The sequence below is a fragment of the Rutidosis leptorrhynchoides genome, unplaced genomic scaffold (assembly GCF_046630445.1).
Source record: "Rutidosis leptorrhynchoides isolate AG116_Rl617_1_P2 unplaced genomic scaffold, CSIRO_AGI_Rlap_v1 contig34, whole genome shotgun sequence".
NCBI classification, from domain to species: domain Eukaryota; kingdom Viridiplantae; phylum Streptophyta; class Magnoliopsida; order Asterales; family Asteraceae; genus Rutidosis; species Rutidosis leptorrhynchoides.
Window position 1 is genome coordinate 448 of NW_027266579.1, and position 72,089 is coordinate 72,536.

Below are 72,089 nucleotides of genomic sequence, written 5' to 3' on the forward strand. Positions count from 1 at the left end.
AATAGGAAAAAAATATGATTGAGTTAAAATTGTAACTTGAAACCTAATTAAATTCAAAGTTCTAAAATATATGTGTCAAATTACTATTTATCAATAAAATGCCATGTTGATTTGACGATAAAATTTAGAATTGAATTGCAATTGAATTTATAATTGGAACAAATTGAAAAACTCTCTCAATTGTCTATAAGATGAAGACAGTTTTAATTTTAAATCTGCTTCAATTTCATATTCAATTATAATTTAATTGCAAATTTTATTGTCAAATCTACATCTGAAACATGACGTTTTATTGATATGAATACTATACTAATTTGGCATGCGTATTTTAGAACTTTGAGTTTAATTAGGTTTCAAGTCACAATTTTAAGTCAGTGATATTTTTTTTCTATTCTAATTAGGAAATAAAAACACGGTAAAAACATATTCGTAATAAAATTATAATACACTATATTTTTTCTAATTTTTCTATTTAACAATTTTTCCTAATTAAAATTCATTATATTTTTTTTCTATTTCTAATTAAAACGGACACATCTTCATTTTTCCTATTCAAACGGACATATTATTTAAAAAATTATTCAGAATCAAATTAAAATATATATTAATATTTTCAAATTTTTTTATTAAACTATTATTCGTAATAAAAATCCACTGTATTCTTTTTTCCTATTCCTAACTAAAATCGGACATATTTTATTTTTCAAACAATAGGAACAACTAAATTGATGAGATGATTTTTCGAACAATAGGAACAACTAAATTGATTAGATACAATTATAAATTTCATTAAGAAATAAAATCTTGATATTTGACTTTTACGTCTTGCTATGTTTATAATTTTTGAAAATAAAATAAAATTTATAATTCTAATAGAATTATAGATTTTGAAATAAAATCAAAATAATTATAATTGATATAAAATTAAAATATTTCCTTTTGATATAATATTTGACATATATTTAATAATATTTAATACAAATATTTATAATATAATTTTTTATAATATATTTATATTATTAATTTTTAAAGGTATGGATTTCCCATTTAACGGACGGACCTACTGATTAGTTGAACTGCAATTGCTACTTAAGTAAATAGTATATCAATTTGATAATCTGAAAAAAACCTAGTAAAATTTTCTTTTAAAAAAAAATGCCAAGTAACTTTTTATTATAAATAAATGCTTCATCTCTATCTGTACTTGTCTATTTATAAGTCTCAGATAATGATATCGTAGAACTTAATGTGAGGATATGATTGGGGAATTAATGTCCAAAAAGGAATGTCGTATAATATTTGAGCGTGTTTTTCGGAGGGCTTCAATTTGGATCAGCTTGTACGCAAGTATGTTTTGCGTCGATCTGTTCCGACTTCCGCCCCGCTTAGTCCGATCTCTTATTGTTGCGTAGGTGAGATTTGTCAGCTCCGACTTTCCTTAGTATATTGATGGGCCTTATTTAGATTATTGTGTATGGTTGATATTATGTATTTTATCCTAGTCAGATTTAGAAAGGAAAAAAAAAAGGGTAGAATGAGCGGGAAATTATAAACATAATATATCTTTTCAAAACGTGGACGGAATAATGCGAAAATGGCCGGAGGTAGACAAATATACCACTCCCGGGTTTGCCATTCCCGGGAACCAAACGCTAATTACGTAATTAGCTAAAACCGGGTTTGCCATTCACGGGTTTAACTAAAATCGGGTTTCCCATTCCCGGGTACAAGGGGAGCGTGACACGTGGCGAACATGCGTGCCCCCCTTAACCCGGGTATGCCATTCCCGGGAGTAGCTGTACAGTACCCGGGTTTGTCATTCCCGGGCGTAGTCTGTATATCCCAGATCGGATCCCCTTTCTTTCTTCTTCTCCGTCGCAAGAAATTTCATTCTCTCTCAAAAATCCGGCGACTTCCCCACATAATCCGGCGACTTTCTCATATATTCCGGCGATTTCATCACACTACACGGAGATATACTTATATCGAGGTAATTTTTTTTTAAATTTCGACCCAATTTAACTTATATTGTTAATTTAGTTATTATTTTTGTCAAAATTGTGTGATGTAGAAAAATTTGTAGGATTAGATTTGTGTGTTGTTGGGTGGTTGCTGATTTTGATGGTTCAATTTGTTCGGATTACAGTTTTGTGACGAAATTGTTGCGATTTTTGTTATTGTATATATGTCGTAATTGTAATGGTTTTGTGGTTTGGTTTATACAATAGGTTCGATTTGATTTATCGGTTCCAATTTTCGGTTCGATCTGTTTGGGTTCGGTTTATCGGTCCGAAAAATCGATCCGATATTTTTGGGTTCGGTTTATTGGTTGGATTTATGGGTTCGGTTTATCGGTTCAGTATGTCGGTTTTGTTTATCGGTTCGATTTAAACATTAAATTTTGCAGTACTTAAATAATTTCAAATGTTAAGAGTTTGATATTTAAAAATATACCTAATTATCAATTTAATTAGTTGTAATATATACGTAGTCTGTATATCCATTTTAAATAATTATTAAAAATTAATTAAAGAATATGTTTTAATTTTCTGTTTCGTATCTGTTCATTAATCGTAATTAATTGTCAATTTTAATTTTTCGCAGATTATGGCTGAGAGATCTTCATGGATGCCCCAGGGACCTAGGGAAGCTGATCTATTATGGTACCAGCCGCAGCATAGATCGCTGCATATCTATGCATCCGACGAGCAGTGCGAGAGGCCGCTATTTATACGGCGTGCAGATGCATTTTTTTGGGAGACTAGGAGGGAAGAAATCTACCGCATACCTCGGGTGGTCCGATATATAGAGGAGATGGGTTTTGGTTTAGTTTCGACGATCGGTTATATGGAGTATGACCATCATCTCCTGACAGCACTTGCGGAGCGTTGGAGGCCGGAAACTCACAGTTTCCATCTATGCGTCGGCGAGGCCACCATCACGCTGGAGGATGTTGAGGTTTTACTCGGTCTACGTACCGATGGTGACGCTGTTACTGGCAGAGAGTCGTATCCCAGCGACGACGACATGCCCGGCTACCTTGAGAGGCTTTTGGGGTTTGTTCCAGAGAGGGATAGTAGGACCACGGTTAGACTTTCGAGCATTAAGGACCACCTGATCCGCCACAGGAGACGCGTACAGATTTCAGAGGAGGAGGCCCTACAGAGGGCGCGATGTCATGTCGCGATCTTGTTGGCTGGCTCCTTTTTCTCGGATAAGAGCCAGAACAAGATTGATCTTTTCCTGCTGCAGCTGCTGGAGGATCCGAAGCGTTGCGCTTCGTTGAGTTGGGGCAGCGCCGTTCTGGCTTATACATACCGCGCTTTGTGCCACGCAGCTCGCTCAGGAGAGACTTCCGCAAACATTTGCGGTCTGCTTGTGCAGTCTTGGGCATGGTCCAGGATACGGAAGGTTAGACCGAGATTTGGTCCAGGTTATGTGGAGCCATAGGGCGCCCCCTTCGCCGCACGGTAAGTTCGCATCTGTATATGTTGTAAACTTAGTTAGTAGATTATTTATAACAACAATTTTGACATTAAACATGTTCTAACGCAGGTGGACTAGACCGTTGTCCAGGACCACTGTTACCAGTCATGTCCTACTCGCATATAGGGATCAGCTCTCCTTGATGACTCCGTCCCAGGTATGTAGTCTTACAATTCACATGTACCTTACAATTATAGACTTATGAAATATGTTTAATATATTTCTAACAAATAATTTGGTCATTTCCATACAGTTCGAGTGGACGCCATACTCTCAGCACATGGAGTCTCTACCGGATGGATGTCGTCAGGGTGTTAACATTTGGAGGTCCAGGACAGCCCTTCACTTCTATTACGTCGTCGAGGCTCACTACCCCGATAGGGTTATGCGACAGTTTGGTTGCACCCAGTTCACTCCTCCCGCGCCCCTTCAGTCGGCCGACATAGAGAGATTGCACAGACAGAAGCGGTTAGGCCACCCGAAGAATTGGGCGCGACACCATGCAGATTACGTAGAGCAGTGGGAAGCTCGAGCCGGTAGTGTGGTTTGGGGTATCCCCACAGATGAGCCGACGACGGACGTCGATTATATGCCATGGTATTTGGCTAAGACGGTGAAGTTCGTACAGGATCCTGATCATCAGCCTCCACCTGCAGGTTACCACGGCCAGACCGATGCGTTGCACGCCCTGGTACGTACTTAATATTTTAAATTTTTTAAATCACGTTCTTCTTCCTCTACTGCATGAGCTCGAATCGTGTTGTAATTTTATTGCTTTTAAATTGCAGAGCGTAGAGTTGAGGCAGATCATTCGGTATACGTCCTCACTACAGGATCTGTATCGACCTATCGGCACAGATGCCCATCATGTCGATAATTACGGGCGGATATCGACCAGGATTAGCTCTGCGCTGGAGGCCGCTGGATTGCCATATCGGGCAGATGAGCCAGAAGAATTGGGCGACGAAGTAGGCGACTAAGCAGTCGTGCACACGAACCCGAGTCAGAATTATAATCCGCGACATCGGACATCATTTCTGGGCCGTGTAGGGCGGATGGTGTTGGGGAGCGGTAGACGTCCCAGGGTCAGGTCTCCCGAGGTACATTCTAATTTGTGACTTAATGTTATAAATACTAATATAAAATGAAATGTTACTTCAAATGTTATTAATGTTATTAATGTATTAAATTATAATTTTGTTATCCGGCTAGGGAGACGGGCCCTCTCGTCCGGCATCACCTGAACCGTCGCGTCACTCCGTCTCCGGACCATCTCGTCCCGCTGCATCTGGACCCTCTCGTCCTGCTGTATCTGGGCCCTCCCGTCCCACTCCTCCTCCATTCGATCAGTCGACGGACGTCTATTATCCACAGATGGATACTGCACAGGAGGCCAATCCGATAGGGAGCGAGGTCTTGTTTTCAGACGAGATTAATGCGAGGTTCCTTGACCAGCGGCTCACTTCTGATGGCATGGCCGATGTGACATCGTCGTATAGTCAGTTCGGCACTCATTCCACATCCGGTCAGCACCAGCCCGTCGAGTTTACGGTGGACGATCTTTGGGAATCTGCTGTGCATCAGCAGCCCACCCATGACACGCCCCGTCGGTCGTTTTCCTCCGATGTTCAGATGGGATTAGGTATCGGGTCCAGTGCCTACGGCGATCGGTCACAGTCTGCAAGAGATCCTGCACCAGCGACGGAGGTGACAGAGTTGCATCCCAAGGATCGCGTAGGTCGGGGTGTGATTGACAGGAGGGATAGTTGGGTGTACCCGCCGCCGTGAGTGGTTATTTTATATTCCTTCGTAGTTGTCTTCTGACGTCACTTTTTTATTTATGTGTTAAGTAAGACTTTATTTACATTTCGATCGTCTAACATTTTATTTATGTAATGACACAATTAACATTTCAATTTATATTAGTATTTCTAACATTAAGTTGCAAAATAGAATTGAATAACATTTTATTTCATATTAGTATTGAATAACAGTAAGTTGCAAATTAGAATTGAATACATGAAAAAAGATAGTTACGCCAAATTAATATTTCATTCATTACCGTCGTCATCGTCACCGTCGTCGTCATCCTCGTCGTCACCGTCATCCTCATCAGTATATCCGTCATCGTCGTCCTCCTCGGAATCATCCGGTTCTTCCTCTTCGTAGTCCTCATCGTAATCGGAATCCTCATATCCGAGAGGGGCATTTCCTTGAAGTCCTTACGGATCATGCAACATGTTCACCGGCAATCTATCCGCAGCGGAATGACTGAAAGGGCATTTCCTCCTATCGTGGTCGTGTGCATTACAGTTGCTGCATGCGTGGGGTCTTGTGCCTCCACTGATCGCGTAGTCTCTCGCACCCCTTATTCGTCTGTTATTTCTTCTACGACCACGACCCGTGTGATGAACCATCCGCGTGTCGTCCGGTAGTAAGCAAAATCCCGAAACAGGCCAATCGTTCGGTAGAGGATGAAATACACCGCTGAATTGATTTTTCCAACCGTCCCATGTGTGGCAACTGTGGACTAGATCTAAACGACGAACGCCAAGTGCCTTACCAACAGCCATTGCGTGAGAGCAAGGAATCCTGTAAGTGTCCCACTGTAAACATGTGCAAGAACCCGTGTCGAATTGTACAGTGTGTTCTTTGCCGGAACTCCCATGCGCAACGACGGAGATACCACACGGAACGTACGGTCGGGACAGTTTGGATATAAGGATACATCGTACTGCCTGGCCCTCATTTTGTTATCTTGGAATGTCCGGAACGGTTTCTCTGCAAGAGGATATCTAAACCGATTGATTTTTGCAATCTCGTCCGTAAAAATGGCCATCGCTTTTGCGTGAGTCGCCTGCACTAACGCCCTTATTGGCAAGAATCGATCTCCTCTGAGAATGTTATTGTAACTCTCTGCGTCGTTTGAGGTAGTGATGCCCCATCGGTAGAATCCGTCTTGGAACATTGTCCATTTCTCAAAGGGAATACGTTGAAGGTATGATGCTGCTTGAGGACTCGTTTGTATTAAATCTGTCCAAGCCTTCGTATATTGTTCCTGATCCAAAGCCGTTGAAACGGCCCAACATAACCCATATAACCCTTTCTTCTTCGGGACGCTTGCAATCATATTGGCACGAACGTGCTCCATGCAGTACCTGTGTATGTGAAATGTTTTAAATTGATGGACTAATACGTATAAAAAATTGCAAATTAAATTTGGGATGTCATCGTTATCTGTGAACTCCCCAGTTCGGAAATTTTGTATCCATCTTAACAATAGCAGAGAGGATGCTAGAATGACGATCAGAGATTATGCAAGTAAACGATTCTTGCAAAACGTATATTTTTAAATATTTCAAGAACCAGTACCAACTGTGGGTCGACTCTTCGTCTATTACGGCATATGCGACTGGCACGACTCTTTGGTTAGCAGTCTTCACCAGCGCCACGATCGCCTTACCCTTGTACGCCCCTTTAAGATGCGTTGCGTCGACGGTAACCACAGGGTGACTGTGCTCAAATGTCCGTTTGGTGGCACCGAAATGCCAAAATACGTATCTGAAAAAATTAACATAAAGCATGAAAATCTATTTCCGAGACATATACCACGTACAGTGAACATAGTTCGTACCTGAAAATCTTCCTCCGGCTATTTACGACACCGTCTTCTTTCTTAAACTTCCACTGGACTTTCGTCCCGTCGTTGCACTGTTCTAAAACACGCATGTAACTGGGCAGTTGACGAAAATTTGTTTCCCAATCTCCGTATACCTGATTCAGAGCAACCCGCTTGCCGTCCCAAGCTTTTTTCCGGCCAATTCTACAGCCGAATACTGCTTCGCAATCATCAATGATGGATTTGATTGGGTAATTTGGGCGTTCGCGAATCTTCGAAGTTATGACGTAGGCAACATGATTCTGCGATATATTTCGGTCATCCCGTTCGTTGTTTGCACCGTTGCAATTATGCCCGTCACACCACACTGTAATTTGCCACGTACGATATTCGATCTTATACGAAGCACGGATCCTCCAGTTACATATGGTACCATTGAACGGTGCGTTAGTACGTCTGTTCGGACGATTTATACATTCTGCCGCCCATCTCGTCCTATCTGATAACGTAGTGCGTTGCTCTGCTCCACGCCTTGTTGACCAAATGGCTATCACACCCTGAAGTTCTTCCTTGTTCGAAAAATGTGTTCCCAGCTTTATGGTGCTAGGGTCGCCATTGTATAAATCTGGACAAGTAGGCATTCGGCGGTTTGTTATCTCATCAGGTCCATCCATATTGCTGAAGACGTGATAATCCGCGACGCGAGGAACAATGTAATCCTCGTCGGAGGGCCCGTATCCCCGCCGTCCGCGAGGCCTACTACTCGACTCCCCCCAGCATTGGGTCTGGATGTTCCACCCGAATTACGAATCGGGAGGTGACTTATGAACAAGTCCCGACTCCAAGATTGATGTTCATACATCAATGACAATGTGGAATCATCATTAATGACGATACAGCGCTTATCACCATTATCAACGGCATATACGTAGATTAGCCTCAATTCCACCGCCTCTCTTTCAATTCCGGCAAAAATACACATTATCTTGGAAAAATCATCATAACTAAACCTATCTTCGAGCTTATACGTTGCGTCGGGAACGCTACATACAACGATCTTGCCATCGACATATTGTATAGAACTCTTCCAATATAAATTTAAATATGAAGACATATTTAATAAAAAAAAAAAATTAATACGAAAAGAAAACACTAAATTTTGATATTAAGAGATTTTGAGAAAAAGATGAGATAGATTGTGAAAATGTATACGGTGCGGGGTAGTGTATATAGGAAAAGTGTCCCGGGAATGGGATTCACGGAATAAATTGAGCCGGGAATGCCAAAACCGGGACAAGCTATTCCCGGGAATGGCAAACCCGGACCCGTGAATGAGAAAACCGGACACACGGTACCCGGGTTTGTCATTCCCGGAAATAGCTAGTCCCGGTTTTGGCATTCCCGGGATTACACTTAATTAATCACGATTAAGACTCCCAGGTTTCCCAAACTCGAGAATAGCAAACGCTGTTCACGTTTAACGGCTCCGTTATACAACAGTGTCGTGCCCGTAGAATGAGTTTCATTCTTTGAATAAAAACTACAACTAACAAATCACCATGCATACCTCCCATGAAATTTAGCATTTTCTTTCTTTATTTTCATTTGAAAATTCAATTTATAATTCTGAATTTACTTCGAAAAATCATCATATTCATTTGTGAGTTGTGACGCACGTCTTTATCTTTTAAAAATAACTTTGACCAACCAGACAAAGTACACCTCGATGTGGCCTTTATTGTATGGTAAACCCATCATTTGCCCCTCAATTTTTTCATATTTCGCCACAAAAGACCCTATCATTTTCCAATCCACATTACCCCCAACGTTTTCCTTTTAAGATCATGCCGTTAACTTCTTTGTCATATGACCAATTATGCAATTACTTCGGCACTCATATACATGCATAGGAGCTGTCATACGGTACGAGTCATCGGTTTTGTAGGACCACAACTTTGGATGAGTCAACTTTTCACCAGTACCTATATGGCTAAATGGCTATATCTATATCTCAAACCCAAATTGTATTCTACGTGCAACTTTCATGGGCTGCTCTTCGAAGACATCTAATGAAAACAATAAGCCTTGGGCTTTGGTCAACAACATCTTATTGACATGCAAAATCACATCCTAGACAAGCAAAGTTCACAAATTTATGTTATGAAAATTGATGTTAGTTCATATTAAAAATAGACGTGAATCTCTAATACTACCTCCGTCCCAAATTAGATGTAAATTTTTACATATAAATTATATGTAAAAATTTGTATTTAATTTGGGACGGAGATAGTATATATTTTCATTAAAAACTTATCGTTTGTTCTATTATCTTAGGCACCGCAATTTTTTTTAAATTTTTTTTTATTAATAGTTTCTATTGTCAAAATAGCATTCATTTTACGGGATAAGTATATTGGTAATCAATAAGACTTACAAAAAATCTCAATTGAAAATATAGAGAGTTTATAGTAAAATATGATATTACATTATAAAATTTGCAATGTTTTGTCAACTACATTACTAACTTAAAAAAAAAAAACTATATCACTTATACAGCTTAATAATTTATGCAAGTATAAAATGAGATTTTGTCAATTATAAAAAGGGTAGAGGCATACATTAACTAACATAATAAACCTCAATCTAAAAGATGACAAGAGATAACTATAGTACTAATTATTAAAATCGATGAGAGAGAAACATTTTAAACCGTCAGCAGAAACTCATCCACCTAACGTCGTTCTCACTTCCGTTCACTAATTTCCCTTTGGCTTCTTAATTACACGCATTAAATACTACAACAATTTCTATTTCCTTAAAAGCGGAAAATTCGTTACTCGACTATTCATAGTCGTTTATGTCTAAACCCTTCCTCAAAGGAGCTTGACTCATTAGCGTTGGATGATTACAGTTTCTCGGGAGATAATGGGGCTTTCCATGAGCTCGTTGGGAAAATTTTCGCAACTAAGAAGACACCTTTCTACATCATGAAAGAATTTCTTAAACATTTATGGCAGCTAAAAAATCTCTTCATCAAAGAGGCAGACTTTAATATCTTCACTGTCAGGTTTGATTCGGTTGAAGATCTCAATTTCGTTCTTAATGGCGGGCCTTAGTCGTTCCAAGGAAAGCTTCTGCTACTGAAATCTTTTGATAGCTCCAATCAGCCTAAAGACACGGACTTTATCCAACATTAGTTCTGGATTCAACTAAACGGGTTGTCGTACTGTTGTATAAATGCAGATTTAGGGGAAATTTTGGCTTAAAAAATCGGCAGTTACGGAGATGTTGATGGCAGGGGTGGCCCTTTTATCAAGATCAAAGTTGGCATAGATGTGACAAAGCCTCTCCAAAGAGGTTTTCCACTCTCTTTTCAAAAGCATGAATTTTGGATCTCTCTCAAATATGAAAGGATTCCGGATTACTGTTTTGTGTGTGGAAGATTCGACCACAAAATTTTGGAATGTCGTTACAGATCGGGCAACATAAGAGATCCTCTTCCATGTGGGCATTGGTTAAAAGCTGGGGATTCTAGACAGCCATCGAAGAAGCAATTATACCAGAACTCAAACAAAGGAGCTTTATCTCTGTATGGGGCTTCCTCTTCAAATCGAAAATCAAATCGAAAATCTGATCGTTTGAAGGATAAACCAGTGGGTAATAAATTCAACAAGTCATCAAATCCAATGGGTAATAAGGAGGGGAACAATGTTTACCGAAAAGTTGTTGGAGACGTCTCGGAGAAGGAAAAAGAATCCTCGTCTTGGGCAGAGCCATATCCCACCCAAGTTGTACGATTTAATTCAAATTCTCAATCTCCATCTCAAAAGAGGACAGAAATCACTTCAGGTTTCGATACTAGCATGATTATGGAAAAACATTACTCTGATGTGATGCCCACTTTTGCTGATTCCTTCCTTTTGCCACCTTACTCGACGTAGAGAATTGACAGCTGCTCTATTCAATTGGTTCGTTTCAATATGTCCTCTGTTCAATCAGAGTATAAAAGGAAGGGAAAATGATATTTGGAGGATCTCAAACCGAATGATGGTACTGAATCGAATCATGGTTTGATTTACTTGGAAGAAATGGAAAAAGGCCAGGCTAGATGGTAAGCATTTACTAATCCGAGCCTATCCAGATGTGCTTCAGGCCCAGGATAATCCCGACCATGCGGCTCTTCCCATTGCTCATAGCCTTATTAGAGCAGCCCGACTCCAAAGAGAAATTAACTTTCTAGAAGACCAAGAAGAAAGGAGGCAGCCCAGAATTGAGGATCAACCATTAAACATCTATATCTCTTCTCCTTCTTCTGGATCTTCGACTCAAGCCCAGTTAGTAGGAAGGAGCTCCATAAGAGCAGCCAGGTCCAAAGAGGTTCAAAGTGTGGAGGTCCAGAGCCCTTCTATCAATTTGCCTCAACGTGAATTAGAAGCCCAAAGAGAGCTTAATAGAATTCCAGCTCCTTCTCAGACTGTCTCAAACAATGCTTCGACTAAGTTTAAACAGAGAAAGCATCTTCTTCCAAATTAGAGTGATGGGGTCGTGATCCGAAAGGCTCATTCGAAGCATTCAAAAAGCTCGAAATCTAAGGTGATTAAAGGTACTCTTTTCATCCCGTTCCAAGTGAATCTCTTTTGCAATCAGTTATGCTGGGAGACGATCAGAAGAATGGAATTTCGGCGAAGAGTGGAAAATTCCACCCTCGCCATCCCCAATGAGTACCTTGGCATGGAACTGTAGGGGTTTGGGAAACCCCTACAAAGTTCAAACTCTGTTAAAATTACAGAGAATTTTCCAGCCAGCTATATTCTTCGTTTCGGAAACGAAAAATTAGTTTCGGAATTACAATGGATTCGTAGTAGATTGAAGGTACATGATTGTTTTGGTGTAGATCGAGATATCGATCGATAAGGTCTTAGTGGCTGATTAGTTTTATTTTGGACAGAAGATGTTTCCGTCGATATTTTGTCCTTCTCAAGGAATCACATTGATGTTGTATAGATAACAAATGGAGATTCATGAGAATTTATGGATGGCCTGAATCGAAAAACAAATGGAAAACCAAAAGACTTCTTACAGAGCTAGCTCTGTGTTGTAATTTACCATGGATGCTTGTTGGGGATTTCAACATGATTCTTGACAACTCGGAAAAGAGTGGTGGCATTCGTAGAACTCAGGCCCGATTAGAAATTTTCCGGTCAGCAGCTAGTGATTGTTATCTCACCGACTTACTATTCTTGGGTAATCCTTTCACTTGGCGTAGTACAAGGGGATCTGAAATTTATATCCAAGCTAGACTAGATCGAGCTCTGGCAGATAGAAAATTAGGTGAGGTTGTTTTCGAAGGCATTCGTTCAACATATCCAAGATTTTCACTCTGACCACTTTCCGATTATGATTCATTTGTCTGGCATTCGAAGTTCTAATGGCCCTAATTTCTTTCGATATAACAATGGTTGGGGGAAAGATCAAGCTTGTTTGGATCTGGTGAATACAACCTGGGATGAGACTTCATAAGCCTCAAACCTTGTGGATTATTGGTCCAAGTTAAACTCTCGCAGGATTTCTTTGAAGCAATGGCGACAAGACCATCCAATGAATTTTTCTCAACAAAGAAAACAAAAGAAAAAATTGTTAATCCGTCTTCCTCATATGCTGCCATCGGCTTCTGATCGTGCAAGGGCCTTCTCTCTTCAAAGAGAAATAAAATCCCTAAACTAACACGAAGATGATTATGGGAGACAGAGAGCTAAAATTCACTGAATTGGAGATGGAGATCGAAATATGCAATACTTTCACTCCTCGGCTTCTAGTAGAAGAAAGAAAAATAGAATTGAAAGGATCAAAGATAATGACGGCAATTAGGTATCTGACCACCTTTCGATCTCTGGAATTGCTAATAAAATTTTCAGAGATCTCTTCACTTCACAAAATCCATCAGACTTTCTATTATTCTGGACTGCATCAATAAAAGAGTATCCTCATAAGACAATCAGTTTCTCACAGCTGAAGTTACAGTGGAGGAAGTCTATGAAACACTCAAGAACACCCATTCAAACAAAGCTCCAGGACCAGATGGATTATTAGCTAGGTTTTTCAAAACTCACTAGTCTCATATCAAAGAAGAGGTAACAATGGCTATCAATGATTTTCTCAATGGTGGGGAAATCCCTAGTGATTTCAATCTCACTCATTTAGTCCTCATTCCAAAATCTAAAAATCCTGACTCACTGGCCCAATATCGCCCCATTAGCCTATGCAACTCGCTCTATAAGTTAGTTGTAAAAGTGTTGGCTTCTCGATTGAAAAAAGTTTTACCAGGTATCATTTCTCCTTTTTAATCGGTATTTCTACTTGGTCAACTTTTCTCTGATAACATTGTGCTGGCTTATGAGTTGACTCACGACATCAAAAGCAAGTCAGGAAACTCGGGTTGGTGTGCTCGGGTTGGTGTGCTTTAAAGACGGATTTGTCCAAGACTTTTGATCAAGTTGAATGGATTTATCTGAGAGCCTTGATGTCAAGATTTGGTTTTTCTATTATCTGGATTGAATAGATCATGAAATACATTTCTTCAGTTTCCTTCTCTGTGCTGATTAATTATTATCCCAGCGAGGTCTATAAACGGAAAAGACGGCTTCGCCAAGGGGATCCCCTTTCTCCCTTTCTAATCATTCTATGCTTCGAAGGTCTCTCATCTCTTCTATCCAAAGCCAAATCGAGTGGTCTTCTTACTGGCTATAGTATTTCTCGAACCAGTCCAAGAATTAAACATCTTTTTTTCGCCGACGACAGTCTTTTCTTTGTAAAAACAGTTCAATTGGAAATAGCAGCTATCAAGGAGATTTTCAGCATTTATGAAGCAGCCTCGGGATAATTAATTAATCATTCAAAGTCTAGAATTCATTTTAGTCCTAACAAGGATAGATTTACTTGAAGAAACATTAAGAACAATCTGGGCATAGATGAAGTGATCACTCATGATAGGTATCTCGGCCTTCCTCTTCTTGTGGGCAGCTTAAAAGTAATGAGCTTTAAATACATTGCGGAATAAGTTTTGATGAATCTTCATACATGGTCGACCAGATTCCTCTCTAATGCGGGCAAGGATGTTTGTAAATGTTTCGATTGAGACAGGGTAATGCTTGATCTTCCGCCCTATATCTTGACTGAACTTGTAACGTTGTTAAACATACTTATTGAAATTAGACTATTAGAGGCACGCATGATTTGAAGTATTTTGGATTGACTGTCACCAGATTTGGAAGTTTGAGTGTGTGTCCATCATCATTGAATGTAAACAAGCATTCTATTTTCACCAGTTTCTTCTCCCATCAATATGTTCACTTTGCTCTTTTAGTTTGGAGGATCTTAATTTGACACTGTTACTGAAATCTTATGTTGACTTGCTTTTCTTATCATGTTAACAACTCTATTTGTTTCCTGAATTCAGAAAGAAACTGTTTATGGTTTGACTGAGATTTTCAGAGAGGAAATTAGAAATGCACGCCTCGTTGCTAATCCTGGTTGCTACCCAACATCGATTCTACTACCTCTTGTTCCATTAATGAAGGTATGGTTAATTATAGCTTCCATTATACTTATGTAATTATTTGCATCAATCTTTCCTACTACTGATTATAGGTTATCGGAAGTATGAAGGTCTTCTGATTTACCTTGCGGTTTTCCAGGCTAATCTCATTCAAATCAGAAATATAATTATCGATGCCAAGTCTGGTGTCAGTGGAGCCGATGGAGGATCTTTTACCTCCCTGTACCTCTTTATTCCTTTGATAAACCATCTGTTTGGTTCTTCAATTTATGTTGTTCCTTGCTTGTACAGGACGTGCTGCAAAGGAGGCAAATTTATATACTGAAATTGCTGAAGGAATGTTTTCTTATGGCATTACAAGACATCGTCATGGTAAGTTATACATCAAAGAGGGATAATATATGTTAGAACTTAGAATGCTTTCGTAGATTAATTATAGTGCCATGACATATCATATATGTGATTTCTCGTAGACCGGCTAATGTCATTTTTCCAATGATCTAACTCTTAGATAATATTTAATAAGATTCGTCGTAAAGATGAATCTTTTGATTCTATCCTATCCTATCCTATTCTTTTTTCTTTTTCTTTTTTTCTGAAATTTTATCTGGATTCTCTTCCTGGAATTGCAGTGCCTGAAATTGAATAGGGACTTGGTGATGCTGCGAATTCGAAAATAACAATCAGTTTCACTCCAATACTTATGGTGAGAGTGTTTTTTTGCATTTATGCAGCATATGTTTTGAATTCTCATGTCCCTTAAACTGAAAGGGTCTTTCCATTTGTCTGATAATTATATTTTTCTGTTTTCCTAACAGAGCCGTGGTATGCAATCAACTATATACGTGGAAATGACTCCAGGAGTGACAATCGAGGATCTTAACAAGCAGCTGAAAAACTCGTATGAGTTAAATATTTATATATCTCACGACATATATTCCTTGGCAATAGTTGATGTTCTATATAAATCCTTTTTTCTCCTCGTAGGATGAAGAATTTGTTCAAGTCTTAGACAAAGGTGTCCCTCCTCACACTCAAAATGTCAAAGGTTCTAATTATTGCCTTATTAACGTCTTCCCCAGTAGAATTCCCGGGCAAGCGATAATAATATCTGTTGTAAGCACCTATCCATCTATCAATGTCTAAATCCATTTTCCTGTGAAAGTTGATTCATTGAATAAGGTTTTGGAAATATGTTGGGTGCAGATTGATAATCTAGTCAAAGGAGCTTCTGGTCAAGCACTACAGAATATGAACTTGATGATGGGATTTCCAGAAAATGTCGGGCGTCTAAACCAGCCTTTGTTTCCATGAATTTTGAGTTTGTGAGGTGTATTGCTAATGATGAAAGTAGTTGACTTGTGTTGTTACAGTTGATGTTTTTATTTTGTTCTGCTATAGATTAAGCAAGCTCCTTATGTGATACATTAAATTTTGAATGACTTTAGCATGTAATCTTTGGAACAGTTTAATTAGTAGGATTGCTTAAGGAATAAATGGCAAAATAAAATAGAGGTCCATTATGGCATTATGTTAATCGAGATTAACATCGGCGACCCGACCCCACCATGGCGTGCCACCGTGAATGCACCTGTGTCCCCAATGAGCCACTGGAAACCCAAAACCCACCCGTCCATGGCGAGCCACTGGAAACTCAACTATCTGATTGGATTCAAACAAGGCCCATCATCACCATTGAACACTCGAGATCAAACAAGGCTCCTCAACAAGGAAACAGCTCGGAATCTCCTCAACAAGGAAACAACTAGGAAAGTTACTTAACAAGTCTACAACTCGGAACGGTGTTAACAAGCCTACAACGCGAAATGTTAAACATGCCTGCAAGGCTACAACTCAGAATGTATTTAACAAGCCTACAACTCGAAACAGTGTCAACAACCTTACAACTCGGAATTTTTTCAACAAGCCTACTATTCGGAACGGTTTTAATAAGACTACAACTCGGAATTGATTTAACAAGCCTACAACTCAGAATTATGTCAACAATCCTACTACTCAGAATGGTTTTAATAATATTACATCTTGGAATATTCAACAACCCTACAACTCGAAACTGTGTCAACAAACCTACAACTCGTAATTGTTTCAACAAGCACACTATTCGGAACGTTTTAATAAGCCTAGAATGGATTCAACAAGCCTACACTCGGAATGAATTCAACAAACCTACAACTCTGTATTGTGTCAACAATCCTACTACTCGGAATGGTTTTAATAGGACCATAACTAGAAATAGTCAAGAAGCCTACAACTCAAAATTGTGTCAACAAACCTACAACTCGGATTTTTTTCAACAAGCCTACTACTCGGAACTGTTTTAATAAGCCTACAGCTCAGTATGGATTCAACAAGCGGACAACTACCCCTGTCTCAAAATACATGATATTTTGATTCTTATAGAATATGTAGTTTATACTTTTCAAAAAATCAAAACATAATGTATTTTAAGACGGAGGGAGTACTTGGAATGGTTTTAATAATCCCACAACTAGAAATGGATTTAACAAGCCTTGCAACTCGGAGTGAATTCAACAAGCCTACAATTCGGATTTGTGTCAACAAGCCTACTACTCGGAATGATTTTAATAAGCCTACCACTCGGCACTCGGTAAGTTAGTATGCTCCTTAAGTCTATAACTAGTATCTTACAATTTCGTTTCACATGGTGGATAACTTACAATATTTATTTATTTATTTTAAGTTAAACATAGTTTTCGATGAAGCTTTGAACTTCTCCAATTTGACTGGAAATTCCAAAAAGAACAAAAGGGGCAATATTATTACAATGGAAACCTACTTAATATTGGAAACCTACTTGATTAGTAGTTTCTTCTAGCAGTAGCAGACAGCTTCGGTAAAAACAAATCAGTAATTGTGATGATGAGTTAAAACCTTAAATAAAAACGAACTACGAAATAGCTTTGTGACTCACCTTATTCATTTGCATTCAAACAATATATCGAGCACGTAGATGAGATTCCAATATGTAATATTGGCACACTTTATAAGTCATGATTTTGGCAGCAAACTGTTTCAGGATCTATATTTATTCGTGGGTACGTAAAATTAGAGTATCTTAGCTGGCCTCGCTTGCATCTCCACAACTCTTTAACCTTTTCTCTATTTCTATAAAACATACTTTTCTTTTCTACATTGATTAATTGCTTTTCCAATACCTTTTTAGGTTTGGACGGTGTGAAGAGAAACTGTCTATCATATAAATGTCACTAAATATGATTAAAAGATGCATTTATATTATCCTCCTGTATAGTCCTATACATGTACACAAATCAATCTACCTTATAACTACTTTTTTCATTCACAATAATTCAGAGAGAGAGAGAGAGAGAGCGCAAGAGGCAAGAAGGAGCTTTCAACAGGAAAATGTCGGTCCAATGTGAAATGATCAATTAACTTAAAAGCAATTATAATGTCCTTTTGGTGGATAGATGGTTATTATCGGTGAACAATTTTAAGTCATGCTACCAATGTAGTTGAATATATAATGATCAAGATTGGCAACAGGAATCCTTAGACGCCAAATCTTTTGGGTTAATTGAAATTCACCTTATAATGGAATCAACACAATTACGTTTTACTCATCATCTAAACATCACGCAAAAAAGAATCCATATAGCCAACCAGAATATTGTCCAATTAATTAGCATTTCTTCCACCAAGAGGACATGAATTCTGTTTTAGGTAGGAGTGGACTTTGGTTGGATAATTTTTATTAGGAATTAATAAAAAAAAAAAAGGAAAAAGTATTAGGGATAATATAGCAATGCACCTCCCTCAACTATCCCACTTTTCGCACCTAACTCCTTTAACTTCACTTTATCACATCCAGCTCCCTTGACGTTAAAATTTTGCGTCTTCCGTTATCGGGGAATGTGGGTCCCACCATCTTCATCCCCTTCTTTCATACTAACTATACATTAACCGCCATCTGCCTGTCGTGTTTTTTGACGGTAGGGGGTAACGGCACATGCAAAATTAAAGTTAAGGGAGTTTGACGAGACAAGTAAAGTTGAATAGTCTAGATGGGACAAGTGAAATAGTTGAGGGAGGATCAACGTGATAAATTGATATACCCCCTCCGTATATAAATAGATGACGTTTTTAGTGATTTTTTTTTATTTTTAAATAATTGACGTTTTACGAATATCAATGTAAACTTTATATATTATGTCATTTCTCTATCTTTTCACTAAAACATTACAGCATGAGATAATATTAATTAAATAAAAATGAGAGGATAAATAATAAAGTGAAGATAGATTTTTTCTAAAAATTAACATTCTTGATATTGATGAAAAAGGAAAAAAACGTCTTCTATAATAATACAGAGGGAGTATCTATTTTGTTCATTTCAGGTTCAACGTCAATCATTTACGATGTAGGGTTTATTCAATTTCTGCTTCCTGCCCAAAATATAATGTTGGCGAAACTTGATACTTGGTTCCGGCCCACTCAATTATTATTCCGTTAAAAATATTCATGTGCTAATCATTTATTTGACGGTGCTAGCTGATTCAATTAAACATACTTCCAACTTTCACCATGCTCGGAAAAAAGCGCAGTTCCACACGTATCTTACGATTCCATATTTAAAATAGTTTGTAAGGAATTGTGGGTAAATCTAGCCCCATCGATCATGCCCCCCTCTCATTTCTCCATCAGTTAATCATATTCAAATGAATGCTCACATATTATTATCATTCTACAATAAAGACTTTAACTTAAAAAAAAAAAGACTTAAAACTGAAATTTATTTCAATTTTAGAGAGGATCATTTAGATATACGTACATAATGAATTATATTTGTCATCAATCATCATGCCTCATGCTCATTTTTTTTTAAGCTCATGCACAAGTATCTTAATTAAACAAAGTACTTTGACAATTAAATTAGGTATAAATAAAAGTTAGAAGTCGATCTTATCTTTTTTCTTTTTTTGGTTAAAAAAGGGTCGTATCATTTTTAAATTTTTATCAAAGACTTGAATCAAATTAAATTATCATATGAAAGACTTGAATCAAATTAAATTATCAATAATGTCCTTATTTTATGTAAAAGAAGGTGTTCTATTTATCTTCTAGATCGCTATTATAATATATAGTTGAATGCTATTATAATATATAGTTGAATTCAAAGAGAAAAACAGTGATGTTACATAAATTTAATTTCCTATTAATTACACTAGGTCGGATGCACGTGGCAAGCCGCGTGCTGCATTTATGTAGTTTAGCTTGTAAGTTGTTTTTTGTTTCGCGGGGTTTTTCCCTGGTTTTTTACTTATTTTGTGGCCTTATTCTCATCTCTTAGTAGTATTTTTGGCTATATCTTAACATATATATAATACTTTTGGCCTTAAATTTTCTGTACGCTTTCATCATAATTTTTTTTCCTGGTGGCACCGATTATCACGAATTGTCTGGTTTTTTTTTTTTTGGAGATTTTTTCATTTTAAGTTGAAGCATACAACGATTGAGAAACTAATTAGATAATGTATTAAATAAAGTATGTTCGCAAATCGCAGGCCATTCATAAGTTAATTAATTCAAAGGTTTTTTCTCACAGGCCAATGACGAGTATTTCATGCTAACAATGATACGTTTTTTTAATAGTACCTGAAATATGATACCTGATTAAATAAACAAATTTAATCGGGAGGAAAGGTGTTTACAATACTGTAGTAGGAAAGTATTAACGGTATTCATCAATAAGTAAACAGAACTGTACTAACAGAGGAAGTAGAATAGTGAATGCATTAGCTCTAAATAAACATAACCTCCACACAAGTATGACATTATGGAAAAGTGATAAAGAATTGAGAGGCAAATAAATTTTAAGGATCCCAATAAAGTCTCTGAAACGTAGAAAAGACGCATTCGAGGAATAAACCAAATCTGTATGAATCAATAAATCAGTCATAAAGATTATAAACATAAATCCCAAAACACTAAATGGACTTGACGACCCGTCCCAGACAAATTTTTTTCTTGTCTAGATTTTATCTCGAAGAGATCTTGGAACAGCCGGGGATAAAGCAGTCGATGCTGCTGCATGAAGGGAAAAATATGTAATGTTAGTAGCCAAGCCACCTAAATCCACAAATAAAGTTTGTAATTTTCAAAATAAAGTATATGTATAGAAATCCATTCAATCCTATCTAAGCACGACAGTAACAGAATAAACACCAACGGTTGCTCAAACACGGACTATTTTCCCAGGATTGTAGTATTTAAATACCAAGAAAATCCTGCATAATTAAGAGGAGTTTTAATTTCAGATTTCGTATTTAAATACCAAGAACATTCTTTCACTCTTTACACATCACAAAAAATTCATTCCATCATAATTAAGAGGAGCTTTAATTTCGGATATTGTATTTGCACAACAAATAATATAGTATGAAAGGACCCGATTCATGTATACCTGTGCCATTAACTTTCAGCCTTTTCACCAAAGAATGAACATCGATAGAACATGTTTCTCTAATATTATGTGATTTTGAAGCTATCTGGCACGTAATATTTTCCTAAGGTCATTGCAGCCCAGATCTTAACATTGATTAGTAAATTACAGAATCCTATTTTTTATCTGTACCATTAATTACTTTCCTTTGCAAGATTAAAGTCGGCATTTGCTTTCTAATATGGTATTGAAACTCTCAAAATTGCAAGGAGAACATCAACGGGAAGGATAAATAGCAACTGTGAACATGGTGATAACAAAATTAAATAAGAAAGGCACACATATCAAGGTTTGAACGAAACTGAATTTAAGTATGAAGTGACCCACTATTTAGGAACGGATGCTCACATGAAATTTGGCATCATAAAGGAAGTGTACATTTGTTACAAATGTAAGTATATTCATAATGAATTAGGCATGGTCATAATGGGTAATGATATATATTCATCTAAGTTTGACTCTTAAGCTACAACAATTAATTAATACTGTGTGAAATGAATACTAATTCAACTAACATCTTACCTTATTATTAAGTTCAATGAGTCTTAACACATAAAGAAGCTGCTCTATGCTTCATAACGACCTGGCTTCAGATTTTGAAGGCGATTGGTTTCCTAAATACTGTTTCTCTTTGCTTTAGAATCTACAACATGCTTGAGCTCTGCATTTTATACCTGATTTAATAAATCAATTCAATTAGGCGAGGAATGTTTACGATAATAGAAAAGTATTACCATCCATCAGCAGAAATTATACAGAAGTAGTTGACTATAAGCATAACTGCGATACAACTAATACATGAAGGATTATGTGGTACTGAAATTTCACAGCAAGTACAAAAAATTAATAAACCATTGTGAGGCAACTCACTCACGATTAGTCTCAATTTTCTTTTTGGATTTCAGTGGCCAAAACATCTGAGTGTTTTTAAAGTAGCATAAAGCTGATTCCAAACTCATCAAAAGTTTACATCTGGATCCTAAAAATTTATTTTTTGATGTTACAGACAGACTGGAACTATGACCTATGTCCAAGTCACCACCACAAATTTAGCAGGAATCAAATTACAACGCTCAGGATAATCAAACTTAAAATTTAAAACACCCTTTATATGCAAGACCCAAGTAATATCTCACACAATCGACCAATAAAATAAATAGAAACAAATTCCACTCAAATCAGTGACAGAATCAAATGAAGAAAAGATCATGATACGTGAATGAAAGCAATCGAGCAGAGCAGAAAGGTCAGCAACAATTGAAAAACCACCTACAACAAAAAAGTAAAGAAAAATGAAATTAACAAAGTAAGGGAAACAGAGGAAGAAGTTAATGAAAATTCATGAACATAATTCAGCCCTCGCGTTCTTTGATATCTTTCCTATTGCTTTGTAGATCTGTTTTTTTTAGTCTTTGAAAATGGGTGCTCAATAGAAAGAGAAATGAGGAAGAAGAAAGATTAAAGATAAAGATGAGACAAAACAGAGTTCGTCAGCCGACACCGGTCGGACCACCGGACAAAGCGATTATCCGGCGAACAGGCGATAGCTGTAAGCCAAACTGATCCATTAGTAGAGTCTTCAGCTGCGAGGTGGACGGTGATGGTGGCTTCGTATAAAAGATCCAATGGTTAATAAATTCCAAATTAGGTATGTAAATAGGTTCGTAAATTTGGTTTCGAGCGAAGCAAAAAATCAAGGACAATGAAGGTTTGGACAGCAGATCCAACGGACACAATGAATGGCCCAATGAACAGGAAAATGAATAGTAAATTTAGTCTATACAATTGAGATTTTTTTTAAATTACATTCGTTTTGCGTGGACAACCTTAACCTCACTATTTGATGGAAGGAACACCGGGCTGTACAATTGGGATTAAAAACTTAAAAATTGAGATTTGCACAGTGACCATAGGCGGAATTGAACGAAAATACAAAATAGATGCTACAGGAAATTTGTCTTTTCCCAATATTTTTTTAATAGTTACATGTTGTGCAAAAACGCAAAGTGGAACTCATGTTTTGCATAGTAACACTAGTCCAATTTACACTAAACATGGCAGTAGATGTTACAGTGAATGCCGCCTTTTGAAATACTATTAAATTTCCAATAACACAGACTTATTAATATCTGTGTTATGAGCTACTGCGAATGTTTTGCTGCTGGAGTATACTGTATAGAGCCATGTTCATGCCAAGATTGTTTTGACAAGCCTATTCATGAAGATATTGTTCTTACAACTCGCAAACAGATTGAATCTCGTAACCCTCTTGCATTCGCTCCCAAAGTTATAAGAGGCTTTGATTCTGCACCTGAAATCGAGGTAATTCAATTAATTGCACCTAAACCCGCCCTATTTGTTGATGTTTCTAAATAATGTTTTGACCTTAATGTAGTATATTCTCACAGGATGACTCCAGCAAAACACCTGCTTTAGCAAGACATAAAAGGAGATGCAACTGCAAAAAGTCAGGCTGCTTAAAGAAATATTGCGAATGCTATCAGGTCTTTCATTTTTTTCCTTGTAATTATCAATCTGTCTTCAAATAGATGACGTTTTGCCTTTTTAGATACATTCAAAAGTTGATGTGTCATCTATTTGTATTTTTATTCTTATCAGCATCCCCTACATGTAATCTGATTAAGAACTTGTGGTTTTTTTTTCTTAAAGGGAGGTGTTGGCCGTTCTATTAACTGTAGATGTGAAGGGTGCAAGAATGTCTTTGGTAGAAAGAATGGTGAGTGTGCAAAAACCATGAAGGGAAAAAATATTTCCTTTAAATTCTCTATTTTGAGAGTACTCACTGTATTTTATACTAAACTAGTACAAATTTCGGCTCCATGATCATCTGTTCCGACAGAAACTTAAGAACCAGAGGACGATGAAACAGAAACATACAACAAGGTTGGGATGGTCAAAGCTGAAAACAAAACTGAAATCCCACTTCAGCTCTCCAGGTACTATTTCCAAATATTTGTCTGAATATTAAATACTCCTTCACTGCCTTTTCAACGTGAAAAAGACTAAAATATCCTAATGATTACAGACCATTGGACCAGCTTCCATTTTCATCCAAAAACAAACACTCCCTTCTAGCTTCAGGATCCTCTTTTATGTTGTCATCACTAGCCAAAAGTATGGAAAATCAAGCATTACCCTGTCTCAATCGAAAACATTTACAAACCGTTTCGGAAGATGAGATGCCCGAGATTCTACGAGAGAATTTCTCGCCTGTCGCTGGTGTCAAATTGGCTTCTTCTCCGAACAGCAAGAGGATCAGTCCTCCTTACATTAGAGACGTCCCCTAATCCAAGGAGCAGCAGAAAGTTGATATTGCAGTCTATATCATCATTTCCATCGCTCACTCCTAAGCATAATAAGTAGAAGAATCGTATCAAAATAGTTTAGTAAATTGTGAGGATGAAATTATTTAAATCTTTTGATATAATGTCTACACTTTCCGTTTCTTGTATAGTAAGATAGTAGCTAGCTATCATAAATTCATAATATATATCCAACAACTCTTTGCCCAAACAGTCAAACTATACATTTCATCCATTATGTTTAATTAATTCGTCTCGATCGTCCCTCATGTATTATTTCGGTTATTTCATCCATAACATTTATATTCCGTTAGCGTATTTGATCCTTCGTCCATAAAAATGTTAAAGTATGTTGAGGTGTTCATCTTCACCAACGCATGCCAACTTTTCTTTATATTACAACTTACACAATACGCAGATGACAGATCTCATTCAGCAATTCTATAGGGATAGGTTTAACCTTGACCATCTAAACGTAAACCAATATATCTTATTCTCATTACCAAACATCCACCTCCCACGAACCCCAATCTAGACGAAGTGACGACGTGACGTATATATTCTGTATACATTTAGCCGGGCTCCTTTTTTTAAAAGAATAAAATAAAATAAATATCTTCAAATAAATGAATGGACAGCCATAAATGGCCGAAAAGAACTTGGCCGAAATAGGGATACAAATATAATTTAATACTACCTCTTTTTTTTTGTAAATGAATTTAATACTACCTCCGTCCACATAAATTTTTCAATATAAATATATTTTGGGACGCTTCCATAGGAAACCTTAATTTCAATTCTAGTGATTTTCAAAATTTCTACTAAAATGATGAGCTCTTCTTCTACCCTGGGCTCTGTCTGCATTGATGGAGGACGATCGTTGAAGGTATGAGCTTTCTGATTATTAGCTACAATTTTGTTAGTTTTAATGAAAACCCAGTAAATTCTCTTTGTGTGAATCTAACAAACCCAGCAATTTTGTTATTAGGGATTGCGTTTCCCGAGATTGCTATGTGTCCGAGCATTCGTATCTGTGAAACCACAGAGCTTGAAAATAGATGCTCATAAACAAGTTCGAATTGGGGTTATTGGTGCCAGTGGTTACACTGGTGCAGAGGTAGGTAGATATATGATTATGTACATTTCAATTTTTTAGTGAATTTTAATGCATTGTAATCAATTTATTATCGTTTTTCGATTTCTGGTAGCTTATAAGACTGCTGGCCAATCATCCATATTTTAGGATTACCTTGATGACCGCGGAGAGAAAAGTCGGTGAATATATTGGATCGGTTTTTCCTCATTTGATGATACAGGTGTGTGCATCACTTTCTGTTGACTCAAACTGTTTTGAATATTATATTTTCAAGTTCCTTTGAAAATGATGAAGGCAGACGTATTTATGAACTATGAATGTTGAGTTTTGAATTAGGCTTCTTTGATTGTTAAGCTATACTACATATGCTCATGACCACTCTATCCATTTGCTGAATCCTCCAAGAAAAGAAAAAAGATAAGATGTCCTAATAAATAAGAGTTAATGTAGTTTTTTTTGTTCACTGTAATGCATTGGTCATTCATGATTCAAGCTTTATCTAAGAATATGATAATGTGGATAATGTTCGATGTGACACTTCATTGATAAAGAAATTTTTGTGCACATTAGAATTTTTTTTGGATGTAGTCCCTATAATATTTCAAGTTCCTGTAATTTTACGATCTACCAAAGATGGTTGCAACCAAGGATGCTGATTTTTCTGAGGTGGATGCTGTGTTTTGTTGTTTGCCTCATGGAACAACTCAGGTACTTTCTAATACCGATCCAGGTTATGTTTCTGTTGATATGAAATTTTATTCCTTATTTCTACTGGTCTTCGATTCTTGCTCTTAGTAGTCAAAATCAAAGACTCAGCGTAGTTTGCCAATCTGAGGATTAGACTGCATTATTTAGATCACAATAGGGATTTATTGGTATCTTTTATAGGAAATTATAAAAGCACTTCCTAAGGATTTAAAGGTTGTTGATCTTTCTGCGGTATGTTCTGTTCATACTATTTTTTCTTGAGGTTCTCTTTATGATCCAATCTTACTTATTTTTAAATTTTTTTCCTTGTGATTTGAAGTTCTGAAGTTTCTTTTATGGAATTACTATTTAAATGATGCAGGACTTCCGACTAAGAGATATTGCTGATGTAACACCCCAAATAGTAATCCGTTAGACATAGAATAATTTTTAATTAATATCATGCATACATGCATTCATCATATCATAAAGACGCACGATTAGAATTAGACGATATCGTGACATTACATGCATTTTTGTAGTGCTACATTAAAAATATAATAATATAATATATAATATGTATGTGGGTCCTACGTGACTTAAAAAAAAGAAAAAAGAAAGAAAATGGTGGAGCTTAGCTCCACCGACTCACTCACTTATATATATATAGTATATGCTATAGAAAGAATAGATAGATAGAATAGAAGACAAAAGAAATAAAGAGAGGGAGTACGAAAAGAGAGAGGCAGAGGCAGGAAAAAAAAAAAATCCATTCGTGAAGGACAAAGAAATTCAGGTATGAAATATATGATCCCTATTGATTTTATTTTGGTGCAGGGATAAAGGAGTTGAATTCTTAATTAATTAGGAAGGACTCACGTATATGTATAGAAAATATTTGGTCATGTTGTAATTACTTTGACTGCTCAGTGATTTTACATGCAGGTGATTGAATTTTTGATTCTAAGCTAATTTAATGTTATATGGCTTGTTATAAGTGAAAGTTTTGTGAATAAACATTAGTTTAAACATAATATGATAATTATGAAGTTAAATAAACAAACGACTTAATGATAATAAATTAATTTGTTGGTTAGTTTCACAGGTAATATAATTTAATGGATTATTAATTAATTTTTTTCATAGTTATATATGTTTCGATAGGACTGGTATAAATTTAAAAATGTGGTCTGAAGATATTATAACGCATTTTGGGAAGTTCTGGAAATGTTAAATAATGACTCTTTATTGATATGTTGGCTTGCGTGCATTGAAAATGACATTAGCTTGCATTTCATGCATTCACGGCATTTCATATAGAATTATGAGTTGATATTGATTATCGAGATTGTTATAATAATATTAATATTATAGGTGACGGAGATCGAGCGGGTGACCAGACTTGAGTGGTCCCATTTGTAGCATATTTTGGGGGAGGTAAGTACCGTATATAAGATACTACGTAATATAACGGTTTTCTAATAAACCGTTGTCTTAAGTATTTTCTTAATGATAAATTATTATAGTATATGATTGGATTGGGGAACTTGATTTTGAATTGATATTTGAGAATATATATATACGTGATATATCATCTGTTATATTGTCGAGATATATTGGAAAGCGTGATTTGAGTTCACATTGATTTTGGAACCGTGATTTGATTGAAAAATGATTTCTTTGAGAAATCCGAGACTTCATTGGATTGACATATGTGTAAGATACGGCCGTATACCGATATTAGGACTATCTACTTTTGGGTCCTGTCACTTGTTATCATTGAGGGTAGGGTGACCGATTCGTAACGATGACGGGCCCACGGTGAGGCCAAAGGTTGCGCACCTAAGCCAAAAGACGTGGTGGCGTATCGTTACTCGTACCTAGGCAAGTTCTAGGGAGCACGTGCCATGAAGATTAACCCATGATAAGCGATTGCGATTTTATTGAGATTTGAAATCGGATTTATATTGTGGTTTACTTAACTTATCATGGGACCGCGTTTTGATGAACTATACTTTGTGAAATTGATATTTTGGAAGTATTCAATATTCTTTCGATCCTTTGATAAATAGATTTGTGATTTCATATATGGTTTCATTTCCTTTTGCTCGATGGGCGAAATTATCTTGAAACTCCTTAAATAACTCACTGAACCTATCATCCACATCCATTTTATTATTGATAGATGTCAAAGATCGTATATCAATCCTCCATTGTGAGTGAACAAAAGATATCGGAAGAACTCCAGCCATCCAATTCATAATTTCATGAGCACAAGGAAGACCCATTGTTGCCGTAAACTGATTTGAACATATAAGGCTCTATTTCCCATCTTTAATCCTTTCATATTGTTTGTATATTGCTTTCATGGCAAAGCTGGATACATTTGTGACAACCTCCTTGAAGAATGAAATTCTATAAGCATGAGAATTCGAAGTCTCTCACTAGCCAGATGAGTTTTTATCTCGTGAAACTCAATTGTGATTGCATGACATATATCGTCTTTCACTTTGCGAAAATCACCAGTGGAAACTTCCAAATGTTGTTTTAACTTGGCATGCGCTCCTTCAACTCTTGAAGAAACACGATTTCCAAAATCTAGGTGTTTTTCTGTCCATGATTTTGCAAACACTCTTTGAATGGAAACCATGTCTTACGAATGTAAGAGAAAGCTTTTCCTTACCCCTTGAATTGTTCTTCTATAAATTTCCAATTACGATCGAAACTACCTTCATAGAAAGACTCTTTCAATCCAGTCCAAGAAGATAAAAATTCTTCCCAACCCTCTTGTGTGTCAAAATGACGCTTGCAATTGGTCAATATATTTTTTTTCTATGTGCCATACACATAATAGACTGACGGTATTCGGAAAGATGATTTGCATAGCATTCATCAATACCAACTCTCTGTCAGAAACTATAACAGATGGTCCACAATCAGCCCCAAGAACTTTCTTAAACATACTTTAAGGCCCAAACATAATCTTCCGCTCTCTCTTTTTCTAGAAATGCAAAACATGAATAGAAAGAGGAGTTAGAGACATGACACTCCAATTATGTCAAGCAAGGGCATGTTGTATCTATTTGTCTTGTATGTGCAGTCCATGATAATGATGTTTGAAAATTCCTTGTCAAAATAATAGAAGTTGGGTGAGAAAAAATAAATGTGTTATGCGACCTTGCTCATGCTTAACATTATATATAAACCCCAACTCCACCGAGTTCTTCAAATAAAACTTGGATCATTGTACAGTCTCCCAAGTTCTCTTTTTGGATTTTGTTTTTTTGGCATTATATATGGTTCTAGGGTTTTCTTGGATATTTGGATTTTATTGCCTAAGTGAGGAAACCATTTGACGTGCAATTCCATAATTTGCCATTTCTTCCACACGTTTCATCTCTTCTTTAGACAAGCAACGACAAGAAGGATGTCCTGACATGTCACCAGAAGCTTCTTGATTGTGTGAAACATCTATAAACTCTAATAACCAAGTATCATCATCATGTTTCCTGCCTATAATTTTAAAAGGACAATCGATTAGGCGACTTGATGAATTCCATTGGAATATTTTTCTTATTTCTATAGGTATTTTCCCTATCACATGCATACATGCTTGTCTTTCTTAGAATTCTGAATAAAAATCGCAAAGTCCCTATCTAAATAAAAATCTCTCACACTGTTAAGAAGTTCTTCTCGAGTTTCAAATACCGTAATTGGCAATTGATTCATCGCTTCTTCCTCCATATACGATACAAAATATGTTCTCAATCTTTTCTGCATTACAAAAATCATTAACTAATTAAATAAGATTGAAATTAAATTATTGTAACAAATAGCTCTAGAACCCTAATTTTTACGTTTACTATGAGAATCGATCACTAAGTAGAAACCCAAAATAGGCAGGGCCGGCCCAAGGGGTAGGCGAACTAGGCCACGGCCTAGGGCCCATCACAAAATTATAAAATAGCATAGAGATAAGGCCCAAAAGAATTAGTTAAAACAATGTCTAGATAGCTAGAATTCGAAAGCTTGATATGAGAAGTTGGGCTTTTTATTAGTGATTGGGCCCATTGTTTATATGTTATTTTCGGCAAGGCTTTCTAGATAAGTTGACAAAATGTCCCTTTAAGTTGATAATTTAGTTTTGCTGTAGAGTGAAACATATCTCCTAAAAAACTAATGAGTAATATGAAAGCAAAAGAATGGCTCGACCTCTTGGAAATCGACGCTCTTACTAAGGCTTTCTCAGGTTCTGTCTTTTTTTTCCTTTTTTTTTTGTGCTCATTTTCTAAATTACTGCTACTATTACTTGTATTTTGTACAATACAGTATGTACAGTAGTTTTTCATACAACTGTACTCAATTAGTAGTTGGGATTTTTTAAAATTTTAATCTAATAAAAAAGATAAAACACAAAATATAAGAAGATTATTATTGTTAAGAAATGGGGATTTATGCTATCAAAATAAATCTTCAAAAATAAAATAAAAAAGACTAATATTCTTAGGAAATAATTTTTTGTCTTTTTAATATTTTTGTTCTTTTTTTTTTTTTAACTTTTGTATGTATATACTTAATTTCTTTTAACAAATTAATTAATAAATCTCTATTTTTTACCTTCACCAACGTTAATTATATATCCAAAAAAGAATTAAATAAATTAACGAATGGACGTAAAAAAATATCGATAAGACCTCATTTATACTTTTGCCTAAAGCCTCAAAAGTGGTTACGACCCTGAAAATAGCTTAAACAAAAGTAGCTATTTAAGAAAATCAAAAACTAGAAAGCGGAAGAGATTCCATACCTGATGCCTCCCAAATTTAGTAAATTTCACATGCTTTTGGCTGCACAGCGGTTTTCAGTTCGAGTTTTGAGTCTTTCTTAGAATTCCAAGCTTCACATTTGTGGCGTGAACAATTGTTAGCTTGCTGGACGTATTAGAAATATTATAGTGCAATTCTTATAGTTCTACTTTGTTTTAATTAGTTCTTTCTACGTGTCTATAAATAGACACGCTATTGTATTGTTTTAAACAATTAATAATAATCAGAAGAATTATTAAGCTAATAACAAAAACAAAAGCAATTTTATTTTATCCCAAACTTTAATTAATTAGCGGATGGAGACGGGGTAGAATAGGAAGAAATTGCCATAACTTCAGTTTGAGCGTGTATCAGCCTATATCTAAGCGTGGATTTTCCACTTCCCAAATTAAACATATTAAGATGAAAATAATAATTGTTGGAATTTATGATCACACGTGTATATTAATTATACATAAGTTGTCGTCTAATCATATCGCCTATAATTTGTGATCGATTATGGTTATTTATATATAGACTACGGAAATATATACGTGTAATTGTATGAGCCTTATATATATAGATATCCAAATGGACATTATGGTTAATGGACCTATAATGACTCTTGAATAATTATCTGGTTGTGGTCCCTGAGTGAACACAATATAAACATAAGACACAAGAAAAGAAACTAACGGTACTTTTCTTTTCCTTCTTCTCTGCTCCATAAAGAGAACATCTAGATTTGTGTATGACTTAGAAGAACATAACCTCATCATCAAGTTTCGCTTCCCGCTACTCTAATGAATTAAGGTTAATGTTCTTCTTACTATTATCATAATCTAATTGGTATATGTGATTGATCCAGATAGATATACATGTTGTTAGGTTTCATTCTTGTAGAAACAATTATTTTGTATTCTAACAAGTGGTACCAGAACCTTCACATAAATTGTGTATTTCGTATGAAATGATTTCCAGATTTCGTTCGGTTCGAACAATATTCTTTAGTGATTTCGTTGGTTTTTATTTTTCTTATTGAATTCAATTGCAAATCGATTTGTTTTATTAGAGTTACTGTACAAATCATTGGATGCAATTTAAAGAAAAAGGGAAAATTATTGGAAGAAATCGTTTCATTCTCGCGATGTCATGTACAAATGGACTAATCGACAATTTTTTTTTTTTGTTGGGCATCAAAGAAAGGATTGTTGGCAGGCAATCGTGTTTTTTTGTCTTCATTGAGTTTTGAAAACAAGTTATTTGTTGCCATATAGTTACTCCATCAATTCAAGTTTCTTTGCATGTTGGTGATGATCCATGCGAGTGCCATTGAAATGTCTCTGGTTTTTGTCTTGCATACAAGGAATTGCCTCGATATTTTTTTTTATGTCAAGGATTGAATTGATCATGCTGTTGATGATTAATTGTTTTTTTGTCTCATCTGTATATAATTAAATGTAATGTTTGCTGCCTGATTCACATATTCTGATTCAGTGATGAAGATGAGAAGAGAAGAGAATAGTAATTTTTTTTAAAATTGTTTCTTTTATGTCAAATGCTCTTTGTATTGCTATTTGGTCAGGCATTTTTTTTTCTTCGACTTCTTAATCCATTCAAATAGTAAAAGTAGGACTGCTTTCAGCCAGGCACAAATTTTAGAAATCATTTAAATGCTTTTTGGTATTATGACAGAGACTTTGTATTTTTTCTTTATGATGGTTTTATCAAAATTCATCTATTGCATAATACTAAGACTAAGTAATATTTAAAAATATAAAAGTAATTTTTTTTGTCAAGCTTTAATTTTGTCATTTCAAATTATTCATTCTCATGTCTGTCATTTTGAATCATTTGATTGAGTCAATATGTTGCAAAAATAACATCTATTGAGTAAGAAATATTGATTTGAAATGTATTGGTTTAATTCGTCTATGCGAAATAATCGGCCCAAAGAAAGATTTGGCCAGATAAAGGGTAATTTAATATTTATCTATGCACAATAATCGGTCCAAAGGAAGGTTAATGTGGTCAGATAAAAGATAATATTTAGATATGTGAAACATCTAAGTAGAACATGCTGATAATGTGTCGGTCCAAAGAAAGACACATTGTTAGGCCCTTTTTGGTTTCAATATCTTTACTATGACCAAGAATAGCATTTACTAGTTGTTATTTTTGTCCAAAGACTAAATAATGATGTTGTACTAGGTATCTTGAAAAGCCTGATGTATATGTATGTTTGATAATTTATATTATCTATCTTGTGCATACGTTCTTTTATTGACTTCATATTGATCGTGGATTATTATATTTTATTGTTGTTGTTTTGCTCTCATGTAGTATCATTAATTTCTGCAAATATGAGTAACATGCCCGTGCTTAACGGCACAAGTTTCAAGAAATGGGAAGAGCACATTATGGTAGTGCTTGATTGCATGGATCTTGACTATGCATTCAGATTTGAGCGTCCCGCAGCTCTGACCGATAATGTTACTACGAATCAGAGAACTACATATGAGAAGTGGGAACGCTCAAACCGCACGAGTCTAATGATCATGAGACACTCAATTCCGGGAATCCATAAGGGGCGGAATTCCTAATGATGGTGATGCTAAGGTTTCCTTAAGAAATAAAAACATCTTCTCATGAAAAATCTGCCAACAAGAAAAAGAAAAAGGAGTAATAGTAAAGAAATTACAGGCTTTGGGAAAGTGACTGTTGCAAAGAAAACTCATAATTTAGTTTTCAAATGTTTTCATTGCAATAAGACAAGTCATATGAAGGCCCAATGCCCTAAGTATGCCGAATGGCGTGCTAAAGAGGGTATGCTTCTCAACTTTGTTTGTTCAGAAGTTAATTTGACTATAGTACTAAGTGAGATTCGGTGGATGGATATAGATGCTACCGCCCACATTAGTGTTGCTATGCAGGATTGTCTGAGCTTCCGAAAGCCAACTGATGATGAAAGATTAATCTATGTAGGAAATGTCAATAAGTTGTTCAAGCAATTGGTCATTTTAGAATATTGAATGTATGATATTGTCACCAAAGTGATTTTATTTGTCCTTTTAAAGGATGAAATTGCATGTTAACTTAGGATTAAACATGATCCGCCCGAAACAAGTTCTATGTTTCATCTTATTTTAATAAAATATTGGTACTGAAAACATGTGAGTGTCATTCTGTTAAACATGTAAGCATTTCATTAACCCAAAGGAGAATTAAATGCTTGTCATGTTATTGATTTTCAATGATTCATCACCACATCAAAATATCAATTACAAGTTGTTACTTGTCCAAAGATAAATAATCAATGGAGTGACGTATATTTTAAGACAGACTAAAGTTGATTATTAGTAATTTCATTATCATTCAGATTATATAGTTTAAGCATGTTAACTATTATTTTTCGAGGGATTTTAAGTTTTATGATTCCTCATCCAGATCCTTTTTCGAGATAGATAATGCAAAATTCATTGAGGATGTTGATTACTTTGGGGGTGATTGATACCTCCTGTTTTAGTTCAAGTTAAGATGCCAGAAGTACCGGTTCGAAGATCCAACAGAGAAAGGAGAAATACAATATCAGATGATTATGTTGTATATCTCAATGAACATGAATTTGACATTGGGATGACCGAGGATCTTATATCCTTTAGTCAAGTCAAATCATGTTCAAACTCTGATAAATGGATTGATGCCATGAATGAAGAGATGAAATCTATGACAACCAATGGCGTTTGGGATCTTGTTGAGTTGCCAAAAGGTGCAAGGCCGATTGGTTACATCAAATGGACGTTAAAATTACGTTTCTCAATGGAAACATTGAAGAAACAATATACATGGTGCAACTAGGGAACTTTGTGTCTGAGGACTCAAAGTACCTAGTGTGTAAACTTAAGAAGTCCATTTATGGTTTAAAGCAATCATCTTGTCAATGGATACGAAAAATTTGATCAGGTGATTACCTCTTTTGGTTTTAAGAAAAACACCATTGATCAATGCATATATCTCAAGCTCAATGGGAGAAAATTTATCATCTTGGTCTTGTATGTAGATGATATTCTACTTGCAAGCAATGATATAGGCTTGTTACATGAAACCAAGTTTCTATCCAGTAATTTTAAAATGAAAGATATCTTGATAATGTGTCCTTTGTCTAAGGCATACAAATCCATTGAGATCGCATAAATGGTATGTTTGGATTGTCACAGAGGGCTTATATTGATAAGATTCTTCGGCGTTATGGCATGGAAAATTGTGCATCGGGTGAACGTCTGTGTCAAAGGGTGATAAATTTAGCTTGAAACCATGTCCTGAATTGGACATAGAGATAAAGGAGATGGAGAAAATCCCTTATGCTTCGACAATAGGGAGTCTCATGTATGCACAATTATGTACGCGTCCTGATATAGCAGATGTTGAGCAGATATAGAAAACCCGGGTATGGATCATTGGAAAGCAGTCAAACGGGTTTTGAGATACTTACAAAGAACAAAAGACTATATGCTCACATATACAGTGATTTCGATCATTCTGGATGCTTGGACAACAAGAGATCCACCTCATGTTATGTCTTTATGATGGTTGGAAGAGCTATTTCATGGAAAAGTACTAAGCAATCACTTATAGCTACTTCTACCGGGGGAGGCATAATTTATAGCTTGCTTTGAAGCATCCAATCATGGTATATGGTTGTGGAACTTTATCACCGGATTGCAAGTGGTTGACTTCTTACAGAAACGACTATTAATTTATTGTGATAATGAAGCCGCTGAACTATATGCAAAGAACAATCGAAACTCGTCGAAATCGAAGCATATCGACATTAAGTTTTTGGTTGTGAAAGAAAGAGTTCAAAATCGTGAGGTGTCTATAGAACACACCAATACAAACTCCAATATTGCAGATCCACTCACCAAGGGTTTGCCACCTTCTGTGTTTCTCAAGCATGTGGTTAATAGGGATGTTTTAGGACTTAAAGACATGTCAACTTCAGTGGGAGTTTATTTGATTTATTCCATATTTTAGTGACACTTTACATTTTCAGTTTTTTATGGGTTATAAGTTTTTGTAGACAAACTTTTCTTATGAATTTGAATAAATTTCATGGTTATTTGAGATTTTGAACATACGGCTTGCTTTCTAGTGCAGTCTAGCATTTGGTTAGAAAGTATTTTTCGAGACTATTTAAGTCATTAAGTTGGAAATAGGCATGACTTTGATCACAATGCATGTAATTTTTGTGCTACACATCCATACTTGATCTATGTCATTGATTATGTTAGCATTGTGGCCATTGTTCGGTATAGTCACACTGGTTAACGAATGTCGCCTTGATCCTTCGCTAGTATAATTAATGGACCAGATTGTTTTGGCATATTTCTGCGTAAGATGGAAAATTTTATACGCACTTTAGTTTTGCATAATATCTGGAAACATATGTGACCCAAGTGGGAGATTGTTGGAATTTATGGGTCACACGTGTATATTAATTATACATAAGTTGTCGTCTAATCATATTGCATATAATTTGTGATCGATTATGGTTATTTATATAGGCTACAGAAATATATACGTGTAACGGTATGGGCCTTATATGTGTAGAAACCCAAATGAACATTATGGTTAATGGACCCATAATGGCCCATGAATAATTATCTAGTTGTGGTCCCTGAGTCAACATAATATAAACATAAGACACAGAAAAAGAAACTAACGGTACTTTTCTTTTCCCTCTTCTCTGCTCTATAAAGAGAACATCTAGATTTTGTGTATGACTTAGAAGAACACAACCCCATCATCAAGTTTCGCGTCCGCTACTCTAATGAATTAAGGTTAGTATTCTTCTTATTATTATCATTGTCTAATTGGTCTATGTGATTGATTCCGATAGATATACATGTTATTAGGTTTAATTCTTGTCGAAACAATTATTATGTTGTTCTAATAGTAACTTGACCAATATAACATTAACAAGCATTAGCATATGATCGATGTATATACAATGTAAAAATATGTTGAAAAAGTTGGTAGTCAATCTAATTTAGACCAAATATTATATGAGATCCGTTCATTATTTTGTCCAAAAAGTTATTCAAATACGTTCTATGTATGTTGCATATGAATATAATATAATCACTTAAATTATGTGTTTAATAAGTTATTTAATATATACATAAAGTACAAAATATACATTAACTTATAATTGAAAATCACGTGTTCGTTTTACTTTAAATTTATCAAATTTATATATACTTTGAACAAATCCAATATATTTATCTTTGCATCCAATATAGGATCTAGGAAGTAGAAAATTATAGCTCGAAATTTTACATTTATTATTCATACATTTAGATGTTTTGCATTTGAAAATATTAATTAATGAACCATCTCGTGTTCCATTTTCACCTCCGACTTTATTTTCTAACATTAGATAGATTGATTCATGTTTTTTCTAACGGATCCAATCTTCTCCAACAAGATCAAGTTGGTCTATCTTTCTTTCCTCTTTACAACGTTACTTCGAGTTTTTTTTTTTTTTTTTTGTTTTTTGAGGTTAGTTCGAAAAATTGATAACATAAACAATGGGTAATCTTCATTCCGTAAGATTGGTAAAAGGGCCAATTTCAGTGTCACAAGGCCCATTCAAAGTGTTACGGGCTTTCAATTGGACCACAAAATATTTACAGATAGAATTGTTATTGTTCAACCTAGCCGACTTAGCTCAGTGGTAGAGCGCGTGACTTTTAATCCCGTGGTCGTGGGTTCGATCCCCACAGTCGGCGAATTTTATATTTTTTCCCCTTTTAATCCACGTTGGCAGAACAACTTCCTCACCTACGTACGGATATATATTTATATATATTCGAGTTGGAAATTTTGTCTACATACACATAAGGCCATCACAAACGATAGTTTTTCACATCATACAAATACAAGCTATACATAATATTCCTGACAAGTAAATTGATAGAAATGGACACTTCCAAGAGTTTGATGACCATCAAGTCGAAAATCTTCATTGATAATGCATTTTCAAGCGTCAATGTCGGTTTATGTGCTCGCCATATATTGCAAATTCCCGCCATTCCCTACAATTCCAATTCCAATTTTTCCTAACCCAAAGATATCGCCGCCACTGCCTTCTATTCCGACAACAATTCCACAACCCACAATGCCGAATTTTTCCTAAGCCGACACCTACACCCAATGTCTAGTATAGACATCGAAAATTTGACGATCAATAAGACAATGACACGCCAATATTAAAGTTCAAAGAAGTCAAAGTTTGAATAAAAATTAGTTAATAATCAGCCTTAGGGTAAGGCACGAAAATTGTAGCCATAATTCCGAGGTCGCTAGAATCAAGTCAATCGGAGGTCCGAAACTCAAGATATGATCGTTATAGTAAAATAATCGAAGATGAAATAAAAACTGAAATGGACAACATATTAATTTGTTGAGGGCTGAAGCAGGGAAGACCTAAACGTTTAGGACAAAATCTAATTAGGAGCAAAGGATGAATATTCACGTGATCAAGGCTCATTTTTTTTATTTTTTTGATAAACCTAATACAATAATCTATCCACCCGCAGTTCGCTCTCCAAGAGTCGAACCAATGACCTCTCAAAGGAGGAAACGTCTTAACCATTGAGCCGCGCTCTGGTTGACTTCGGCAAGTAGGAAATAATTCATAGTGTAACATAATGAGCATATAATATTTCATAATCAAATTGAAATGGAAGGAAAATATTGTGCAATGAAGATTGTTATGCGTTGATTTGAAATATATGGAAAGAATTGACTTAAATATGAGAGCTCCTAGCTTGGAGGTAGAAAAAAAAGAGAGACTTTTAGTGCATGATCCGAATATTGCACAATCAATGAAATATGTCGACATAACTTGATGCACAACCACATTCAGTTGGAAAAAAAAAAATATATTCAGCCATTTATTATACCAAGCCTCCTCAACACTATAAATAAGGATTTTTCTTTCATAATTCAGACATTCAAAATTTTTTGAGAAATTGCAGAGCTCGTTACGCTGTCAAAATATCGTCCAGGGATAACGCTAGGGTAAGAGCCAAGTGCCTGATTCTTGCGGGAGCCAAGTCCTTGGTCGGAGCTATAAGCAGCAGTGGAATTGGGCTTGCTTTCGGTCATCTTATCAGATATTGAATTTGCTAACGAGAGATGAAAGGTAGTCGTCTCCACTGTGGTCGCGAATTTGTAGACACGAATAAAACAAGAGAAATATTCAGAATACAAATAATAAATGAATAGCAATTTATTAGCAACTTCAAATAATTAAAATTTACAAAAAGTATAGGAATTCACGACTATTCGATCCTTTGATCAAACGCTAGCTAATTTTCCGTATTGCACCTTATCGTAGACCTTATTAGATTGTACTTTTGTGCTTTTTGAAGCGAGGTGGCTGAGTTTACTTATGGTTTGAGGTTTTGATGGAACGATTCCGACGACGTGATGACGTTCCAGCTGCATAACGAGCTTGGACAAGAAGCTAAAGCAAGAAGACGTCGTCACGCTGTCGGAGTTCTACCGCCTCGCACAAAGCACAAAGGCACAAGCGAAGAAAATTCCACAACGGAGAAGACGAAGAAGAAGAAGTTAGCTAGCAAAGATCAAATGGTTAAAAAATAGTCGTTTGCATCTCTCCTTTTGTTAAATTAAATTAATTTATTGAGATTGCTAATAAAATTGCTATTTCAATTATTTGTATTCCGGATATCGAGTGTGTTGTTTTATTCGTGTCTACAGTATTAAAGCAACTTAGTCTTGAAAGGGGGGCATCTATAGGCATCGAATTTTGACAACCAATGAAATAATGACACATCATTCAAGGTAAAAAATTATCCCTAGGGAAAAACACAAAAATCGTAGCCCTAACTCTTAGGGTTCCGACGCCGCAAGAATCAAGTCAATCGGAGGTCCGGAGCTCAAGATATCACCGCCATATGAAAAATAGTCTAAGGTGGTATAAATACCAAAATGGACAAAAATATAATGTTGAGGACCAAAATGAAAGAGGGCAAAAGATCTCCATGTTGACGTGAAAGCTGAAGAAAATAAAATAAAATAAAATATTCATGTTCTAGAAGAATGACTACATAATGTTGTCATGATGTCGTCATAGTGTTGACATAATACGAAAAGGGGAAGAAAATATTGAGATATAATTGCATTATGAAAAAAAGTGGGTTGTAATCAATTATACACGGAAACAAACATTAAAACAGGAGTGATACTATTTCCGGATGTAGGAAAACGAGCTAATACTAGCTCTGGAGCTAGTAAACGTGCTGCACATTCAAAAACTTTCCAAATCAAAGGAAGATGTCGACATTGTGTGAGCATCAAGTCTAAGGAAAAAGGAAAGTATATATTCACTCATTCATGACCCCCAGCCTCCTCAACACTAAAAATAGGGAGTCTCCCCCACATAATTCAGACACACAAAAAATTAGGAGAAGAAACTCTAGGCAAGAAGTTAAAGCAAGAAGACGTCGTCACGCTGTCGGAGTTCCGCCGCCTCGCACAAAGCACAAAGGCACTTGCGAAGAAAATTTCACAAGGGAGAAGACGAAGAAGAAGACGAAGTTAGCTAGCAAAGATCAAAGGGTTAAAAAATAGTCGTTTGTATCTCTTCTTTTGTTAAATAAAATTAATTTATTGAGATTGCTAATAATATCGCTATTTCAATTATTTGTATTCCGGATATCACGTGTGTTGTTTTATTCGTGTGTACATATTATTTCAATTATTTGTAGACATGAATAAAAACACAAAGCGAAATATTCGGAATACACGATAAATGAAGCACATTTTATTAGGACTTCAATATTTAAATTAATTAAACAAAAGGATGGGATACAAACTACTATTTTAATCCTTTGATCTTTGCTAGCCAATCTTTGTCTTCTCCGTCGTGGAACTTTCTTCGCTTGCGCCTTTGTGCTTTATGCGAAGCGGCGGAACTCCGACAGCGTGACGACGTCTTCTTGCTTTAGCTTTTTGCTCAGAACTTCTTCTCCTAATTTTCTATGTGTCTAAATTATTAGAGGGAGATCTCCTATTTATAGTGTTGAGGAGGTTGGGGGTCATTAATGAGTGAATATATACTTTCCTTTTTCCCCTTAGACTTGATGCTCACACAATGTCTATATCTTCCTTTGATTTGGCAAGTTTTTGAATGTGCAGCATGTTTACTAGCTCTGGAGCTAGTATCAACTCGTTTTCCTACCTCTGGAGATAGTATCACTTATGTTTTAATGTTTGTTTCCATGTGTATTTGATTACATCCCATTTCTTTCCATAATATAATTATATCTCAATATTTTCTTCCCTTTTCGTATTATGTCAACATTATGTAGTCATTCTTCTAGAACATGAATATTTTATTTTATTTTATTTTCTTCAGCTTTCACGTCAGCATGGAGATCTTTTGCCCTCTTCCATTTCGGTCCTCAATATTATATTTTCATCCATTTTGGTCCTTATACCACCTCAGACGATTTTTCATATAGCGGTGATATCTTGAGCTCCGGACCTCCAATTGACTTGATTCTTGTGGCGTCGGAACCCTAAGAGTTAGGGCTACGATTTTTGTGTTTTGCCCTAGGGCTAATTTTTGACCTAGAATGACATATCATTATTTCATTGGTTGTCAAAATTTCGATGCCTACAAATGTCCCCTTTCAAGACTTGGTTGCTAATACAAATTTAGTGAAGTATTAAAGCAACTTAGTCTTGAAACCCTTGATGTTTCCGGCCTTCAATTTTCCAAGTATGTTGAGCTTTTTCTTTCTTCTATGATCAATGTGAGTTTGGTTTGTTTTGTTTTATGACTATACTCAAAATATTTGAGTTGCCTACGTATTTTCTTTAAGAAGAATCAAGTCATAATGTTCAAAGATGCCCCCGGCATTTAGCCAAAGAATTTGGAGTAGTTTATTCTCGTACTTAGGAAAGAATTTATTTGGGAAAATTTTAGTTTAATCTCGTTTCGGAGAATTTGATTGGGAAAATTTTAGTTTAATCTCGTTTCGGAGAATTTGATTTGAGACTAATTTAGTTTAATCTCATTTCAGAGAATTTGATTTGGGACAAATTTAGTTTAATATCATTTCGGAGAATTTGATTTGGGTCAATTTATTTTATACTCGTTGCGGAGTTATTTGGGGCATTTTAGTTTAAAAGCTCATTGTGGAGAGTTGAATCTATTTTAGTTTATGGGCTCATTGCGGAGCGTTGAATTTGATTTCTTTTAGTTTAAAGGCTCATTTCGGAGCGTTTATTTGAAATTGATTTTAGTTTAGGAGCTTATTGTGGAGCGTTGGCTTTGAATTTGATTTTAGTTTAGGATCTCATTGCGGAGCGTTTGTTTTGAGAATTTTAATATTTCTCCATCCTCTTTACTTTCTTGATGAAAATAATTCCCTTTAGAAACATGATGTTCTTGCTGTATAGCTCATATTTTGATATATGATTGTTTGAGCTTGATGTCTTTGCGACTCCTTTTTATCACTTGGGTAATTGTTTCTTGTCTACTTTCCTTCAATCAATTGTCTTGAGTAAGATTTCTTTCTTCTCTTTACTTCTCACTTTTCAATCGCCAGACCATCAAATCCTTCGTTGTAATTTAGCCTCGCATCGTATCGTGTTTCAAACTTGGAGTTAGTAATCCCATGATGGTTCCTCTTCCTGGCGATTTGCTTCAAACTTCTTCATGGCTGGAGCTAGTCCCTCCTAGCTTTGAGCTAGTAATCCCACGATGGACGCTTTGCTTGCAGTCTTTCCTAGCTTGGAACATCTAGTTTCCTCTCCTTGTTGTAGAGCTAATAGTTATCTTTCCTTCCTTGGAGCTAGTGATTTCCTTGGCTTCACTTCAATTTTTTGTTTCATATTAAGTTTTTTCATCTTTTTTTTGTGCCAGATTTTCCTCGCAACGCCATTTCTGGTTTTCATTGCGAGTTGGCTCTCATGCAAGTAGCGCCGTTGTCAGATTTCGCCACTTACACAGACTCATGTGATGGTTGGATCATGATGATGGAGGTTGTGGTCGTGTGACTGAACTTGGCATTTGGTGCTAATATGCCTACGTATCCTTTTGGGAAATCAAGTCATTCCGTAGTTCATTGTTCCCCCAACATTTAGCTAGGGTGGACAATCTTCATTGCCTTCCTTTCTTCACGTTGGTCCACTTTAGCTTCTTCTTGAGCTTTTACGATGAGCATGGACTCCTTAAAATCACTTGCGGTGCCTATGTTTTGTAGACCTAAGCTTGACGAGTTGGTGCTTCACCTCGGGGTCCGGGCTTGTTGATTTGATGTTTAGACATCCACACTTGAACCTTGAATTTTCCACTACGCGAGTTACGAGGGCGATTGAAGTTCTTAGGTCGGAAGTAAGAGTTTATGGCTTGGTCGTATTGATTTTTAATACCCCGAGAAGAATATTTTGCTTGGCCTTGGTAATTTCTCGTGTTGAAGTGAGGGCTACTGGCTTGGATATAGTGATTCCTAGTTCCGAGGTAAGGGTTCCTAGTTCCGAGGTAGGGATTCCCAACTCCGAGGTAGGAATGAGTCCTTCTTCTAAAATCATGGTTCTTTTGTTTCCAGATCCTCTCTTTTCGTGGCACGAGGAGCATTTGGTGATGTGTCAACATTTAAACGATGCTTCATGGATCGCCTTTTGCTTTTGCTAATTCCAGGTGTGTGAGTGGGATAAGAAGTATGTTGGAAAACGGTTTGTCGTTGAGCAGATAAAGAAGTTGGATACGTAATCTTTTCAAATACCGTTTTACGCGGAATCGACTCTACGATTGGGGGAGTTAGTTCTAGTTGGACATCTTGTCCACCACTTTCTTTGATTGTCATGTAATTACACTCTACTTCCGCTTGCTCTTCTTTACTTGTTATAGAATTCACTTCAACTTTACAAAAAATTATCTTTGCCCCCAAGGTGGAAGTCTTTGACGAATGACAAAAACCCAAGCCGGCGGTGGAATACGGAGGATTTGGGCTTTTCCATGATGGTCTTCGATTACATTTACCATCGTCTTCTCCAGGGTTATGTCCGGCTTTAATCATTAGTTTAAATGCGTTAGGATCGTAACCGTTTGTGCGTCGTGTTGGGACGTAGTCCTTGTTATATGCCCAAGTATTTTTGGGAATTTGAAGCTCCATGCGCACATGCTTGATGTGGGAAGAGTGAACCTTTTGAGCAACTCGGGTGTTTTTTTCTCTATTCTCCAGACTTTTTGCGATGACGGGCATGCATTTGCACCTCTGAATCTACTTTGGGTGATCCGAGGTTGTCAATCCTTTTACCACCACCTCCTTAGTTAGATCAACCTTGACATTCTCGTCGGACTTCGAGTTTTTTGACTTTGGGGCTGATTTGACCGGGTCACATGTTCCAAATTGAAGCATTTCTGGTTTTGGGAGGGTCTAGCTCTACCGAAGTATAATTGATTGTTTCAACCGAGTCCTCAGTAGCTTTGAGCTTTCCATACGTGATTAGTGCTTCAAGTTTATCCTTTAAAGTGAAACATACGTTGGTATGATGACCAAGATGACGGTGAAATTCGCAATAGTTTTGCTCCCCTTCATTTTTAATCTCTTCTGGACGCTTCAAATCAGGGAGAGTAATGAGATTTGTTCCCAAGCATTTTTCGAGCATGGCTTCAACATTTTCGTTTGAGAATGAATAAATTTTATCCATCTTTTCTTGAAGAGTGCAAGAATTATTTCCTTGCTTTTCCCTCGATGCGTTTTGGTTTGGAGTGTAGCTTCGAGGTGGAGGGACCGCATCTTGGTTATCTCGACCGAGCATGGTCACCATGGATCGCCTTGTTTCTTGAGCATGAGTTTTTGCACCTTCACCTTTCTTGGCATTCATTCTTGCATCTTCAATCATGTTTATTGCTTCAATTTCATACGCATAAGTTATGAGTTCCTCGAATTCTGAGGCCTAAACGGAAGCAATATAATCTTGATCTTGTAGATTATTCCCGCCATGCACATCGTGATTCCTTCGTTCTCGGAGATTTTCTCCACGCAACTCATTCTAAGTGATTTCCATCGCTGGATGAAGTCAGAGACCGACTCATTTTCTTGTTGGTAAGTTCTAATTCTAGCTTAGTGACTTTTCACCGGATGCTAAAGAAATTGCTGAGGAACTCCGTCTCGAGCTCCGTCCAAGAATTGATGGATTTTGGTTGAAGATTCGTGTACCATTCAAATGCATTTCCTCTTAGCGAACGAACGAATTGCTTGACCAAGGTGTCTTCATAAGTGCCGGCGTTATTACATGTTTCACGATGTGGGCTAGATGTTGCCTAGCACTTCCCTTTCCATCAAATATATTGAAATTCGGAGGTCGGTACTTGGTTGAAAATGGGAGGGAATCAATTCTTGTGGTGTACGGTTTCACATAACCCATAGCTTGCTTCGTGATGGCGGATTCCCGTTTAATGAGCACTTGTTCTAACAACTTCATTAGGGCGAGGTTGTTAGCATCTAGAGTGATTGCTTGCTTAGCGGTGGAGTTGGTGGTGATCGAAGTCTCGCCGAGATCGATTTTGGGCTCGGACACTTTTTCTGTTAAGTTGATTGGTCTTTTACCGGCATTTCTAGAAGTTTCTTCCGGCGATTCATGAGACAATCTTTCCTCCAAAGTTTTTAGCATCATCTCTTGCATGTTCTTCGCCACGTTTTCTAGCATGACCTTCATGGAATTGGCTGCATCCTCTTCTTCCCCGATTGCAAACACACTAGCGGAGTCCCAAAACGAAGAAACGTCAGACTGGTAGTTAATTCTTGGGGAGTCGGCATCACTTTCTTCCACACTAGTTGGAGAGTTTATCTTCGAGTTAATTTGGATGCCCGACAGGACTTTTCGAGTCTTAAACTTTAGCCTCGAGGTGGGATCAATGAGGTCTAACTCCTTCATCTTTGAGAGTGGCTCGCCTTTACTCGAAGTGAGTACGGACAACTGATTGGATGTTTTTGAGTCTTCAATCTTATTCCTATCTTTTTGGTGTTCGTAAGTCCTCTTGGATTGGCAGCAAGTCCCTGATGGACAATGTCAGAGGTCGGAGCAAGACCGAGACTTTGAGCTTTACTTAGACTTTGTGCTTTGCCGGATGGCGGAGAGACGCCAAGACCTTGAACAATATCGAATGTTGGAGAGACGCCAAGATCATGAGCAATATCGGATGCCATTGAGAGGCCGGTACCTTGTGCTCCACCGGATGCCATTGTGAGGCCGACATCTTGTGCTCCACCGGATGACAATGAGAGGCCGACACCTTGTGCTCCACCGGATGGCCATGAGAGGCCGAGACCTTGAGCTCCACCGGATGGCCATGAGAGGCCGAGACCTTGAGCTCCACCGGGTGGCCATGGGAGGCCGACACCTTGAACTCCGCTGGATGGCCATGTGAGGCTGAGACCTTGGGCTCCACCGGATGGCCATGAGAGGCCGACACCTTAAACTCCGTCAGATGCCTTTTAGAGGCCGAGACCTTGAGCTCCACCGGATGGCCATGGGAGGCCGACACCTTGAGCTCCATTGGATGCCTTTGAGAGGCCGACACCATGAACTCTGCCGGATGTCCATGTGAGGACGAGACCTTGAGCTCCACTGGATGGACATGAGAGGCCGACACCTTGAACTCCGCCGGATGGCCATGTGAGGCCGAGACCTTGTGCTCCATCGGATGGCGTTGAGAGGTCGAGACGTTGTGCTCCGCCGAATGCCATTGAGAGACCAAGATGTTGTGCTCCATCAGATGGCATTGAGATGTCGAGACCTTGAGCTCCACCGGATGCTGTTGAGAGACCAAGACGTTATGCTCTACCAGATGGCGTTGAGACCCCGAGACTTGTCGTAAAGCTAAAGCTTGGACGGTGCCGAAGGTTTGAGCAAAGCCGAAAGTCGGAGCATGACTGGAGTCAGGAACAAGTTGGAAGAGCCGAGTTCTGGATTCTTATGGGAGCCAAGTCTTAGGCTGGATGTAGTGGCAGCGCTGGAGCTAGGTGCAAGGCTGGAGCTTGAGATTCCGCTGAAGCTAGGGATGACGCTGGAGCTAGGGACGACGTTGGAGCTAGGAGCAGCCTTGTGCGTGACTCTCTTCATTCGGATTACTCTAGGCTTTTCTTTGGCCATTGTGTCAAATGTGGAGTTAGCTTGCGAAGGATGAAAGGTAGTGTTCTCCCACTGTGGTCGCCAATCTGTAGACACGAATAAAACAACACACGCGATATCCGAAATACAAATAATTGAAATAGCAATTTTATTAGCAATCTCAATAAATTAATTTAATTTAACAAAAGGAGAGATACAAATGACTATTTTTTAACCCTTTGATCTTCGCTAGCTAACTTCGTCTTCTCCGTTGTGGAATTTTCTTCGTTTGTCCCTTTGTGCTTTGTGCGAGGCGGCGGAACTCCGACAGCGTGACAACGTCTTCTTGCTTTAGCCTCTTTCCCAAAGCTTCTTCTCCTATTTTTCTATATTTTTTCTGTGTGTTGAATTATGAGGAGGAGGCCCCTATTTATAGTGTTGAGGAGGCTTGGGGTAATTAATGAGTGAATATTTTATTTTATTCTTTGAACGTGATATTATGTTGAAACTATTCATTAATTGGGCAATACTCTCATCAGGCAAGCCTTTTCTACATAATACACTTTTCATTTCACTAGCCTTGGAGCTAGGAGTCCATAACTCACTTTCGGTTTGATTGTTTGTTTCCCTATGTATCCAAAGCATGTGCCAAACTTTCCATAATTCAATGAAATCAATTATTTCTTTCAATATTATGTCAACACTCTCAATTCATTCGACCAAATCATGCAAGTCTTCTACAAATTTATGTCTTCTTTAGAAAGTAATTCCCATATTCAGACAATTTATTCCTATGCACAATTAATTTGCAATATATTTCCTCCATTTCAATTTAATTATGACAATGTATGATGACATGCATCTTTGATTTCATTGGGTAATAATCATAAAATCTTTGATTTCATTTGTAGTAATCACGCCCTTCTGATGTCTTTTTTCTCTTGGTATAATTTGGTCCCTATTTGCTTCAACCCTCCACTTCATAAATTTCGTCCATTTCAGTCCTTACTTGCATATTGGGCCATTTTCGTATAACGGTGATATCTTGAGCTCCGAACCTCCGATTGACTCGATTCTTACGGAGTCGGAACCCTAAGGGTTTGAGCTACAATTTTCATGCTTGCTAGGGCTAATTATCGACCTAATATGATGTGTTCTTATTTCATTGGTCGATAAAATTTCGATGCCTACAAGGACGAGAAGCAGAGAATACCGGAACCTAACAACGACGAAACACCACCGTTGACCGTGCCGCTTGAAGTCAACATAGGTAATGAGATTAGGGACGACGATGGACCGTTAAGCTAATATCGATTAGCTAATATCGGTCTTCAATACTGTGAATATACTTTTAATTATAGAAGGCACATATATTTTTATTATATACTTCATGCATGTTGTTTGTATATAATATATATAATAGCTACCTAGGTTGGTTGTATTATATATATACGTAAATATACAATTTGAGAATATATCTTGAGACAAAATTATTATATATATAATTTGGGGAAAAATATTATGAAATAAATTTAATGATAAAGAATCATAATATATATAATTTGGGGAAATATCTTGAAATAATTCATACGATAAACAAAACTGAAAAATTTCTCTAAATATTTATGATAAATTATTATTATATGTAACCACGTCAGAAAAATCGGATGATTACATAAATTGATTCCTGGGTTCGACGGGACTCAAAAACTCATCCAGAGCCTGAGGAGTAGCAAAGGTAGGGTTCTAGCTAAGGACACTGGAGTTTATCGATCACCGATAAAGGTTCGATGCATTTACAAAGGTAGATGTTCTAGCTAAGGACACTAGACTTTATCGTCACCGATAAAGATTCGATGTATTTAAAAGGTAGTTGTTCTAACTAAGGGCACTAGACTTTATCGGCAAACTGATAAAGGTTAGATAAGCGGGATAAAAGTGGTTACCAAATAATATATAATAAATAATTTCTCCATGATTGGTTGAATTGATTGAAAACTCGATTTTGTTTTAAAACAAATAATATATTCTCTTCTATAAATATCGACTCACCTAGTCGATCAGGTATTAGTGATGCATTACATGATAATATTTTCATATATCTCGTGGGTAGAATCTTGAATATATATTAGAATATATATAAGGGAAGGAAAACCCTCTTATAACTAATGACCTACTCACGGGATTATAAATCTCATAAATGTTGAACTAAAATTTTCAGGTTACGAATAGTTCGAAGTTATTACATTTATTACATTTATATGACTTATCTGGGCGGCTTGCATGTCGAATTATATTGACTTAACCTAACTTATAATTATTATAATCATTTATTTTGAATTGAAATAATTAAGCAAGAAAGAAACATAATAATAAAATCTACAATCAAAACAATTCAATTACTTGTTCCTATTATCATTATATTTTAGTAGTACATTAGTGCAATTTTATTTAGGTTTTTATGTTTTTATAGATCATATTCTATATTTTTTATATAATACCATATATGTTTATGGACTTGTCATGTGAGTTACACATAGTTCTTGTACTTAAAAGTTGAGGATTCATATAGTCAATTTCATATTGTAGTAGAATCGAGGCTTGTTGTTATTGTTGTAGTCATGTGTTCAAGGCATTTTTGTATAGTTGGAAAGAAGAGATTTAAAGGTTTAATTTATCATCTAATTTCGATTTCGTCTTGTTTTGAACTCGGAAATGTCCGTCCAAAATTGACATAATTTCTGGCCGCGAGAAGAAGGTTTGTTGTTTCGACTTTCGTTACAATTGTACAATCATAAAATATGTCATAACTTGAGGATATATCTTGAGGTTTTTTTTTTTTTTTTTTTCCATATTCCTCCATACAAGCTATTTATAGATTATCAATATTCGCTCCCTACAAATCGAACTCCATGTCCTAAGAGATTCTCGCATAAATTGTTTTAACAATTGAATTTTTTGCTTTCAATACAAAATTTACTTAAATACTTGCATTATTCCAAACTAGCCATATGGCCCACTTTGCCAACTTGATGGCTAAAATTCAATAAAATTATCATTAATTTATTACATATAGATATTTTGATCTTTAAATATATATAGATACTTTGAAAGTTACCTTTTTTTTTTTTTTCTTTATAATGAAAGTTACCACTTCAATTCAAACGTTGTTAATGATAATTATAAATCTTAAAAAAATCATTAATAATTAGAGAAAAATATGTATTTATAATTTATTATTTTAAAATCATAAATATTTATATAAATAAAATAATTATTATAATTAATATAATGATATAATTAATATAAGAATAAGGTTAGAGACGAAGCTCAAATATATATAAATTTGATAAAATGATATTTAAAATTAATTAAAATAACTTTTATTAGGTGACAATTGGTGTAAAAAAAAGTATAATTAAACATTTTTTTTGAAGTTATAATTAAACATTTTTTGAAGTAAGAGTATAAGTAAACACTGAGGGGTGCTAGATGTCCCTAATTCTGGATTACAGAAATCCTACATGGAGATGCCACATCACTTCGTCACTTGAAACTTTTAAAACCAATTAAAGACCAAACTTACTTTAAAAAAAAAAAAATTAAACAACAAATTGTTCATATCTTATCATATATAATAGCGAGATTTTTTAAATTTTAAATATGTTTCAATTGCAAATTGAATTACAAATTTTATTGTCAAATCAACATTCGACACATGACATTTTAATTAGGAATCAAGTTTGACTTTAAATAGAAATCAAGTTATAATTTTAAGTCAATATTTTTTTTTCCATTCTAATTAAGAAATTAAAACACAATAAAATAGTGATTTCTAATAAAATTCTATCAATTACTTATTCTTAATCATATATCAATTTTCTAATTATATGAGATTCCTATTCTCTTTTTTCTTTACTTTACGAGTACATATATAGCTATATGCACCATACTAAATTCACACCCATACGAACAAAAATTTTTCGTACGGTTTTTTTTCTAAGCTAACTTTGTTTTATTTCAAAAAGAAGCTTCGATAAGGGTTTTTTTTTTCTCATCAATACAGCTTTTAATTAGTAGAAATTTTGTTTTTTGTTTTTATTATGATTGATGGATTTTTTTTAATTAGTAGAAGTTTTATTTTGTTTTTATTTTTTTTCTCATCGATACAACTACTAATTAATTAATTATTTAGTAGAAGTTTTGTTTTGTTTTTATTGTGATCGATGGGTATAAGTAGAATTTTTGTTTTGTTTTTTTGTGATCGATTTTTTTCCAACCATATTAACATTCTGTTGTTGTGTAATCAACGAAATTATATTGAAATAATTATCTTTTCCATCTTTTGATTATAGATTGTTTTATGGTAGGATGGCGTCAAAATATTCTCAAATCGATGATCTTTGTTCGGGACGTATTGATTGGAAGATTAAGGCTCGCGTCTTAAATTTTTGGATTGTACCAAGTTTCTATATGGAAGTATAAAGATGATCGCGATGAAAAGGTACTACCGCTGCCAACACATTTCAACGCCACTCATTTCTTTCTTTTCTTTTTCTAAATTATTTTCCTACTCTACTGAAAATTTTAGTGATGCATTATGCATTTCACTATTCTTGGATTACACTACCGACACTCTGCTCTTGCCTATAACTTCCTCCGCCATTCTCAAAATTTTAGAGAAACCATTTCACATACAATCCACTTTCAATTCAAGTTTTTCTCTACAAACATAGAAGTTCATATAGTCAAATTACACAGAAAATTTCAGTTCAAAGTTATTCCGTAACAAGCTACGGAAATCAAATGTCTAAACTTACGAAATCGTCTAATTAATCTTCTGCCAAAAATTCGAAATTTCCAGATTGTTTCCAATTCATATATGTTATAAAGGAGACAGAAAGAAACACTTTTCTAAAAGGAAGCATACCGATCGGGCCTCGTTTGGCCGCCGAGTCACCACCGAGTTGTGATCGGGCCGAAACCGAGTCGACTGATTCTTCACCGAGTTGAAGGTCCAGAGAGTCCCATGATCGCCGACAAACCTTTCCGAGCAAACGCCATCTCATTAGCCGGTGGCCGGATTTTTCAAAGGTAAAATCCGACCCTTTCCTACATGAAATTCGATTCCTTTTTAGCATATAAACGATTCCCATTGACAGTGGACTAACACACTTCAGGATTAAAGCTCAATTCGAAGCTTTTAAAAATTTTGGCCGAAACGTAATTTTGAAATTTAAGACAAACGAAGTGGAATTGGAAGAAACTAACCTGATATTCGTGTTCCTCACGTCGAGAGCCGTCGTCATCGAGAGAGAGAGAAAGAAATTTGTAAAAAAATAAGAGGAAGAAGATGATATAATGACTTTGTGTCAAATGACGTTTTTGCCCTCAAGTATTTAAAGTAATTACAAAAGATACCTTCTATATTCCAAAATAGTCAAGGGTAATATAGTCTTTCCATTAGTCCGAACCTAGGTGAACCGGTCACAATACTAAAATACCCTCCACATCTTTAAATAATTACAAAAATACCTTCTGTCATCAAAATAGTCAAAGGATAGGAATGTCTTTTCTCAAAACCCGAACCTAGTTTATCTTCCAAACCAAATAAAATCATTTTTACTGGTCCAAACCTATGGAATATTTACAGTAAGTTAAATATATTATTTTGAACATAATACCAAAAAATTCGGAAATTTTGGAGATCAGCTTTATTTTATTTTGATTTCTGAGTTAATTAAGGTTATAAGAAATAATTTTAAATGTAACTGAGTGTTTTCAAAATTATTTAAAGTAATATCACAGTTTATAAAATTATGTAAAAATGACAGAATAATATTTTAAACTACTTGAAATATTATGTGAATTTTTAAATATTTTTCTATTATATAAGTATTTGATTAAATAAATAAAGTAAGGAAACGATTTTAAGATAAATATTAATAAATTAAAATAAATATTTTCATGAGAGAAATATATTAATTCCTTATAAAAATTATTTTTTGGAAAATTTTATTTATCAATAAAATATGAGTTGATAACTTGTCAATTTTAAATAGAATATTTATTCGACAAAATAAATATTTCTGTTAGTGATTAACTAATTAATTAATCGTGTAGAAATCTAACAAGTGAGACATACGAAAAATCATTTGTAGCATTTCATTTCGACGTCATTAGCTTAGAATGTATGTTAATGAATTATCGATGACAATAGGTCGATAAATCAAGCGGATCGAAGCATGGACTATTTGACGAGTAAACTGTGAGTGTTACTTTCATTTTATCTATGAATATATGTTGATGCTTTATGAAATATATATATACTATGCCATATAAATGATTTCTGATTATCACACTACTTTATGATTTATTTAAATGTATGGCATAGATATGAATTATAATTTAAAAACTGGAGAGAACCTTCATAAACCCTAAAAGCAAAGTTTTCTTTGCTTCTTAATGATTTTAAAGCAAATTTTGCTTACGAAGAATGATTAATGAAAAGCGTGTTTTGCTTTCTTCCATAAATACGAACCCAATGAACAAACGTTTATTGATGATGGGATTCGGTCGACTTCGTGGCGATCCAATCCATATAGAGTACTAGGTCCTTGTGACCCTGTGTTGTGGTCTGATCAGATGGTACAACTCCCCTAGTATATCTAGCTGAAGTTTTATTTACGCCCTTTGTTGACGGGTTGACGGTATACTAGGATACTACAGTAGGTCATTTCTATTGTCAGTTATCCCGATATTTTCACTGATGGGGGTTCGGCGAGTTCTAAAGATGTTTTATGATGATTTCTAATGATAAAATGATTTATGATGTTTATGATCCAAACGTATTTAACGTTTTACCTTGACCAAAGTTTCAACTAAATGTTTTCAATATAAAATCTCACTAAGCATTATAGCTTACAGATTTCTACAAAATTTTTATTTTCTCCAAGTTAGGCAGATTCAGGTTATGAGGTATAGCTAGGGCCCAAATTCCGCAGACGATAGAAGGTACCAACGGGCCCCACACTAGATTTATATGATGGGTCGAAATGCGGGCGCTACATTCCCTCACCTATTTTTTACATTCACCTACAACTCAAAGTGGCCCAAAATAACGGAAGCATTTGCCGATTTCGTTGGCCATAATGCAGAATACAAACCAGATGTGGTTAGTAGAGTTTTTCGTTTTGAAAGTTCGTGCGCTCAAAGATGATATCAAAAAGAGGAGTTTCTTTGGTAAAGTTGTTGCAGGTATGTAGCTTCATTTCTTACAATTTCATATTATTTACAATTACATATTTTTTATATATAACCTACATATTCTAATATTTAAATCATCGCAGATATGCATGTTATTGAGTTTCAAAAACGTGGTTTGCCACACGTCCATATGGTCATATGGTTGGGAAAGGACTTCGAGACAAAATTGCCTCAGATTGCAGATGATATTATAATGACAGAGATTCTTGACCCTAAGATCGATCCTTCTGGATACTTAGCTGTGTGCAAGAACATGATACATGGGCCATGTGGTCCTGGCCATAGTTTTTCTCCATGCATGGTGGATGGAAAATGCTCAAAATCCTTTCCAAAAGCTTATTGTTCTGCAACCACCAAGGACCAGAATGGTTCGATTGTTCACCAAAGGGGAAACATTGGCATACACGCAGAAAAAAATGTTTTTCTAGACCATAGGTACGTTGTCCCATTTAATCGAGACTTAGTTGTTAAATATCAAGCTCATATTAATCTTCAAATTTGCACCGATGGTAATCTGATGAAATATCTGTTTAAATATTTGCATAAAGGTCCAGATAGAGCTAAAGTACAAATTCTAAAACAGCCACAACATTCTTCTCAAGATACGACTCCATCATCTCAGCATCCTAATTCTTCTAATACACACACATCGTCAAAGGATCCCATTCCTGTTTTGCATGGTATCAGCCAAACAAAAGATGAAATTCTGGCTTATCTTGACTGCCGCTACTTATCAGCCTATGAAGCAGTATGGAGGATATTTGAATTTCCTATACATGAAAGAAATCCACCGGTTCAGCGTCTTGCCGTCCACTTACCTGGCCACAATCTGGTTTCTTATCGAGATGGTGTTCCGATCCGAATCCTTCAAAATCCTAAGGTAGGAAAAACAACTCTCAATGAGTGGATGGAAACCAACAAGATATATCCAGAAGCCAGAGGTCTTACATATCAAGAGTTTCCAAGCGGCTGGGTTTGGAACTCAAGTGATAGAAAGTAGACTAGAAGAAAGATTGGACGGAGTGTGGGCAGATTGATGAACATAAATCCCAGGGTTGGTGAGGCGTACTTTCTCCGCCTACTGTTGACAGTGTGCAAGGGAGCCACCTCTTTTAAAGATCTCATGCTGTTGATGGACAATTTGTGCGATAATTTCGGAGTTGCATGTAAAGCACATGCTTTAGTGGGAGACGACACTGAATGGCTTAGAGTAATGGAGGATGTCCATGAATGGGCGTCATCATCACATCTAAGATATTTATTTGCGGTGATCCTAATGTTTTGTGATGTCTCTAACTGTGCGCTGATGTTTGAGAAAACATGGAAGATGATTGCCAGATGATATTTTGAATGATATAAGAAAACAATTACGGTCTCCTTATGCAACAATGAGTGATAGCAGGCTGCGTAATCTGGTTCTTATTCAGCTGCAACTTCTTGTCGACTCATTTATTCAGCTGCAACAATGAGTGGGTTTTAGGAGGCTGTCAGCTCACTGAAATGTGGCTGGCATGCAGGCAGCTTGTAATGACTCATTGATTATAGTATTTGATTGTCTTCCAAGTGTATTTAGTAGTGCTTACTGATTTTGTTGTGCTTTGTGCAGGATATTTGATCAAAAGAGTTGTATTTCCCATGGTTTGGCAGCTGATTTTGACAGTTTTAGTGGGCTGCCCAAGACTGATTATTCAAGCTGGCCGGCTGGACATATTGTAGTGTAGGCATGCATATTTAATTTGTAATGCTCAAGATATGTAGCATTAGACTAGTGTATGTATTATTCAGTTTGCTACACAAATTTCTTTGTAAAACTATTATATTAATGTAACTTAAAATTTTATTTTATAATTGTATCATTTTCTTTTTGTACAATTTCCTTAGCATAGAAATATTTATTTAATGTATATTTATTAATTATTATAGCATAATTTTAATCGAATCTAATCGTCAATCTAGCGTCAATACTCGTCGTAGGAATAACTTATATCTAATGTAGATTCGAAATCCAATTTCCCACTAAAAGAAAGCTAACTTGTCGCTTAAGCAATGTATGCGTAGGAAAATCAAATCTTCCACTTAGCGTAATCATCGGTAAAAATATCACGTGCATCTAAATCATTATTTTAATCGAAATCCATTGACACGTCGACATCGATTACACGCTTATCTAAGTCACAATTATCGAGTCGTTACAATGGATTGCCCAATCCAGAAACCACGGCTTCTTCCTCTATGTCACTAAATATACTCATAAATCAGAAGCTTAACTATGACTGTGAGGCTTTGAAGCGGCGTTGCGATGACATGTATTCAACATTGAATGCGGAACAAAGAAGGGCTTTCCATGAGATTGTTGACTCAGTGGAAAAAAAATAAACCTCAATTCTTTTTTGTGTACGGATATGGAGGAACAAGAAAAACTTACTTATATGAAACCATTGCGGCCAGATTAAGGTCTCAACAACGTATAGTCCTGTCAGTTGCTTTTTCTGAAATTGCTGCGTTGCTGCTGTCACGTGGATAGACTATTCACTCGGCTTTTGCAATACCCATCAATGCACATCAGAGTTCAACTTGTCGTGTCAAGAAAAATACACATCGTGCGGAACTTCTTCGGAGGGCTGATTTAGTCAGTTGGGACGAAGCTCCCATGACCCATCGGTTTTGTTTTGAAGCTGTCAATAGGACTCTCAATGATATATGCATTGGCGTTGATGCCGATGATGTCTTCTTCGGAGGGGATACATTCGTCCTTGATGGAGATTTCCGCCAAACCTTGCCAGTCGTAGAAGAGGGAGACGAAGTAGCAACTATATCTGCTTCAATCACTAAATCAGATCTCTGGCCACATTTTAAAGTACTGAAACTTATTTCCAATATGAGGTTGGCATGAAGAGATATGCCCCATGCAGAAAAAAAGATGGTTGAAAAATTCACAAAATGGTTAATTGATGTTGGCAATGGTAATGTTCTAACAATGACATTTGCAGGAGATTTAGACCAGAATTGGATAAAAATCCTCGAAGAGTATCTATTGCAGCAAGGACTAGACCCTCTCTTCACTATATTTCGGGAAATATATCCCATTTTTTACTCCCATTATGCTGATCCAGCATATCTAAAAGAGAGGGTTATTGTAACACCTTTAAACGAAACAGTTAGTACAATCAATAACTCTATGCTCCCACTTATCCCCAGAGAGAGTCGTTCGTACCTCAATTATGATTCTCTTGATGAAGGTTCCATCAATTGTGCAGAAACATCTCAGTTATATCCTCTGGAGTTTTTGAACACTCTGACGGCAAACGGGCTACCAGATCATAAGTTGGAGCTAAAGACGGATTGTTGTGTCATGTTGCTTCGTAATTTAGACCCATCAAGAGGACTTTACAATGGCACCCGCCTCATTGTTAAGAAGTGCACCAAGAATGTTGTGGCTCTTGTCATTATAACGGGGTCTAAGGCTAGTGAAATCGCCCACATCCCAAGAATTTCACTAACCGCAAGACATAGGACGTGGCCATTTGTTCTCAAATGTAGACAATTCCCCTTGAAGTTGAGTTATGCCATGACAATAAACAAAAGGCAAGGACAAACTTTAAAAAGAGTGGGATTGTATTTACCGAATCCTGTCTTCTCGCATGGATAGCTATATGTTGCCCTTTCTAGGGTTGATCGCCCAATAGGTCTTAAGATATTAATATGTGATGATGACGAGACCCATTGTAGCCATACAAAAAATGTTGTTTTTCAAGAAATTTTCGATGACCTTTGAGGTTTATTCTTAAACTTGATATATGAATAAATGCTATAAGACCTAATACTTATGATATCCCTTGCATGTTTACAGGGAAATTGTGCAAGTTCCGCAGTATGTACTCATTTCACACTTGGTCACCGATGAGGACGCAAATTTAAGAGTTAGAGTGGTCCATACTTGGAATTCAAAGTCTCCTAAAAGGAATGAAATACTGAGTTATGACATACTGTTGGTTGATGAACAGATAAAATGTTTTCTTATTTACAAGGTAGGAGTTCTCAACATTTCGAAATTGACATTATATAGACATGTTTTATATTTTACTTTTCAAAGTCCAACATACTTGTCATCTTTGTAATGGCAGCCTCTCATTATAACCATTACATCATTCTAGATCATGTCATACTATATATAATAAGAGATAATGATATCAGTGGAGTTAATCGTCTCACCTCCTAATTTTACAATTAATAATTGGTTAACCTTCCATTCATCACAAGGTGTGCTCAATATTGTCATCGATTCGGTATTTTATCTTGTCCCTTTCAAAAATAAATAGCTTAATGTAATTAATTAAAACTTGATAGACAATTGTATTGATGTGTGTGTTGGCCAGTATGGGTGCGAATTATACAATCTGGGGAATTATACAATTTGACTGATTGAATTTTGTATTTGTGTGTGTATGGAAACTTTGTATAGCTATGCATAAAGAATGTTTTCTGCGTTACGTACAATTCTATGGAGAATCAGGAATCCGCAGCATTTTTAAGCTATATTATGCAGTGGCTAAATAAAGTAAAAGATTGTTTACCTTGTGATATCATATGGTATATTGGCATGCATTAATATTACGATAAGGGCTTCACGTTTTTGCTAGTATATTTGTATTAAAACAACAACTTGACTTCACTGAATTAATATTGCATATATGTTGTTATAACCAGTTTGATCTCATATAAATTTAAATATCCTTTCTTCATTATCGTTGCATTTCAGACTAAATTTGATTGTAAGAATATATACTTACAATAGTTATGTATCTAATGTGCTAGGGACAAAATGTTCAAGAAACCTGTGATCGAACTCTTGCCCAAAGATTTCGTCCTATTTTTAATGAAAGTATTGGAAAATAGTTCAAATGGGAAAATTCTTCATTCAGCCTAATGTGAAGGCATACCAATTCGCCGCTTGCCATTGTTCGATCCAACTTTCACCTTTCAATGTTGTCACAAAATACCAAGTTCCACCCGTTAACATCCTAAAACGGACATATGACTTCCTTCCGCTCGATCGAATTCATGAAAGACTTGACAATATTGTGTGCACTACAGGTTAGCCTCCTGATTGAGATATTCACTCTATATTCTCCTCTCATTTTCTTAACTAACAATTATACACATTGTTCATAGATGTAATCAGGTAGTTGTCAAAAATAACTTTCCCACGCCAGGACTTCATTGACAAAACCTTTCTTACCAAAATATTACATATATAATGAAAATACTAACATACCTCCTTTATGAAAGGTTTTCTGAAAAGGATGTTGCTTTATGGCCACCTTTTGATGACACGTTCCTCCAAGAAGCAGCCATCGAACGCTCCAAAAATGAAACTATTGTTGTGGCAATAACTAGGCTGATGGTGAAAAACTTTGGCGGTAGGCTTTGTGCATTCTTTTTCTTCAATCATTTGTCCTTTGCTGAACAAGAGTTTACAGCATTTTCTTGACCAGAAATACCGCGACTCTATACTACTTCAGGCACAACAATATCTTTTAATGAAGAAATAGCAGTATATGATGAGTATCGTGACAAGTAATAGGGTTATAACAATTTATTCTACGAAATTGGTTCCGCTTTGGCGCTCTAATTATTTATACTTCCATTAACACCTTTAGATGATCTTTGCCTAAAATCAATGCATGTTTATGAAACTCAAAGTCATGCTTGATGATCAGAATGTCCTCCAATCTATTAACGATATTCACGCAAAAACTGTTTTATAGCTGATGATAGTGGATCCACAGATAGACCCCGTAAGTTAGGAAAAAGTAACAGGTTGTACACAAACAAGTAATATTTATATGTCTCATGGTCTCAAATTTTTTATCCAGCCAGAACATTAGATTCAGCTGTGAAGCCACAATTATGGAGCTGGTCATAGGAAGGGGCTGGTGGTACAATGGTTGCTCACATCCCAATTGCAGAAAAGCAGCAAGTATTATTCATATGGAACTTATTCATTCCGCGAACACGGACCTACAAACTCACCTATCTGGAGGTACATATCCTCATATCTTAATTCTCTCAATAAATAATAAATTATGTTTCGCTTGATGCCTCATAAAATATAACAACCCAGGTACAACATCACTCTCGAAGTTACAGATAATCAGAATGTAGCAAAGTTCATATTGTTTGATGATATTGCTGCAAGTACTCTCAGAATGCCAGTAGTTTCGGTTGAGAAAAAACCTGATCGCAGTGTCGTTCCCCAATTCATCAAAAATACTCTCATCAATATGCATAAAATTTTTAATGTCACCCTGAATAGTCAGAGAATTCCTGGTGGACTGATTTTCTTTGTTGTCAAAAAGATCATGGATATACCCGCAATCCCTGCCATTGAGAACACACCACAAAATATCTCTACACAACTCATCACACGCAAGACCGTATCAGATATCCAGCAACTCGCTCCAATAACTCCAAATATTGAAGCATTAAAGACAGTCCAGAAGACACCAAAAAGCAGGTTAAGTACTCAAACTATAAAATACATTCTTCATACACATACTTTTCTATAAGTTTTGAGACATCTCAATTTCTATGCAACCAGCTCAAAAGTTGGGAAATCGCATATGGATCAAGGGACTCTTGCGGAAATAAGGTAATTATTACTTTCTTATGCCATTAATATACCGTCAAAATTTACACCGTTTTGGTTTTAAAGTAATTTAGTTGTTTGCTATTACAATTAAGATCAACAAAGCGAGAACTTTCATACGAACAAGGAGAAGTAGTCATCAAATGTGAAAAAGGAAAACCCAACAAACCATATGTCTAAGAGGCTAAGATCTGATTCAAGCTTTATCATCAATCCGAAAGAAACAGGGAGTAGCGACTTTGACAACGACGACTTTTTGTTGGGTATTGCTATCAAGAAGCTACTTATTTTGATAAGGCAATACAAAGAGCATGGAAAACAGACTACCTTACACCTCTTGCATATACATACACAAACTTCATAAAATGAATATACTTTTGTATGATTGGTCTCATTTGAGATTTATTCTTATTATTCATAATTGTCGTTGTTCTTTCATTTCCTCTGATATGTCCTCCCATATTATTGACATTATCTTTATCTTGATAGGTACTGTGCTTTGTTATCTAACTAATATGTGCTAAAAGTACTAATATTATCACTTTTGCTAGGATATACAAAGACCTGCTGTTATCAACCAGCTAACGCATTTTGTTAAGGCGCCATGGAAAGCATATTGTTTCAGGTGTGAGCTTCTTAAATATCTTGCATGTATATACACATACTTCAAAACATTACCATGCTAAAAGAATATGAAATATTTGTGTGGTTAGTCAGATTTCGGATAAAGTTTCATTATTCATAATTGCCATATTATTGATATTATCTTTTTTCCATAGGTAATGCCTTTTGTTAGTTAGCTTATTTGCCCCAGCAACGCCGTGCAAACTAGCAGCCCAATCCTACAGCCAACGCTTTGTGGGGATTTTGTGATCTGAGTTTAAAAATGCTATCCCTTTTGAGCAGCTGACTCATTACGTCTATGAAGTTTGAATCCACCACATATCGTCTAAAGTACTTGCACCTTTGAAGTGAGTCAGATTTATTAACACAAATTGCATGGATTATTACTCTAAAATCTTTAATCTGTACATATATGATGCTACTTCTATCGTACATGATTATAAATATTAACTCTAATCTGTGGATGACGTATTATTAGAATCAAATCATGTTTCCAAGTTTTTAATCAGTTTATATGCATTATAGCGGTCCTAACATTTGAGTCATCGTAGATAAAAATAATTGCTTACATGTGATGTTTGCTCCTAACAACATACAAACTCAACACCCCATATTAATTTCCGACAATAAATTTAGTTTCCACGCATATACTTTTTAGCAAGAATAGATTCACTTATATGCCACACTATACTAGACAACTAAACTCCTTAACACCTTAAAAGCATGCTAACATACCGATTAAAAGAGCACAAATATATAAAACATTAAGATTCCACATCACAAAAGTTACACATGACATATTACGTAGGTTTATATCTTGAGTCGTAACATTGCATTCTCCACCTTCAATGCATCCCACTCAAACCTCAAATCTTCCACACGTGAGATCTTTGCTTGCAAACAAGCCTTCATCTACTTCATCTCGCCTGAAGCAAATCTCGCTTCTTGATGCCCAAAGTCGTAGCTAAAGTCACCATCCATGCAAAAGGAGGTTCCTCAATATCATACAACTGTATAAAATTACAACCAGACGGCTTTTGAAAGCATATAATTTATTTATTTTTAGAGATTTTTACATATGTAAACAAGATATAACTTTAAAAGCAAAATTATTACTCCAACTTACCTCTTTCTCTATACATGAATAAAACCTCTTGCTAACATCATTTTCAGTGCCTTCCAAATACATAGTGTCCAACATCGCATTATAACCACAATAGCAAACCAGATGAACTTCGCAAACAATTTCACAATTAAAAATTATCTCCTCCGGAGATTCAAAACATTGACAATAACTTGATGCCATAAGACCATAAGCGTTCAAAATCTAAGAAGGAGCTTTTATATAATTTCCTACACAACCAATTATCTATTTATAGATAAATTCTTGAACAATAATAACGGATAAGATCAAATTAAAATATCCTCCATTCTTACATTCAAAAGTGGAGTCAAAAATATACTGGCATTGTTTTCATGCAGAGATAAGATTCTTCTGATCAAGGAACACAATAACTATATACCTTTTTGCTTTTTTTTTATGCTTATTCTATATTTTTCTCTCAAACTTACAAACGACCAACTGTATCATATATTAATAAAAATATAATAAAAGTTTGTCTGAAAAATAATACTCTATTTTCGAATAGATGTCCTTTCGTTTAAAAATTCATGTATCTAATAAAAAAAATAATCATCTATTTAAAGACGGAAAGAGTATAATATAGTAAAATAATAATATATATTAATAATATTGTACAATACTCTAGATATTATAGTTTATTTCACAAGATATGAGAGACATTACAGGCTTAGAAAAGACACATAAAGCACTCCTTCATTAATTGACCATCACATCATTAAATAATACTACAATATATACATTCCTTAAATTATATCCCAAACTTCACCAACTGTAGTTACTTCGTCCAGTAAAGCACGATCATATATGCATACGCATCATAGCATTCTTCACTTTTGCTTCGTTAATTTCGGACATCAATTGTTCAACATGCGACGCTTGCACTTCAAGCTCTTCATTAGCTTCTTTCATCTCGATGAGCTCAATATTCATCCCACCAATTATTTGATCGATATCTTCTTGTTGGACAAACATGTGCTTCACCACCATAGCCATCCAACTGTAAGGTGGGTCATTGACATCTATAGGTTGAAAAAACCTGCATCCAAAACCTCTCTACAAATATATATATAATTTTACCTACAAAACATATAAATATGCTCGATCGATATCGAATAAAACAACTTACCTCTTTACGCACGCAACAATAGTATCTTTTCCCGATAGCATCGTGCATTCCCTCAAAATATAAAGTCGCCATAATACAATGTTGACCACAGAAACAAAATGGATGGTTTTCACAAACAGCACCCCTATTCGAGATTACCAACGTTGGGGACAAGAAACAACGACATTCCATTACAAAAATAATTCACTCACAAGAAAACCTCTTATAAAATCCAACAATATCTTCACACTCGAAATATTAACTAACAAAAACTAAAACACTAGATATCTACGTTCACAGCCACACACCTATTTATATAATACATACGTCCTTATCCATAATAGTACTTTATATAACGACAAAACTGTAGTGGTAATAAATATTTCCCACCCACATATACCAACAAATCAAAAAAGCCGTTAAACACACACTATTACACTGTCAAAATATTTATATCTGTATCCACTACAATCCAAACAAAAATTATATACAATCCTTTTACTCACCTCATCTTCGACAACAGATTGCAAATTAATCAACTCCCATAAAAAAATCCCAAAAATTCCAAAAACACACAAAATATTTCATTTCTCACTTACTAAAAACGCCCAACAAACACCAGCCACGGGCACTGCCTCTAGTATGTTATACAGGGAGTTATATACTTACTTTCTCCATGATTGTTCTAGTTTATATACTCGAATAACAACGATTGTTTATGCAAGGTTGTGCGTGACGGCATCGTATTTCTCAATCTCCTCGCCTAATTCGACCCAACCGATGTGGTTGCTTGAAAGTAATTGTTCGGTCCTAAACTTTTATCACCTCCTCAATTTTCATGTTATACGGCACGGCAAGTTTCTCATACATGAATAAATTAATCTATAAGTTTACTGCTTGTGTGTGTCAGAAAATATTTTGTTGACTGAAAATAGCAGTTTGCATATACATAATTAAATGCTTAATATATGAAATATTTTCTACACCCATGATGTGATGTCATGACTTAATACTTATATTATCGTGACACACTAAACTAAGTATGAGTTGGTCCATATTTATGTTACAACTTGAGTATGCTTTATGGTTTTGGCTAAGACTCCCAAAAATGGTTTTGACTAGGAGAATTATTATTTTTATTTATTTACGTATCTTTATGATATTCTAAAGGTTGATACATGTGTATACTGAATTTCTTGAAGTTACTAATAATTTCTTTGAGTGTTCAGAGACTTTATGGAATAGTAATTTTCAATTGAGTTTAATTGTCAAGTGCGAGTTCGTTCTATTGTCGGGTTCGAAACAAAGTAAACAATTTACATGAAGCAGACACTGTATGTATCAACTGTGGGTTCTATTGTTTGTGACCACATCCATACTACGAGAGAAATCAGAGACACACAGTTTGGCTTGGTGGTCTTTGTTTTCATAGTCACTGCACCCGATGTCGTCACGAAGGTATACGAATATCTCTTTCTTGAAATCGTGTGTTTGATGATATATTTGATTGACAAATTTCACACCTAACTTCATCAGCAGCTTGTAAAATAGTTTCTTATTTTCAGATTGGCTGGGGATGGTTGATATTGCTGTCTCCTTTGCTGCAAAGATAGCAGAATATTTGGTGGAACCGGCAACACGTCCATTTCGGTATGCGCTGTGCTTTAGCAAAATGGCTAAAGATCTCAAGAAAGAAGCTAAGAAACTAGAAGAGCCACAGAAACAAGTGGAAGAAGAGATCAGGTGAGCAATACAAAATCATGAAGAGATAAGAAACAATGTAACGAGGTGGCTGGAAGATGTTCAACTTGTCATAGAAGATGTTGATAATATGGAAAGAGAAGAGCAAGCAAGGAAGAGATGTTTCAATAAATGGCTGCCTAATTGCTACTTACGCTACCAGTTAAGTCAAAAATTGATGAAGAAGAAACTTGATATCATCGAGCTTCAACGGAAATCAAATTTTACTGAAGTAGGGAACCCTGTTACTCTTCTCAACACAGGAGTTCTTTCATCTAAGGGTTTTTCGTCTTTTTCAAGCAACAGAATCAGCGCTCAATCAGGTCATGGAGGCATTGCACGATAGTAACATAAACACAATTGGACTGCATGGGATGGGAGGCATCGGTAAGACGACATTGGTGTATGAATTGAGCCGTAAAGTTAAAGGACCCCTTTTTAGAGATGTTGTAATAGCTGTTGTGTCTCAAACATTGAATATCAACCATATTCATGATCAAATTGTGGATTTTTTGCGTATAGAATTCGCGCAGACCACAAAAGAGGGAAGAGCAAGCATGTTATGGTCAAACTTGAGCGACATGGACAATGTCCTCCTTATCTTAGATGATGTTTGGAACTCTCTGGACTTAAAAGACGTGGGGATTCCATTTGGTGATGGGGTAAAAGGTTGTCAAGTTCTTCTAACAACTCGTAATCAACATGTTTGTGCTTCTATGGGGTGTAACAAGATCGTTGAACTGAACATTCTGACAAAGGATGAAGCATGGTCTTTATTCAAGCAAAACGCAAGGCTAGAAGACCATTCTTCAACTTTGACTGCTGTGGCAAATCAAGTTGCCCGAGAATGCCAAGGTCTGCCTTTACCAATTGTAATAGTCGGAAGGGCTTTACGAGGAAAAGTCAATTGTCTTGATTGGGAGGAAGCTCTTGACCAACTGAAGAAGGCTAGATATGTGAACATAGAAGGCATTGCCAAAGAAATTTATCCATGCCTCAAGCTACGTTATGATTATCTGAAGCGTAAGGATCACAAGCTGTGTTTTTTGTTGTGTTCTCTATTTCCAGAAGACTATATGATTAGTGTGATAGATTTGACCAGATGCGGATGGAAAATAGGGCCGTTTAAAGAAGACGAGATAATTGAAAATGCAGGAAGGAAAATGAAACTTGGTCTGAGAACGCTCCAAAATTCTGGTTTATTGATGGACACTAGTAGGGATGGATTTGTGAAGATGCATGATATTGTTCGTGATGTAGCCTTGTGGATAGCATCAGAAGGGGAGTATCTTTTCATGGTAAGAGCTGGTGAACAGCTCGATCATTGGCCACCTACTAACTACTCTGGGGAGTACACAGAAATCTCCCTGATGGCCAACATGATTCGCAAAATTCCCTATAAGACTGTTTGTTTTCTAGAAATCTGAATGTATCTTAATATAAACATATATATTTTAAATAAAATTACTTCAAAATAAGAAAATTCTTTCACATATATCATATCAAAATTCAATACTGATTGATTAAATTTTTTATCTCTCTATCAAAATATGGACCAAATTAAGAATTAATTAATCAAATTTATACGTAATATAATTATTTGATTTTAAATGTTAAGCTGACTTGCGAAATTGGACAATCGATCGATATACTATATACTCCGTAGTAGTTTTATATAAATCATAGGTCGTGTTTTGTTGCAAAAATATGTTTTGGGAAGTCAGATATGAGAAGAAGATGTGTTGGTTTACGAAGAAAATAGAAAAATATTTTAATTAATTAGTTATGGTGATTAATTAACATCTAAATTCTATAAATTAGAAAAGTGTCACTTAATAGATAAGATCTTTTCAGAAGTAATAAGTGGATTTTTTAATAAAAAAACAAACACTCTTAATGGGCCAAAATCTAAATCATTAAGATTAAGAGGTATATTAAGATTCATTAAGTCCAAACAAACAGAGCCTTAAAGAAACTCGAGATTCTTATACTGCATAACTGTCAAATTTTAGAGTTGTTAAATGAAGTAGGGGATCTTCAGAATCTCAAATTCTTGGAGTTGAAGCAATGCGGCGTTTGTAATCAGCAGATGATGGAACAAATTTTATATTGGGTAGACTTAGAATGGAAGGTTGAAGGAACGTGCGACGAAAACATCATTTCTAGGTTTACTTTACTTTCCATTTATGATGATCCTGAGATGGAATGTCTAGTAGACGTAACCAATTTTCTTGTTCATGAAACAAGCATGTTACTCCTTTCGCATTTGGAATCATTGAGTTGATGATGTTGCCTCAATTGAGACATGTATGCAAGGGGCTCAAGGACTATGCCACTCTTAAAAGTCTTAAAGATATCAAACTAGTCTGTTGCTCCAAACTAATATCACTTTTCCCATCATCTCTTGCTCGAAGCTTAGTGCAGCTTCAAAACTTGCTCATACACAATTGTGATGAATCGAAGCATATTATTATTATGGAGAAAGAAGAAGGCGAAATATTGATAGAGTGTCAGCAAGGACCCTTATGTTTCCTAAATTTAACAAAAGTCTGCATACATGGCTGTCCTAAATTAGAATGTATCTTCCCTTTCTCTGTATCTCAAGGTCTGGTGCGGTTGGAAGACCTTGATATAAAACTGTGGCACGATTTAAGGCTAGTGTTTAGTTATGAAAGGCCAGAAGGAGAATTCGGTGAGCACAAAAACAGAGATGTTCTGCTCCCCAAGTTAGAGAATCTACAACTGCGGCACTTGAAGAATCTCAAAGGCTTTTCTGAAGGGAAGAGGCAATGGGCGTTGCCTACTCTGACGGAGCTAGTTGTGGATGAATGTCCTAGTCTGATGAAAGAATTTATTGTTAATTAGGAGACAAGTATATCTACTGCCAAACAGGTATTTTTGTTGATAAATAATGCATACCTTCAGTTTGAAGATTTTACTTTCAGTGTTAGGCTGTTGGCACTGCACTTAATAAATAACCGCATGTAGCTTTTTCTGAAACTTATATTATTCAAATATGTTTGGTGGTTGCACTTAATAAATATGTTTGATGGCAAGGTTTTTTTGTCCAAGCATTGTACATTTTCAAGCTCCTGAACTCTATGGTCAAGGTTTCTCCCTCGTTTATTTATTTATTTATTTCAAACCAAAAAGTGCTTAGAATGAAAAAAAAGAGGTTTTTTTTCCATCATCATGCTACTGGAACTGAATAATATAGAATATTTTACAGCAATTACGAATTCTAGAGTTCAGAAATCTCAGCAAATTGCACAAGACTGTACTACTTCTACCAAGACAAGGCGTACGAAATCTGCAACTGCTGAAAGTCAGAAATCTTGAAGGAGAGCGAGAGCTATTTTCCGATGAATTTTCAGGGCAACAACTACTGAAACTGGACCTGGAAGATGTTGTCGAACTTCATGCGATATGGAGTAGTCATATGGAAATGCCAACGTTTACAAATTTGCAGCGGATAAAAGTCAAAGGATGCAACAGTCTGAAGAAACTCTTCCCCATCAAGAATATATCTACATGTCTTCCGAATCTGTTTTTCTAGTATGTGGAAGGCAATTCTCAGCTTGAAGAAGTATTCAATCACGAAAAGTTAAAACAAAATATCATTAAAAATGAGGAGAAAACAATAGTGCTCCGACGACTATCTTACTTATGTCTCCTAGACTTACCAAAGCTTGCTAGCTTTTGTCCTGAGAGTTACTATTGAAATTGAAATCGAGATGCAATATTGTTGAGAGAACAATCTTAGTTTTTCATTAACTTGACTTAAGAATTACATTATTTTGTGTCTATCTATTTATACTACAATTCACAATATAATGGAAGACTATTAAAAGAAATAAGTACAAAGAGTCTAATCTATGTCCATACTTATATTTTGTGATTACAATCAAAATCATGCTTAGAGTGATGAGACCATACTTAGAATGACTAGGAGTTGTTGTGGTGGATTGTGATGTCACAAGGATTCCTAAAGAGGAAATCCTTGTCCAAAAAGAAGAAGAAGACTTTATCTTGCAGCATAAGTAAGTGCTAAGTTGAAAACTTGGGCCTGCATAAAGGAAGAAGCCCAATTGGGCTGAGATTGAGAAATGAAGCCCACCTCCAAAAAGAAGCAAAACGCACCGTTTAGCTCAAAACGGAAGAGGAACCTCCAACACAAGAGACGACGTCGTTTCTTCATCCTCTCTTCTCCTTCTCTTCTAACGGTCATCAAAGGAATTTCAAAATGAAATCCCTAAATTCCCAAATCATCATTGTTATCTTCTTCCTTCTACACGCAAATTTAAACAACCCCCCACAAATGGGACTTGTCGAAGCTCGGGAAGACCAAGCTTGAAGAGAAAAATACGAAATTTGGGTGCTCTTTGTGACTTTGTGAATAGATCAGGGAGTTGTAGAGAAGATAGAATTTGCAGAAGATGAATCAACCCTGCTTTCACCTGATTTCTTATGATGTGGCAAGAAATCTCAATGTGTTTTGTCGTTCATGGAAAACAACATTGCGAGCTATGTGAATGGCTGATTAATTGTCACGATATATGAGAGAAGTTTGAGAGTGATTAATTTGAAGATCCTGAAGAACGTAACGAATCCATTGTAGTTCACAAATGACCATAGCAAGTGCCTTGTACCCCGCTTCTGCAGAAGAACACGAAGAAGTAGATTGTTTCTTGGATTTCCAGGAAATTACAGAATCTCCAAGAAAGATACAAAATCTTATAACTGATTTCCTCGTCATAGAGCATCTTGCTCAATCAGAGTTAGAATAGGATCGAAGCTGCAAAGCATTATTAGAAGGGAAGAATAAACCTTGCCTTGGGGATGATTTTAGGTACCTTAAAACTCGATGAGATACTTTTAAATGTTATTCTGTAGGATCACATAAGAACTAAAACAAATGTTGGGTGCTTTGTGAAATATCAGGACGAATACGAGTGAGATAAAGCAGCTTTCCAATCAATGTCCTGTAGATGGAAGGATCAGACAGCGTTAGGGATTTGTCAGAGAACTCCATATAATGTAACATGGGAGTAGATGCAGGTTTAGAACCCAAGAACTTAGAATCAACAAGCATCTCTAAGGTATATTTTTTCTGGCATATATGGATTCCATGTTGTGATGTAGCAATTTCAAAATCTAAGAAGAATTTTAGGTTTCCTAGGTCCTTAATATTGAACTTGTCATGTAAAAAATACTTTTTTGTTGTTATTTGCTTGAGATCATTCCCTACGATGACTAGATCATCACATATACTAGAATGACTGTAAAAGACTCATTTTCATGTTTAATGAATAATGAATGATCATATTGAGACTGTGAGTATCCAAATTATGTCAAAGCTTCAATGAGTTTAAAGTTATATTGTCTGCTTGCCTGTTTTAGACCATAGAGAGACTTTACTAATTTGCAAACCTTATTAGGAGGTATGTTTGAATCTGGAGGTGGTTTCATGTATACTTTCTCATCTAGATCCCCATGTAGAAAAGCATTGTTTATGTCTAGTCGAGACTTGGAGGTGGTTTCATGTATACTTCATCATCTAGATCCCCATGTAGAAAAGCATTGTTGATGTCTAGTTGAGCAGTATGCCATTTCTTTGCAACTACAACTGTAAGTAGAATCCTAATAGTTGTAAATTTGGCAACTGGAGAAAAAGTTTCAAATTAGTTTATTCCCTCTTTCTGTGTGTAACCTTTAGCTACAAGGCTGGCCTTATATCTTTCTATGCTCCCATCTGCTTTATGCTTGAGTTTGAAAACCCATTTGCATCTTATTGCCTTCTTATCCTTAGGGAAATCTGAAACTTCCCAAGTTTTGTTTTCTGAAAGAGCTCTCAGTTCATTCTCTATGGCTATCTGGCAATTCTCACTTTCAATAGGTTGCTTAAAATAATTTGGTTCTTTTTAACAACATATTTTTAAAGAAAATGCAAGATGATTAGGAGAAGGATTAGGAAATGAAATTTTTTTTTTACTAAGTGAGGAGTACCTAGAATATAAATACTGCTTGAATCTTTTGAGGAATGATGTAGATCTTGCTGTGATAGCAATATGATTAGATTACAGTGATAGTCTTCTAGATATTTAGGTGTGAACTTATGTCTAATTGACCTCCTAATCAATGGTTGTTCATTTGTTTCAGGTTCTAATGGCTCATGTGACTCATTTAAGGCATCCATTGGACTATCTAGTGGGGCACAATGATCATTTTCTTAGTTCTCAGGATTTTCTTCAGAAGAAGTGATCCTTTCATCAAGAAATTCATTTGAATCAGGTACATATTTCTTCCCATTAGGCAAAGGTAAACACG

The 72,089-nt window shown here is 35.8% G+C and overlaps 4 protein-coding genes, 1 non-coding gene and 2 pseudogenes across 5 annotated transcripts; 6 read left to right on the forward strand and 1 right to left on the reverse strand.

Annotated features, from left to right (window-relative positions):
• Positions 1-5,537: 5,537 nt before the first annotated feature.
• On the reverse strand, positions 5,538-7,779 carry LOC139883013 (uncharacterized). The gene is made up of 5 exons (XM_071867245.1): positions 7,121-7,779; positions 6,859-7,047; positions 6,173-6,644; positions 5,825-6,092; positions 5,538-5,707 (listed from the first exon to the last, which is right to left on the reverse strand). Exons 1-5 carry the CDS (start codon positions 7,777-7,779, stop codon positions 5,538-5,540), a joined length of 1,758 nt encoding a protein of 585 aa, XP_071723346.1.
• Positions 7,780-12,126: 4,347 nt separating this feature from the next.
• LOC139883014 (probable N-acetyl-gamma-glutamyl-phosphate reductase, chloroplastic) lies at positions 12,127-15,974 on the forward strand (annotated as a pseudogene).
• Positions 15,975-23,298: 7,324 nt separating this feature from the next.
• On the forward strand, positions 23,299-24,546 carry LOC139883015 (protein tesmin/TSO1-like CXC 2; annotated as a pseudogene).
• A 13,246-nt stretch (positions 24,547-37,792) lies between these two features.
• TRNAK-UUU (transfer RNA lysine (anticodon UUU)) lies at positions 37,793-37,864 on the forward strand. Its single transcript has one exon. It is a non-coding gene; the product is annotated as a tRNA-Lys (tRNA).
• Positions 37,865-54,385: 16,521 nt separating this feature from the next.
• Positions 54,386-55,500, forward strand: LOC139883016 (uncharacterized). The gene is made up of 2 exons (XM_071867246.1): positions 54,386-54,491; positions 54,584-55,500. Exons 1-2 carry the CDS (start codon positions 54,386-54,388, stop codon positions 55,498-55,500), a joined length of 1,023 nt encoding a protein of 340 aa, XP_071723347.1.
• A 36-nt stretch (positions 55,501-55,536) lies between these two features.
• LOC139883017 (uncharacterized) lies at positions 55,537-57,393 on the forward strand. The gene is made up of 4 exons (XM_071867247.1): positions 55,537-55,808; positions 55,928-56,017; positions 56,107-56,212; positions 57,025-57,393. The coding sequence occupies exons 1-4, from the start codon at positions 55,537-55,539 to the stop codon at positions 57,391-57,393; spliced, it is 837 nt and encodes a 278-aa protein (XP_071723348.1).
• An 8,743-nt stretch (positions 57,394-66,136) lies between these two features.
• On the forward strand, positions 66,137-70,233 carry LOC139883018 (probable disease resistance protein At1g61190). The gene is made up of 5 exons (XM_071867248.1): positions 66,137-67,113; positions 67,725-67,893; positions 68,010-68,598; positions 69,008-69,256; positions 70,163-70,233. Exons 1-5 carry the CDS (start codon positions 66,137-66,139, stop codon positions 70,231-70,233), a joined length of 2,055 nt encoding a protein of 684 aa, XP_071723349.1.
• The last annotated feature ends 1,856 nt before the right edge of the window (positions 70,234-72,089 follow it).

What these genes read in the sequence shown, in the direction of transcription:
- LOC139883017 (XM_071867247.1), top strand. Translation starts at nt 55,537, where the DNA reads ATGAACATAAATCCCAGGGTTGGTGAGGCGTACTTTCTCCGCCTACTG. An exon ending in GTCTCTAACTGTGCGCTGAT is followed by an intron (nt 55,809 to 55,927) that starts GTTTGAGAAAAC and finishes GTTCTTATTCAG; the next exon opens with CTGCAACTTCTTGTCGACTC. An exon ending in GAAATGTGGCTGGCATGCAG is followed by an intron (nt 56,018 to 56,106) that starts GCAGCTTGTAAT and finishes TGCTTTGTGCAG; the next exon opens with GATATTTGATCAAAAGAGTT.
- LOC139883016 (XM_071867246.1), top strand. Translation starts at nt 54,386, where the DNA reads ATGCAGAATACAAACCAGATGTGGTTAGTAGAGTTTTTCGTTTTGAAA. An exon ending in CTTTGGTAAAGTTGTTGCAG is followed by an intron (nt 54,492 to 54,583) that starts GTATGTAGCTTC and finishes AAATCATCGCAG; the next exon opens with ATATGCATGTTATTGAGTTT.
- LOC139883018 (XM_071867248.1), top strand. Translation starts at nt 66,137, where the DNA reads ATGGGAGGCATCGGTAAGACGACATTGGTGTATGAATTGAGCCGTAAA. An exon ending in GGGTAGACTTAGAATGGAAG is followed by an intron (nt 67,894 to 68,009) that starts GTTGAAGGAACG and finishes TCATGAAACAAG; the next exon opens with CATGTTACTCCTTTCGCATT. An exon ending in AGTTGTGGATGAATGTCCTA is followed by an intron (nt 68,599 to 69,007) that starts GTCTGATGAAAG and finishes TACGAATTCTAG; the next exon opens with AGTTCAGAAATCTCAGCAAA.
- LOC139883013 (XM_071867245.1), bottom strand. Translation starts at nt 7,779, where the DNA reads ATGGATGGACCTGATGAGATAACAAACCGCCGAATGCCTACTTGTCCA. An exon ending in AGCCGGAGGAAGATTTTCAG is followed by an intron (nt 7,048 to 7,120) that starts GTACGAACTATG and finishes TAATTTTTTCAG; the next exon opens with ATACGTATTTTGGCATTTCG. An exon ending in CCGACCGTACGTTCCGTGTG is followed by an intron (nt 6,093 to 6,172) that starts GTATCTCCGTCG and finishes ACATGTTTACAG; the next exon opens with TGGGACACTTACAGGATTCC.